The sequence below is a fragment of the Physcomitrium patens genome, chromosome 4, assembly GCF_059467195.1.
Source record: "Physcomitrium patens ecotype Gransden chromosome 4, ASM5946719v1, whole genome shotgun sequence".
In the NCBI taxonomy this organism is placed as follows: Eukaryota; Viridiplantae; Streptophyta; class Bryopsida; order Funariales; family Funariaceae; genus Physcomitrium; species Physcomitrium patens.
Genome location: NC_143413.1, coordinates 619,608 through 678,543, shown reverse-complemented (window position 1 = coordinate 678,543; position 58,936 = coordinate 619,608). Strand labels below are relative to the sequence as shown.

General features: G+C 34.3%; 2 protein-coding genes across 2 annotated transcripts; both read right to left on the bottom strand.

Annotated features, from left to right (window-relative positions):
- Positions 1 to 49,630: 49,630 nt before the first annotated feature.
- LOC112280883 (uncharacterized) lies at positions 49,631 to 52,108 on the bottom strand. Its single transcript, XM_024516795.3, has 2 exons — positions 50,878 to 52,108; positions 49,631 to 50,713 (listed from the first exon to the last, which is right to left on the bottom strand). Exons 1-2 carry the CDS (start codon positions 50,912 to 50,914, stop codon positions 49,836 to 49,838), a joined length of 915 nt encoding a protein of 304 aa, XP_024372563.1. The 5' UTR covers positions 50,915 to 52,108; the 3' UTR covers positions 49,631 to 49,835.
- Positions 52,109 to 53,262: 1,154 nt separating this feature from the next.
- Positions 53,263 to 56,600, bottom strand: LOC112280882 (inositol-3-phosphate synthase). The gene is made up of 7 exons (XM_024516794.3): positions 56,084 to 56,600; positions 55,698 to 55,766; positions 55,447 to 55,582; positions 55,059 to 55,306; positions 54,718 to 54,944; positions 54,307 to 54,422; positions 53,263 to 54,193 (listed from the first exon to the last, which is right to left on the bottom strand). The coding sequence occupies exons 1-7, from the start codon at positions 56,272 to 56,274 to the stop codon at positions 53,645 to 53,647; spliced, it is 1,536 nt and encodes a 511-aa protein (XP_024372562.1). The 5' UTR covers positions 56,275 to 56,600; the 3' UTR covers positions 53,263 to 53,644.
- Positions 56,601 to 58,936: the final 2,336 nt, after the last annotated feature.

Sequence of the window (58,936 nt, the reverse complement as noted above, 5' to 3'; positions counted from 1 at the left end):
CTTCTAGAAGCAAGTCTCTGGAACCTTCTAGAAGCTTCCTAGTTGGTAGAAGTTACTTGAGAAGCTTCCTAAATAGGAGTATATATTGGGATCGAGGCTGAAGAGTTCTTCAGTCTCGACAACACATCTCTTGGAGCTCTAGCTCACCTCTCTGGTGTTGTTCTTGTATTCATCTGATTAATCTAGTTCTTGCCAATTCTTCTTGAACTTCTTAGTAGATATCAAGTCTGTATTCTGTGTCTGTGACAACATTCTACCATAGCATCGACCATAGGATTGTTCCATACACTTATAGGAATGAGCACAACCACCTTTTGGCTCAATCTACAATTTCTTGTAGACTGAGTTAGCGGAGTTGCGAAAGTATATTGATGAGAATTTAGTCAAGAACTTCATTCATCATTCAAAGTTACCAATTGAGGCACCAATCTTATTTATGAAGAAGAAAGATGGCTTGCTACAAATAAGCATGGATTATTGAGGTCTCAACAAGGTGACAAAAAAGAATCGTTATCCATTACCTTTGATATCAGGTCTTCTAGAGCAACTTGGGCGTGTAAGGATCTTTACAAAGATTGATCTAAGGGGAGCTTACAACCTCGTGTGAATCAAAGAAGGAGATGAATGGATGACAGCTTTTTGTACAAGGTATGGCTATTTTGAATATAATGTCATGCCTTTCGATCTTACCAATGCTTTGACGGTCTTTCAGTACATGATGAATGACATCTTTTGGAAGTACCTTGACGATTTTGTTGTCATCTATTTAGATGATATTCTAATATTTTCCAAAAACATAGAAGAGCATGAAAAATACGTTCGTTTGGTCCTTGAAAAACTGCGCAAGCGAGGACTTTATGCCAAATTGGAGAAGTGCTTGTTTAACCAAATTGAGATGGAATTTTTGGGATTCATTGCAACTACAAAAGGTTTGAAGATGGACCCTAAGAAGGTGGAAGCAATTGTATTATGGAAAGTTCCAAAGATGATTAGAGATATACAATGCTTTCTTGGCTTTGCTAACTTCTATCGGATCTTCATCAAGAATTATTCTCAAGTTACTGCTCTGCTCACTCGATTTGGAGATCTTTTATACTTTGAAGAGCGGTTGTATATTTTAAAGGGACTAACACGACTCCGAGTTTTCCAAGCTTGATACGACTTACTAGCTATAAGACATTTTGGATTCAATAAGACCTTGGAACTTATTTCTTGAAATTTTTAGTGGCCCCAAATGTAGAAGGATGTCAAGGATTTTGTCCTTTCCTGTGATATTTGTTCAAGATCCAAGAATCCTCGGCATCATCTTTATGGTCTTCTTCAACCATGGCCTATTCGACATCGACCATGATCTTCAATTTCCATAAACTTCATTATGGACCTCCTGCCATCAAATTCATTCAACAGCATCTTTGTTGTAGTAGATCTGCTTACAAAGATGGCACACTTTGTCCCTTACAAGAAAACATCGTCAAGCAAAGACATAGCAAGGCTCTTCTTTGATAGCATGTATCGATATCATGGTTTATCAATTGATATCGTGTCGGATTGAGAAACCCAATTTGTATCAAAGTTCTAGAAATCTTTCTTTGAGATATTAAAGGTGGATATCAAGCTTTCTTTGGCTTTCCATCCTCAAACTGATGGCCAAACGGAACGAGTGAATCAAACTTTGGAATAGTATTTACGATGCAACATCAACTATCAGCAAGATGATTGGAGTGCATATCTATTGTTAGCCAAGTTTGCATATAACAACACCTTTCAGGCGTCAACTCAACAAACACCATTCTTTTCCAACTATGGGTATCATCCAAAGCTTGATTTGTTGAGTCCGTCAACTAATACAACCCGATAGCTGAAGGATTTGTGAAACAACTATTCGAGCTTCAAACTATGTTGAAGCTTCAATTGCAAACTGCCCAAGAAGCTTACAAGGCGTCCGCAGATAAATTTCAGAATTAGGCACATACTTTCAAAACTAGAGATAAAGTATGGCTACTTCGACAGAATATCAAAACTAAGTGGCTATGTGATAAGTTGGACTACAAGAGATTGGGACCATTTATCATCTTGAAGCAAGTCAATCCAATGGCGTACCGTCCGGGATTACCGATTGTTATGAAGGTACATCTAGTCTTTCATATTTCTTTGTTGGAGCCTTATCGAGAGTTATCTTTTCTTGGAAGAGTGTAATGTCCGCCACCTAGTATAGAAATTGAAAACCATGAAGAATACGAGGTGAAAAAGATATTAGATTCATACTGTAAGTAGAAAAAATTGAAGTACCTAGTGCATTGGAGCAACTATGATATCAATGAGCGCATATGGGAAGTAGTGAAAAATCTTATCAATGTGTCGCAAAAGGTATAAGAGTTTCATCGATGCTATTCTCAGAAACCTATGCTCTTTCGATGAAAGTTTTTTAATGAAGTTCCTTCTTCTTGAAGTCTCTTAATCCTTGGCCTTACAAAGAAGGGAGAGAAGGAACCTCTAAAAGACATAGTTAGAGACTATAAATATGTAACCTGAGTCTATTCTTCCATATTTAGTGCTTGTATTTTTCGGTCAGATATGGATAGCCAAGAGATAGATACTATATCAATCATGTCTTTTCAACCGAGTATCTCACGAAGACGACCCCGAGATGAAGAACTGCCTGTACCACGAAGACGACGGAGGATACCTAATAACAAGTCACTAGTAATTGTATTTGAGGAAGAATCTACCTACGGTGATCTTCCCGAACGAATGTTTGCAGGGCATTTTCATGATGAAAACACAAAAGTTTATGCTTGGTTGGAAATCGAAGGCGTAGGATACTATTGTTGGTTACAAGGACCAATGAACTACTTGCCATACAAACAACAATTGGAATATATTACAAATACTATGCGATAAATTTTTAACTTCTTACATTGGTACTGACTCACAATAGAGATGCTTCTCGGAGACCTCGAAGCTAAAAGGGGGAGGTGATGTTAAGGACATACACTAAGAAGTTGTAGAAGATTCTAGAAGGTTCTAAAGAAGCTTTGTAGTTGATAGAAGCTACTTGAGAAGTTTTCAAGCTTGTGGAAGCTGCTTGAGAAGCTTCCTAACTCGAAGAAGCTGCTTGAGAAGCTTGTTAGTTTTGTGGATGCTACTTGAGAAGCTTCCTAGCTTATAGTATACATAGGAGCCAATACTGAGGGAATCCTCAATCTCGACAACACATCTCCTGGAGCTCTAGCTCACCTCTCTAGTGTTGTTTCTGTACTCATCTGATTAATCTAGTTCTTGTCGATTCTTCTTGAGCTTCTTGTTTAGATTTCTAGTCAAAATTCTAAATTTGTGACAAAAAGTCATGATGGGCTTAAAGAATATATAATCAAGCTTCACCTTTTAGAAAATATAAGCACCCCTTAAAATATATTAGATTTTTTTTGAATTCAAACTTGAAAGTATCATAAAACTTTGAATAATTTTCTTTAATATTACAAATAAATAGATCAAAAGACATAATTAACTAAACTTATCTAATGAAAGTTAAATCAATAATTAATATTGATTTCATTACTTGAAGTTGAAGATGCTTTGATTTCAAAAGAATTGTCTATTCTTGATCAAAAGCAGCAATTCTTTTTTTTGAAGCAAGATTTTCTAGAAAATAGGTCTAATAAACCTTGTTGTTTTCTTGATTGATAAATAATCTTGAATTTTAATCTTAATATGGATATGGTCAAATTGATTTGATAATGATTTAAAATACATGCTAACATAAAATATTCAAGATTTTTGTGATCTATATATATGATGATTTGACTATATGCACCTTCTAAATAACAATGCCATTCTTAAAACAAATCTACAATTACAAGAAGTTCTTTGTTGTGGATCTTATAGTTGATCTTGATAGCGGAATTTTTTTTGAAATTAAAATCTATTGAGTGAAGTTTATTATCTATTCCTATTCGTGACAATACAATATCTAAAGCAAAGTTTGATGCATCTATTTCTATAAAAAATGGCTTAAAAAAGTTTATACAATAAAAGATTGATGCAGAAACAAAGGCTTTCTTTAAAGCTTCAAATATTACTTCTGCTTCTTAATTCTATTGAAGTTTGTCTTTATAAGTTAAAGACATAAGTCGAGTTGCAACTTGAGAAAAATCTTTGATAAAGATCCTATAGTAGTTGGCAAATTCTAAAAAGCATTATATATTTTTTTATTATTTTTAGAATCTTTTAATCCAAAATAATTTGAACTTTCTTAATATCCATCATTAGTTTATCATTTGAAATAATATATCCTAAAAAATTGACTTAAGTAATGTAAAATATAAACTTTTTGTTTTGAATCTTATATCTCTTAGTTTTTGTAATACATGATGAATATAAAGTTCATATTTCTTTTGTATTCTTAGAATAGATTGAAATGTCATTTAAATAATAAATAAAAAAATTGTATAAAAATTCTCAAAAAATATCATTTATTAAATGTTAAAAAGTTGTTGGTGTATTTATAAGTCCAAAAAGTATGACATTATATTCAAAATATTTGTACTTGATTTGAAACACAATCTTTCATTTATTTCCTTCTTTAATGCAAACCAAATTATATATCTTTTATAGATTTATTTTTATATAGATCTTAGCTTAATTCAATTAATTAAAAAGTTTAGATATCAAAAATAAAAGATACCTATTCTAGATGGTGATCTTATTGAATCTTTGATAATTGACATGCATTCATAATGATCCATCTTTTTTCTTCACAAATAAAATTAGAGCTCTTAATAGAAATTTAAAATGGTATATAAAGTTCTTGAATAGATTTTTTTTAATATACTCTTTGAGTTTAGCTAATTCATTTTGTGATAAATTTTAGATTGGTCCAAATTGAAGTTGATATTAAGAACCATATATATGATAAGGATTCAAGACCAACAAATAAAGTTAGCTATATATTAGAATAATAAATAGATACATGGTAAGAAGATCCTAGCTAGACCATAAGAAGTGAGTTGTTGAGACTGAAGCTCTCTCTAGCCTCAACTCCAATATATACTAGATCCTAAAAAGCTTCTTGAAAAGTTTGTACAAGGCTTGAGAACAAAGTAAGCCTAAGATCTTTCTTTGTCAACTTCCTAAATCATCTATAGCCTCCTAACACCTTCTAGGACCTCCTATGACCTTCTAGAACTTTCTTAAAATCTACATGAAACTTCTGAAACCTTTTGGAACCTCCTAAAACCTTTAAGAGCCTTCTTAGAAACTATTACTACCTTCTAGAATCTTTTGGAACTTTCTTCAATTGTATGTTTGTGACATCACCTCCTCTTCTAGCTTCGAGGTCTCTGAGAAGCAATGTTATAGTATATGCAAAAGAATTTGAAGATTTATCACATAATATTCGTTGTCATATTACGTGATGTTTTGCTCAGGAATGCACCAAGCACCTAGCTGTGGAAGGTGAGATTGTGTTTCATAAATAGCCAAGAAATCCTAATAGATTTCACCCATACAAGAAGAATATAACCTGAATTTTAATTCAAAAGTACTTAAAACACTCTTTTTAGTAGTCTTAACCATACACAAATCCCAATTATCTTATTACTTTCATATTTAAATAATTTAGATTTTTCTTGTAAGCCCCAATCCTAATCAATGAGCTTTAATAAGCTATAACATCCAATCTGACTGTCTACTTAATGTAGAATTTTGCATGCAATTATAAATATAAGTCTTTTATATTCTCAAGAAATTTTAGCCCAATCCAACTTATAAATTGTGAGAAAACCTCCAAAAATTGCACTGATGTCACTCGGCTGCCAACTTGAAAAGTGAAGCAAAAATCCCAGCAATGATTTCTCTCTTTCCAATTATTAACTATCTCAAAATTAGTGTGTAGCTTGATCTTCAAGTCCTTCAATACTATGCTAATTTTCACTTTAATCCAACTAATAGATCTTTAGATATCATAGAAATCCTACCCAACCTCAAACTGCCACCTTTCAAAACGCTCTTGTACTAAAAACTAGATATCTCTAAACCATGCCATTAGATTAACAAAATTTTGTATATACTTAGCACACCCAATAATCCAAATAGTTTCAAGTTTTCAACCATAGATGTCACACCAATCGCACGAACTAGCCAAAATTCTAGCCTTAATTATATTATATAAAACTTAAATCACTGATATAAATCCTGACTTTGAACAACAATTCCTAAGTCTTCCAAAATCCTCTCAAAACAATTCTTATGTCTCTAGAAAGAACTTCAAGTTAGCTCTCAAATTCTTACCTTCGATCTTTGAGTGAGCCCCTAATTTGCCCTCGGCGGTCATTTTAGTAACCAAAGGTCTGATTTCGATCCTGACTCACAAATGGTCGACCTTCGAGTATCAATTTAACTTATCCTAAGGATTTTTTAGTGCAATTCTATCCTTAACTTGTCTCTAGTATCAACCATATCAACCATTTACCTCTTCTATCCTAATTTTATTAATTTATGGTCTTTCTAAGGTAGTAAAAGAGTCTCTACAACGTAGAAGGTAAAATTATTAACTAATTTTTAACCTACTAACTATTAAGATAAGAAAATAATGTAAGAGGCTTTTATAAAAGCCATATTTAGATACCTCAAATTATAATTGAACTAAGATAATTAGATATTAAATAGAAATTCAATTTTAATTATAATTTTACTATATAGTCGTATTACATTACGACATCGCTATATATTCTAATTGTTTTTTTTGAGGTAAATGGTTTATAGACCCTTGTAGCCATCAATAGTATCTCAAGCCTTTTACTTGTGACCAAGCATGAACTTTGGTATTTTCATTGTGGAATTGTCTTGCAAACACTCTTTCTGGATATTTTTCATAAGCAGGTTCTACCTCAAACATAATTACGAGTGATCTATTATTAGATATTCTTTGACATCTTTATGATTCAGGTGGCTTTTTATCTTATAATTGTCTTTGTAAGCTACTTGATTGAGATGGTATGACCAGCAAGGCATCTATCTCTTGACTATCTATATCATATTAAGTAGACAAGACTAAAAGAATATGAACATGCTATAGTCGTGAACTCAAACTACTGACTTATACTATTCTAAATATTTGACAATAACTGCTTCTTTAGAGGTTGTTTCTTCTTTTTTTTTTTTTTTTTTTTAATGAAGGCAAGAACTAAGAATCTTCATTGTGAAGCCATCTTATGAAGCTACTGTTCTTCATTTTGATGCTTTTGATCTGAATGGATGTCGTTGAGGGAACCTTTGAACCTTCATTTGTGCATTTATAAAGATACCAAGTAGTTCCTATGTGTGATCATTGATATCATATCCATGCCAATGGACTAGATATTTAAGCCTTCCATGGCTTATCCATGAATCCAATACCTCTTTTACCTCAAATTCAACATGATCATTGATTTCAATCATATGAGGTGGCGGTTGTATTTGACCTGGTATATTTGATTTTTTATACCTTTCTAAAAGTAAAATATGAAAGATTAGATGAATCTTCATAAATAAAGGTAATTCTAAGCAACAAGTTACGAAATTAATTTATTTTTGAATCACAAGTGGTTTCAATCTTTGATAGTCTAACTTATCATATGACCTATTGGTTTTTATATTGCATCAAAGAAGCCATATTTTATCACCAACTTGGAATAGAGGATGTTCCTTCCTCAATTTATCCGCTAGTAGCTTATAACATTCTTGAGTCCTTCCTAAATGAGTCTTTATGGTTGCTTGAAGTTAGACCATCTTTGTAGCAAACTCCTCTACTGTTGGATTTACCGACTTTGAAGGCTCTATCATATCTAACTTTGGATGATGATTATAGTTTGAATAGAATGACATTTGCTGCGTAGATGCATAGATTGTCTTGTTATATACAAATTTTTCCAACAACAAGTAGAAAGTCCGATTGTCTTGTTGTTAATTGATGGTACATCTCTAATATTGCTCAAGAATTTAGTTGACTCACTCCGTTTGGCCATTAGTTTGAAGGTAGAATATTAAGAATAGATTGATATCAATCTTAAGAATATTGAAAAGTACCTTTTAAAACCTTGATACAAATTGTGGCCAAAGATCTAATACAATGTCATTTGGCAACTCGTGGTAATGATAGATATTGTTAATAAAGAGTCTTGCTATCTCTTCACTAGTGATTGACTTCTTGCAAGGTATAAAATATGCCAACTTAGTCAATCGATCAACAACTACAAAGATAGTATCAAATAAGTTTGATGGTGGGAGATTTGTAATAAAATCCATAGAAATAGATGACCATCATTATCTTGAAATAAGAAGAATTGAAAAAGTCCATATGGCCAATGTACAAGATTCTTTGATCTTAAACAAGTATCACATGATAGTACAAATGTCTTAACGTCCTTCCACATTTTAGGCCACCAAAAGTCTCTAGATAGAAGTTCCAAGGTCTTATTAAATCCAAAATATGCGATAGTTGGGAAGTCATGGTGTATTTGAAGAACACACATGCGAGTTGATCCTTTAGGAATGAACAAACATTCTTCAAAGAACAAAAGATTATCTTTATACTTGAATTTAGAAGATTCTTTAGGAAGGTTGTTGGCAAGATACTTGATATTAAGAACAAGAGGGTCCGTGTATGAGGCTTTATGAACTTCATCAAAAAATAATAAATCTAAAAGCATTGATACATTGATTGCTCGAAGATGAAATTGCTCAGGTTTTAATAAGATTGCTTATTGTTGATCATATATTGCCTCGTCTTCTTTTGGTTCAAGGTAGGAACATCTTGATAATGCATCTGATAATCCTTGTTGGCTCTTGGATCGATATATAATGCAAAAATCAAATCATGATAAAGATATATTCCAATAAGCTTGGTGATAGTTCAATACTTCGACTGATATGAAGTATTAAAGATTCTTGTGATATGTATATACAATCACCTGATCAGAGGCACCTTCAAGAAAGTGGTGCCATTCTTGGAAAGTATCTATGATAGCAAGTAGCTCTTTATCATGGATTTTGTAATTAATTTCTACTGCTGAAATTTTTTTAGAATGAAATGCAATTGAATGAAGTTTGCCATCTTCTCTATATTATGACAAAACTGCTTCCAATGCAAAGTCAAAGGCATTGGTCTATTTAAAATAAGACTTGTTGAAATCTGGATGTATCAAAATTAGAGCTCTTGTGAAAGTATCTTTTAAGCTTTGAAAAGCTTTCTTTACTTTGGGGCCCCAGTCTAATTTGTCCTTGCATATCAACCATGTAAGTAGAGTAATAATCTTGAAGTAATTCTTAACAAAAATCCTATAGAAGTTTACAAATCTAAAAAAATATTAAACATTACGTATAATTTTTGGCTTTGCCTAATTGATGATTGCTTGTATTTTCTTTGGATCCATAAAAAGGCTTTGTTAGAAATAATATATCCAAAAAATTTGACTTGAGGTGTATGAAATGCACACTTCTCTAGTTTTGCAAATAACTCAGTACTTCATACCTTTTTCAGCACAAGGCGGATATGTTTTTTTGTGGTCTTTTGGATTCTTGAAAAAGATTAGAATATCATCTATATAGATCATAATAAAGTCATTAAAATACTCAAAAAATATATCATTCATTAAGTGTTGGAATATGGTTGAAGTATTTGAAAGTCCAAAAGATATGATATTGTATTCAAAATATCCACACCTGGTACAAAATACTGTCTTCCATTCATCTCTCTCTTTAATGCATATCAAGTTATATATGCCTCATAGATCAATCTTTGTAAAGATCTTTGCATGGCTAAGTTAATCAAGAAGTCCAGATATTGAGCGCAATGGATATCAATTCTTTATCGTGATTTTATTAAGATCGCAATAATTAACACACATTTGTAAGGATCTATCTTTCTTCTTCACAAATAATATCAAAGGACTAGTTAATTACTTGGAATGTTGAATAAAATTCTTAGCCTGATTTTTGTCAATGTATTCTTTTAAAGTTGTAATCTCATTCTAGGATAAATTATAGATGGATTCAAATAGTGATTGAATACCTTTTTGAAGGTCAATCGCACAATTGTAAGGGAAATGCTTTGGTAGGATACCAGCATTTTTCTTTTCAAATATATTTATAAAATCCTTATATACCTTTGGAATTATTATTGTAGCAACCACAGGTTCCGATTGTGGATTTGAATAGACAGCAAATGTAGTACCTTGTTTGGCCGCCTTCACAAATGCTCTAGCTCAAATAAATAAATGTTGTTTAAATTTTGGCTTGTCGGGTGTTAGAAGCTTCTTCATATATGTAAGATTTTTATGATCTACTAGAAGAAATTCTAACTTTTGTGAAACTCAATCTATCCATTGTCATATTACGTCGTTTTCTATTTGGGAATATATATGATACCTAGCTGTAGAGAGTTTAGTTTTAACTTATTGGCCAAGCTCCAATAAGTTATTTAACCTTAAAAATAGAAGATAAATATATACTAGAATATCAAAAAGATATTGTACTAAGAAATCATTTTATATTTAAGAAAGTTTGTATATAAGGCTTTCTAAAATATCTAAAAAAATTCTGACATTCTTGGCTATACCAAATCATAGCTAACCATTTTTTGGTAGATTAGGTTTTCAATAACTTCAAAAGAAATCCACAATCTCCTCTCAAAAGCTCATCTTTATACAAAAATTCACTCATAGCTCTATATATCTATCTTCAACATATATCTAAAGTCTTGGCTCCCAAAATACTCCTTTATATTGTATAAAATGCTCAAGTTATAATAAAATTCCTTCAAAATATAATATTCTTGCAAAGAATTTCTTCTTGAATTTTAGAAATTCATATCTTTTGATTTAATTGTTTAGATTTTGCCAAATTCATGGATATTATAGAATTCACCCTTAAACTTTACTTCACAAATATTCAACTATAAATTTGCTACCAATCATTTGGCATCTTAAAAATCCTAGCAGGTGCTCTAAAACCCTAATTCACAAGCACCTAAGTACTATTTTTTTCATATCTCACAAATCCAAAACCCAAATATTACAAAACTTATGTATAAAGTTTTATTATATGAAAATATAGATTCTTAAAAATTCTTAGGTAAATCTTGTCTAATTGCACAAGATATAGTTCAAAACACAACCATCAGCAATTTGGATCACTTACTACCCTTAGATTTGTAAGTGTTGACTTGAACCTCCAATATCTCCTTTATTCAAACTTAAAATCTATTAAACAATATGTCAAATATATAGCCGAAAGAGTGCTCTTTCCAACTCCAATTGTTGATCCTCTATTGCTTTTTGTATGCAAGCGTTATATCCAAAAGAGTGATAGTAGATACAAAATCAGCATCCTAACTTTGAGCGGCCATATCTCTTTCATATAAACTCCAAATAAAACAAAATTTGCACCAAAACCATAGCTAAAAACCTAAAGTTGCTGATCTTGGCCTTCAAAGCTCTAATTTCTCCAAAAAAGTAATCTTAATATCTAATATGGCCTCAGGCATCCTCCTTGAAGCCCATTGGTCATGATTTATGACCAATAGGAATGGAAATTTTCATAATCCATCTCCATTTATCTATATGGATGCCCTAACTTCTCTTTTTTGCTACCAAGATTCTTCTCCAATCCTTTTTTTTATAAGATTTATATAATATATGTCCTAAAAAATAAATAAAAGAAACAAAATAAGACTTTAAGAGTCACCAATATTTAACAAAGATGACTCTAAATATGTAAAAGTTACTACTAATAAGATCAACTTCAAAGTCACTATAAAAAAAAAACAAAGTTATATAAATTATAATAGAAGTCATTTTAAACAACCTCTTTTTGAGGTAGTAATCTATCCACACTCTATGACTAAGAAAAATCTATCATGTTGTCAACATAGCTCTCACCATATTATCTAGTATATTATGCATTAAATATATAAATACATTATTTTTACATGGTAGCCAAATTACAACACGACAGTGTGGATTGTATTTTTCAAGCCATGAGAGTCCTAAAATGATTGGACTTGATGGAGATCTGATGATATTGAATACTACTTGACTACTATAGTTATTAAAGGTTATTTCTAATAGAATTATTTCATGAGTGACATTTTGAGAAGATAAAGATCGACCATCTATTACTTCTACATATACGGCTTTAGATTTTTTTGACTCTACAGATTTTGTATGATCTAAAAAATTCTTTGTTAATAAAATATGTAAAGACTCCCGAGTCAAGTAATGCATGACAATGTAGTTTTGTAACTCCTAATCATACAAGTATATTATAACAACAAGAAGGGCTCATAGAGAATACAAGACTTTTTTTGGTTTGTAATAGTAAAGAATCTAACCGCATGGTCTTTGTTGTGGCTAAATGCCCTCATTTTTTTGGAATTCTTTTGATGATGTGGTTCCACTCTTCATTTGATATGTATACTGGCATTTTTCTAAAAAATTATTAATCTCATGGCTAAGTTTTTTACAATATAAGCATAGGCCAAGTTTTCTTTGATGTTTTTTTTTTTTTCAAAAAGAAGTTTGAAGTGAATTGTATCAATTTACATATCTTCTGCTTCCAACTACTTATTAGAATTGGATAGTGAAGAAGCTACAAAATAATTGGTGTATACATGTGGCATAATAGAAGAACATTTATCTTATCGTTATTGAAGTAAATAGTTATTATACTTCATAACTTGACTAATGGCTTCATTGAGTGTTTGAGAATTTGGCATAGATAATAATAAGTCCTTGACATTGTCTCGTAATCCTTAATGAAATTGGTTCATCAATACATCTTTTTTCCAATTTATATCACATGCTAATTGTCAAAAATTTGAGACAAAAGTTAAAGGAGAGCGAGTTCTTTGTCAAAGGCTTTGAATTTTAGTTGTTGAAGAATGAAACTTATCATGTTCACCAAATGCTTTCTCAAATGCTGCCAAAAATACTTCAAAATTGTACAATATAGAAGAATTCTTTTCAAATAATGAGGCAAATCAGAATAAAGCTTGACTCAAGAGCAAGGTTTCAACTAAACCAACATGAGAGGCTTCACTGGAATATCATTGAAGTTGAAGGAAGGTAATTACTTATACTTGGTTTACAAAGCCATGAAATTTTGAATGGGTGCCATCAAACTTTTTCAAAAGCTTGATCTTTGGTTCTTTTGTTGTTATTGTTGTCAAATCATTGCCTTGAGTAGATACACCTCCCATGTTTGAAGTAGACATAGTTATTTGAGAATTGGAACCTTTGTTGCGATTTGATGTGGTAGTTGAGACACTTTGGCTCCTTGACAATTATGAATGGTCATATATAGTTCTTTATTGTGCTTTAACAAAGTCTCTATCTTAATCTTCAATGTTTCAAGAGCATTAATAATAGACTTTAACTTAATCTCTCTTGAATTTTTCATATTTACTATTCTACTTTCTACCATAAAAAATCAAAGAAACATACGCCTTCAAAAAGAAAAAAACTTGAAGTATAATATAAAGAAAAGATATCAAAAGAATATTAAAAAGAGAATAATATTAGTATAAAGGAAGGTAATATGCAACCTCTTAAATACTATAGTACTTCTAAGAAGAGGGTCTTTTAAGACCATATTCCTAATATTATTTTATGGCAGTCTCGACAAACTGTTAGGGACCATATATAAGACAAAGATTCAAGATTAAGGAATGGAGTTAAATCAATATTAAAATAACAACTTAATACAAGGTAAAAAGGTCCTAGTTAGACCTCAAGAAATGAGTTGTCGAGATTGAGGATCCCCTCAGTCTTGACTCCTATATATACTAGGTCCTAGGAGGCTTTTTCAGAACATTTTAAATTATCTAAAGCCTCTTAAAATCTTCTAAGACCTCCTATGATCTTCTAAAACTTTCTTAGAATCTATTAGAACCTTTTGGAACCTTTTGGAAACTCTTAGAACTTTCTGTAACCTTCTTCTTCAAGGTCAATTGAGCAATCATAGGAATTATATTTTGAAAGAATATCTACACTTTTTTTCTCAAATACATCTTGAAAATCTTAATATTGGATAAGAATGCCATTTTAAGTCTTTTTCCTATCAAAAAGAAGTATAATATAATTAATACAAGGTGATCTTTCTTTTATAGCATACAAGAAAGATCCAACACCTAAAAATATAGGTTTGGTTGTACTAGAATAATGATTTTTTACTTGATTAATTACACTCTTAGTTATACTTTCAAAAAAATCAAGATTATAAGAAATCTAATCTATTTAAAGATTGTATTTTTTTTAACCACAATAAACCTAAAATGATTGGATTAAAAAAAGATCTAATAATATCAAATATCAAAAAGCTATTATGACCATTGGTTATTACTTCTAAAAGAAATGTTTATTGAATAATATTTTTAAAAGACAACAAACAATTATATGCAATTTCTATATGAACATGTATCATTTTCTTTATTAAAGATATATTATATCTTTTAATAAATCCTTCATCTAAAAAACAAGCTAAGCTTCTTGAATCTACTAAGACAAAGGCTTTGTAATATTTAGGTCCTAAATTAATATCTATTGTAAAACAAGGAGAGGGTTTTGAGGAGAGAATATGACCTTCATTAAGTATTGTATAAAGTTCTAGCCACATGGTTCTTATTAAAGTTGGACAAACTTATTTTTTGATATATCATCTTTTTTGAAAATTGTACTTCTTATTTTATGATTGTATCATTTCTTTGAATAATATTGAGTAGTGTACTTTGATTCTCCATAATATAAACATAATTCTTTTTGATGATGATGATTCTTTTCTTGCTTAATAAGAAATTTGAAACATACCATATTAATTTGAATATCCTCTACTTTCAAAGATATTGTAGAATAGATATTAATTCGTTTTTGAAAGATATTGATAAAATATATTAATAGTCCATATAATAGAAAATTTAGGAAGATGGATGAGTGATTTAGTTATTAAAAGCAGTTAATTACAGAATTATAGTTAGAATCTGGAGAATCAGGGGACAGTATATAGGAGTTGTAGAAGTTAATTAAGGTGCCATCGTTATAATAGTTGTGAGCCGGAGTAAGCTTGGTGCTATCTCTTTTCTTTTGTTTGTTATTTTTTTTGAATAAGAAGATTGAGAGTTTCTGAATATTGTAAAGTGAATTATGGAATAGAAATGTGATTGATATTATTTGAGAAGAAGAAAGATTGAATGTTGAAATCTGATTGTAGTTCAGCAGAGAAAATAAATCTGTATTTGTGTGAAACACCGTAATGTGAATGGCAGTTCTATGTGAAGAATTCCAGTGATTGGAATGAAGGTAATTGTGTGTTGAAAGCTGTGGAGGCAAAGTATTACAGTTGAAGATTATGAGGGTGAATATATTGGTGGAAATAGCAGTTATTAGTATGACTAAATTGCTGTAAGGAAGAGACCGATAAGATGAAGGAGTAGATTATAGTTTCCTTGTGTATTTAGATATTAAAAATAGAGATGATACATTCAAGAGGTAATTGATTGTGTGACCCTAACGTGAATGCTTAAATAACTATTCATCCCCCGTGTTCGAATCCCCTTATACGGGTTTATTCCCATTAGATTAATTTGGAATAAGTAAAACGAGCAATCAGAGATATGTACTAAGAAGACATTAGTATTGCTATTAAATTATAATAACATTGTCGTATTATGTGTTGTCTTGCTTGAAAATGCACCAAGCAACTAGCTGAGAAAGGTGAGGTTGTGTTTCACCAACATCCAAAAAATCCTAATAAGTTTCATCCATACGAGAAGAATATAATTCAAATTCCAATTCAAAAGTGCTAAAAAAATTCTTTTTAGTAGCTTCAATCATGCATAAACCTCAATTACCCTGTTACTTTTATATTTAAGCAATTTAGATTTTTTTTATAAGCTCCAATCCTAATCAGTGAGTTTTAATAAGTTTTAACTTCTAATTTGACCATCCACTTGATGTAAAATTTTGTATGCAATTGTCAATATAAGTCTTCTATACGTTCAAGAATTTTTAGCTCAATCCAACATATAGATTGTCAAAAAACCTCCAAAAATTGCACTAATGTCACTTGGCCACCAACTTGAAAAGTGAAGAAAAAATCCTAGGAGTGTTTTCTCCTTCTCCAACTATTAACTTTGACTCAAAATTAATGTGCAACTTGATCTTCAAGTCCTTCAACACCAAGCCAAATTTTACCTTGATCCAACTAGTAGATCTCTAGATATCACAAAAATCCTATCCAATCCCAAACTGCTAACTTTCAAAATCCTCTTGTGCTAAAAACTAGATATCTCTAAACCACACCGTTAGATTATCACAAAATTTTGTATACACTTAGCACACCCAATAATCCAAACAGTATCAAATTTTGAACTGTAGATATTATATCAATTGCTCGAACTAGCCAAAATTGCTAGTCCTAGTTATATTATATAATATCCAAATCACCAATACAAATCCTAACTTTGAATAACAATTTTTAGGTCTTCAAAAATCTTAAAAAAACAACTCTTATGCCTTTGAAAAGAGCTTCAAGCTAGCTCTTAAATTCTAATCTCCAATCTTCAAATAGATTTCTAATTTGTCCTAAGCATTTGTTTTAGTGACCAAAGGTTTGATTTCAACCCTATCTCACAAATGGTCAACCCTCGGATATCAATCTAACCTATCCTAAGGACTTTTTAGTCCAATTCTACCTTCAACTTAATCCTAATATCAATTATGTCAACCATTTATCTCTTCTACCCTAATTTTATCAATTCATGGCCTTTTTAAGATAATAAAAGAGTTTCTATATCCTAGAAGGTAAAAATACTAAATAACTTTTATCTACTTGCTATTAGGACAAGAAAATAGGCTAAGAGACTTTCATAAAAGTATTATTAAAATATTTTGAATTCTTATTGAACTAATATAATGGAGTATTAATAAAAATTATTTTAAATCATATTTTTACCATATAATCATGTCACAACATGACAATGTTGAGGCCTATTTATGTGATTTTTAAACCAAAATTTTAAAAATTAATTGTCACCCTTTATAGAAAAATCAGTTGCTTCTCTTATTATTTGAAGATCAAGTAAACTAAGCATTAATTTTTTTATCCCAAATTATAGTCCATAAAAAAATTTATTAATGAGTGCAACATCATCCTACTTGATATCAATCGCAAGTTGTTAAAATTATAAAGCATATAATATTACAAAAATATTTTTTTATCACAAAATATAGATCTTATTTTTTGCAACACAAATTATATCATGTTTTTTATATATAAATCAAAATTTTATTAAGAAAGCTTTTAAATTATCTAATATTAGATCATATCATTTAAAAAAAGATAAAAACCAGGATAATAAAAAATTAAAAAATAGTATTCCAATAAACTTGACTTGTGATTTTGGAATTAGATAGTTTTAGAGTTGAAGTTCAATTGTCATTCTACTTGATTGATGAATCCTCAAAAATTTGATTATATTAATTTAATTAAATTAAATTCTTAGATATGATAATTCTTAGTTTTTTAGTGCTTGAATGGTCTTCTATTATAAAAGAAGGAATATGATTTGGTATAGATATTGAAGTAGCTCCAATCATCTCTATATCTATACTTTCTATCATTCTTGTTTCTTCTTATTTTGATAAATTGACTTGATGCATTGTAAGTATTAACTCTCTCAATTATTCTTATATTTGTATAATTATACTCTTTATTTGGACAATCTTTGCCATAATAATACTTAAAAGAAAAGACACATCTAACATTAATCAAGATAAATTAAAAAAATAAAAACTTGATATCAAAAAAAATAAAAATACTAAAATAAAATTAGATTAGAAGAAGATAATCCACAACTTCTAGTAAAATTATGTGTTATCAAAGAAAAGGAATAATCTACTCTTAATTAAAAAAAGATAGAACTCCAATATTATAAGTGTACTCTTCTAAATTTATCAAGGACAAGAATTAGATGAAAGCAAATAAATAAGTGAGATTTTTTCAAATAAGTATGACAAAATATAAATAAATATGTATATTAAAAAAAAATTGAAATGGCTATTACCGAAAGACTAAAAACTCTTAAAATTAAGAAAGGAATTGACAAGAGTGAAGAAGGCTTCATTCTTGTTTCTATATATTAGGTATGTAAGAGCTACGCAATGACATTCTAAAGGATCTCCAAAATGTATTGACTTTGCATAATACGTTGTCATATACTAATATGATTATATGATAAAAAATATAAATATAAATTTTATTACAGAAGAGCTTAGTACGAAGATATGGTAGAAAAACAAGGATAATTGAGAAAAAGGTAATAGAAGGTTTAGTCTTAATGTTTTTTTTTAGAGAAGGAGCTTCTATTGCTTTATATGAATATAAATGCCTCAAATCAAAATAAATGAGATAAGTATTTGATACAGACATATTTAGAAGAAAATTACTAACAATTTTAAGTAAAAATTACCTCAAATTACTAAATATTGATACCCAAAGAAAACTAGTTATTAATCTAGGTCAAAATCAAATCCCAAGGTAAAAAACTACATATCTAGAGTAACTTTAGGATTCTTTGGTAGATTGGAGAGTAGAATTTAAGAAAAAAATAGCAAAGAAATTTTTGAGCTTTGATTTTATATCAATCAAGTTAATATTCAGTTTTTGGGAGATTTTCAAAATTAGTAATATTTTTAGTTGGATAAGATTTTGAAAAATAAAATTATATTTATAAAATTGAAAGTTTTTTGAGTTTTGTAGTGTTTGTATGGATGAATTTTGGACAGTGTATTGGTGTTCTAGAAGTTAATGTGTATGAAGATTTTAAACTCAATCAAATAGTTAGATCAAAATTTTTAAAGGTTTTTGTGGACTGAGGTCTCAAAAATTAGAATTTGAAGGTTAGTGAGTATTTTGAAGATCTTTAGCAATTTATTGATTGGATTGAAGTGTTGAAAGGTGTATAAAATCTTAAGCAAGATCAACTCTATTATTGATAGATATTGAGGTTTTAAACTCCCCAAAGGTTAGGTTAATTTGTTTAGGATTTGGTTTAGGATTTAGAAATTGGTTAGAAATTAGCATTTCTTTAGAATTTAGTTAGGATTTGACTTAGGTTTTAAGTAAATACTATTAGGATTTTAATTAGGATTAAAATAAGATTTGATTGGAATTTATTTAAGATATATTTTAGATTTTATTTTGATATTCTTTTTTAAATTTCTTTAGGATTTCTTCATGCTTCATTTGTAATTTTTTTGAGGTTTCTTTAAATTGACTAAAGCTTCATTAGAATTATTGTTGTTCTCATTGCATTCAAGCTTCAGTAGACCAAAGCAATTGAACTAATAGAGGTGGGTTCAAACATGAGGAAAGACTAGTTATATGAATTGGGTCTGTTAGTGTCACAATTGATTGTACTCTTGCTATTTGAAATCAAATATCAAACTAAAAAATACCAAGGCTTACTACTTCCATCTTAATTCAACCCATAATCCATTCTATGATTATCAATTCAACAATACTTCTCTCAATCATAATTCTTCATAAGTAAATAATAAAAAAAACAAAGAGGTAGCACCAAGCTTACCTCAGCTTATGACTCTCACAGTCTACCCTCGGCTTACAACTCTCACAGTTTGGCTCTTGGCTTACAACTCTTAGTTTGGCTCTCGACTTACCTTTCCTCAATCTATTTATCATATCAAAAGATGATCCATCGACCAGCGGATTCCAAAGGTTATGACCTTTTGAATTCTTAACCATTTATTCCACTAACAATCTACTGTTACCAGCTAAATTGCCTAGCCATCAGTCTAATTCTCAAGGTTGTCAATAACCAACTAATAACTTATTACAAAGTTTATTTATCTATTCTACATAGCCCCACTCTTAATTATATAGCATTCTCGTAAATATTATTTAGCCTCAACTTATAAAGATGTAGCAGCGTTGGCTTATCATCCTTTGAATTGGTGACCTTCTCCTCTACTATATCTTTATCATCTACCTCAGTATTTGAAGGTTCTCTATCCAAATGCGCTGTCAAATCTTCATTCAACAAATCCAATTCCCATACCTGAGACTCAAGTCAGGCAATTTGGTTGTCACACTCTTCCAACATCTTCTGCCATTTTTCTGTCGATTTCAAAGGTATCTCCGAAGGTGTTGTCACCAAAACTGGCATATTGGTTTGCACTAAATTATTGGCCTCCTTCGCTAATGCGGCTAGTTTAGTCTACAACATCACAACTTCTACCTACAGTCGTTCTTGTCCTTCTTTCCAATCGGTCTCCATCCTTGCTTTCTCAGACACCATGTTCGCCATCTTCTCCTTAACCACAAAAGAAAACAAACACGATGCTTGTCAATAATCTCCCTCCTATTTTTTATTATGGTCCAATCAATTGGATCGACTCTCCCTTTTGTAATAGAAAATCCGTCCTGGATTTATGTATAGTAAAATTTAAGTCGATTGCCATTGATCCGTGTCATGAATTTAGTACCCATAAAATCTTCTAATTGTACTAAACCATTTGGAAATCCGTCAATAACTCAATATGGCCCATGCCATCAAACTTGAAATTTTCTTGAAAATTTTTTAAATTGACTATCATAAAGAAGTACCAAATCATTGGACATAAAAGCCTTTGGTCTAAGCTTACTATCATAATAAGTCTTCCTTCATTTTTTTGTCGTTTCCATTATCATTAATGCATTGGCTCTAGTTTCATCTAATTTTTCCAATTCTTCTAAACAGTGTCGTAATGAATCCTAATCTCCCAATCTATTATCTATAGCAATTCGTAAACTTTGGACTTCCAATTCAATAGGTAATATTATTTTTTAGCTATAAATCAATTAAAAAGAGATAGCATTGGTAGTAACTTTATACGCAGTATGGTATGTCCATAAAGCTACAAACAACTTAGTGTCCCAATCTGTTCCCGCTTCTGAAACTATTTTTGTTAAGATTTTACCTAAAATTCCATTAGTCTTTTCTATTTGTCCATTGGCTCTAGGAAGATACGATGTAGTCTTCTCATATTTTATCTGGTATTTAACCATGAGTGCTTCGATTGTACTATTTATAAAATGAGTTCGTCGATCACTAACCAATTCTCATGGACAATCGAACTGTGTAATAATATTTTCATACAAAAAAGTTGCTACTGTACTTGCACTATCGGTTTTCGTAGCTATGGCTTCAACCCATTTGTTACGTAATCCATTGCTATCAATATATACTATTTCTGTCTATTTCTTGAGGCTGATGCAATTGGTCCCACAAAATCAATTTTTAATTTTTTAAAAGGCGCTTGAGCCAAAATTGGTATCAATAGCATTGCGAAAGTTCCAGTAGATCGACCCCTTCTCTGACATGGGTCACAATGATAGACGAATTGGTGGGCATTTGTAAACAATGTTGGCCACCAATAACCAACCTGTAAAGCTTTACGAGCCGTACTGTCTCCCGCAAAATATCCACCACAACTGTCCGAGTAGCAACCTTCCAATATAGTACGCTTTTCAGTCTGATAAATACAGCATTGCAAAACTCCATCCTTGTCTTATTTATATAAAGCTTCACCAATCATCGTATAAGGTGCACATTTTAATATTACTCATCGTTTAAGCTTTTCATTGAAATTGGGTGGGAAGATTTGAAATGTCAAGTATTGAATTATTTCACTATACTCTAGATTAATTATATCTACCGCATCAGGTAGTACATTGTTAATGGATTCATTACCCAATATATTGGATAACCAAGATAAATGGCCCGTATTAGAATGTGATTTCCCTAGTCTTACCTAAATAGTAAAGTCAAATTTTTGCAAGAGTAGAATCTATCAAGCAATATGACCACTCAATTGAGGCTTACTAATCATATATTTTAAAGCATCATGGTCGACATGAAAAACAAATTTATAACCAAGAAGATAATGTCAAAACTTTTATACGGAATAAATCATTCCCAATGCTTCTCTTTCGGTTGTTGTATAATTTCTTTCAACTACTACTAATTGATGACTTGCATAATAAATAGGATGATCAAAACCTCGATCATCTTTCTAGTTTAGCACAGAACCAATTGGAACATTAGATGCATTCACATAAACTTAGAATGGTTTTGTCCAATAAGGTGCCACCAATATTGGTACTGAAACCAATTTTTGTTTCAATATTTCGAATGCAATTGTACATTTGTTTGTCCAAAATAGACTGGTCCCATCAGTTGGTGGTTTCTTCAAGAGATTTGTCAAGGAAAGGCATATAACTGTGAATAGATAGATAAATTACCGATAATAACTGAGATGATCAAAAAATGCTTGAATACCCGTAACAGTGTCTAGTTGCTTTAATTCTATTATAATCTTTATTTTATCCAGATCTATAGCAATGCCTGCTATCGAAACTATATGATCCAACAGTTTATCAGAAGGCACACTAAATTGGAATTTTTTTGAATTTAAAGAAATTCCATATTTGGTACATTGATTCAAACATTGACCTTAATATTCTAAATACTTGGCTCTCGTACTAAATGTACAGAAATCATCTAGAAATATTTCCATTAAAATTCATAGATAATCCTGGAACACTTGCATCATTATCCTTTGAAATGTAGCTAGTACATTACAAAGTCCAAACGGCATAACCTTATAGATAAAGGTCCCCCAATTTGTAGTAAAAGTAGTTTTTAACTAGTCTTCTTTTGCAATCTTAACTTGATTATAACCGGAGAATCCATTAAGAAATGAATAACATTCATGTCCAGCGACAACATCCAATATACTATCTGTGAATGGTAAAGGAAAATAATCCTTCTTGGTAGCCACATTTAATTTTTGGAAATCTTGACAGATGCAAACTTTTCTATTCTTTTTTGGTACCATAATAATTGATGAAACTCATTCAGTGAAAGGAACTAGACAGATAAATCCAACCTCCAAGAGTTTATCCAGTTCTTCTTTTATCATAAGTGAGTATTTTCGATTAAGTCGATGTTGTCTTTGGTGTACTGGTGTAGCTTTCTCTTCCAATATAATTTGATGCTCACAAACTTCATCTAGAATTCCTTTCAAATCTGCATACAACTATGCGAAAGTAGTTTTATGCATTAAAAAATAATCCATCTAAATTTCTTTCTCCTTGCCTTTTATACCGTCATAAATCTGAATGATTTGAAGAGCCTCCCATGTACCTAAATTAATTGGTTGACATCGTCGAATTTCAGGAGTCCCTGGAGTGATGTTCTATTCAATTCCAAAATCTTTCATAAAATCTGATATATTAGAACTTTTCAACTCCAATTCCATAGTATTAACATGATTAATATCCCATCTATTCATCCAATATGCAATCATATGATCAGAATCGTCAATAACATCCAGAGGAACTAAGTACTCTCTTAGTCCCCTACACTAGTAGTTCATTCTAGTGTGCTCAACAACTTGCCTTGTATCAGCATAAATTGGGTCAGGTGCACCAATTTCTTCTTCTTTAGACTCATCTTCACAATCCAATGTGAATTTTGAACTAGCAACTTGAGTTTCTCTGTGATATTGGACAGAGTACATTTGAAGCACAATTTTATCATTACCTTTCTCAATTGTCAATGTACTATGGCCCCAGTCATTTTGAGCTTTAGCTTGATACAACCACGGTCGTCCCAATAAAATTGGGTATGATAATATAGAGCTTCGCAATCAAAAAATAATATAATCAATTTTATAGGTAATCCTTACAATTACTATATCAATACTTTGTAAAATACCCATAAGTTTAACTCGATTGGAGTCAGCCATTCTCAAAACTATTGTAGTAGGCAATAAGTGATCCAAATCCAACTCTTCTATTGTAGCGGCATTCATAAGATTTACACTAGATCCTCCGTCTACTTGCACTCCTGATAATAACACTCCATCAATTGAGACATCAATCGTAGTTGCACCTGGATCGGGATTCAAACTTACTTCTCGGATTTCTTTATTTTGAGATCTGTGACAAATTAATGAGGAATTCAAGATAGTTGGATATTCAGGTGCTACGGCCAATAGTTGCTTCATAGAGATCGTGAGTTGTATGGTGCCCAAATCTTTTAGAATATCATATAGTTCTGTATTAGTGGTAATTTCCAATGTCTGTTTCTTCTTCCCAATCCTAGACATCGACGCAGGTAAATTGGTTTTTTCTATATTGAAAATTGATAAAGCTACTGAAATTGAATTTGACAAAGCCTATAAAATCGGTTCTTTCAACAGGTAAGATTTTTCTTCCAATTGAGCTGATATTGATTCCTTGGAATTCATGACTCTTAGAGAATCTTTCAACAGAAAGGACGTTTTTTGAAACTATGTAGAGAACGGAACAACTCGACATGGAATCGAAGCCTCTATAATTGGTATCTCATTAGGGTGCACAAGCGATTCAAGACTTATACTGAGTAAGGGGCCCATGTCAGGACCTGGATTGGATGTTCCCATAATTGGGTCCAATTGGCCCTTCGCTTCAGGATCACCCAAATGTTGAATTGGTCCTTTCTCTTTTTGCTGACTTCTCGTATGGACAGCTTGGACTACTTCTATCCGATGAACTAGTGAAACTTGAGGACCTTGATTTATCTCCTCCATTTTTTCTTGGCTTTGGATCTGCTGATCTCGATTATTGAAATTGAACAGAGCATTACATTGCTGATAAGTATATCTTGATTGCTTACAATTTGCACATACTAGCACATAATCGTCACTGGCTCTGGGATTCAGACATTCACTGGCATAATGATCAATCTGTTTACAATAGAAACAACAAAGTAATCTTCTTGCACCCCCATCCAGCATATTGGGTGTTTCCATTGGTATATACCTACTAGGCTTGTTCCATGTAGGATTAGAAAATGATCTTGGTTGTCACATTTTTACGGAGGGTACTTAGTTGGATGACATCGGTGGAGCATATTGCTGATACCTCTACTGCTCCTTCTCATAGTTCTGAAGATTTGATGCAGACCCTTGATTAAAATTCGAACTTGGAAAATTATTGAATGTTTGATTTTGTTGATTAGATCGATTTTCATTCCATCCATACGTATTTTCCATTTGAACTTGATTGACTTCTCACTGAGTCGATGGGATCATAGTCTGATTACTGAATTGTTTTTGCCTTTGTAAATGCCAGCAGTTTTGGGTAGGGTGCTTTCCTCCGCAAAATATACCTTGAACACCTGTTTGTCTGGGTGATGGACATTCTGTATGAAAATGACCTTATCTCTTACAATTATTACACCATACATTAGGTCTTGTATTAGAAGGCTTATGTCGTTTTTCCTTATCTTTAGCCAAATTCACGACCAATTCTTCCATCTTCTTTCTTAGATTTAATAATAAGGCTTCATTTGGATCTTTAATAGTCACATTTGTGAACAATTCTAGTTGTTGATAGGTTGGCGATGTAAAATAAGGTGTCATTGTTGTTGGTGTTGTCGTGTTCTAACACAAGTATACCGTGAAAATATAAAGAAAGGAGACTTTTATTAATGTTTAGTTACCTCAAATATTAAGAGCAACGACCAACTCCAGTGCAAATACTGAGAAGCTAGGTTCAGTTACCCCGTTACAGTCAACCGGGGCATACTGAAATGCTCCGTTCGATTCCAATAACGGGAGTCAGCAAAAAGAGAAGAGACCAATTCAACGACAGGTGAACCTGGTTCGAAGAGCTAATTGGATCCAATTTCAAGACATCCAATCCAGGTCCTATTATGGGCCTCTTAGCCAATCTGACGCAAAGGACCAATTTAACCCAATTACGGGAACATCCAAGTCTTATTACGGGCCTCTTAGCCAATATGAGACCTGAATTGATCGGGCGACTCAATGTGGTCCCGATTATGGGGGTTTCGATTCCGTTTCAGGCTGTTCCGTCTTTTGTGCTGTTTCGGGAATGTCTTTTTGATAAAAGGATCTCTTAAAGGTAAAAACAAAGGAGAAAGCTCTGACGGCGGGAGCCAATTTCGGATCCAAGATGGAAGATTGAAGAAATTCAGAGGCTAGGGTTTGAAAGAGGGGAGAATTAGGGTTAAAGGGGAGGATAGGTTAAGAAATGAAGGGGAGAGAATAAGGTTTTGGGGGGAGAGAAAAAGTTTTGAGAAGGGTCGAAGAGCTAGCTTCATGCTTCGGGGCGGGGAAAAAAGACAAAGAATTGGGGTTTTATTTCTTCATAGGGTTTTAGGAAGACTGAGGCAATCGTTGCTAAAGTCAGTGTTGTATTGGTGAATCGGGATTTTAATGAAGTGGGTGTGATTACTCTTAACTATTTTGTGAAATCGAGTTACGACTGTGATGAAGAATTAAAAGGGTGTCTATAGGATTGAGTATGCAGAGTGAATGAAATTTATTGGGTTAATCTAACAAGACAGTCAGTGGATACAAGATTGTGAGTATAAAGCGGTATTGAAGATTAGCAGTTTGGGTTGTTCGGGGTTCTCTGTAATGTCTAAAGACCTATCGACTGGGGCAAAAAGGATTTCGACGAGTAGTCAAAGGACATCCGTATAGATTTATGGTATATTCTTGTAGTTGTTTATATTCTAACAGTCAAAAATCGATAGACTGCTTGAATATTAGCGAATCTCCATACTACCTTTTATAGCCAGACGTCCGACGCATTCTCGAGCAAGAAAGCACGTAATACGACATAAAGTGGTGAACCCAACGTGAAAGCTTCAGGTGGAAGGTATTGGATTTTATTTGATTTTATTTTTATTTTTATGGAAAATGAAAATAAAAATTTTGAAGGATCTTTGGGAGGAATTTCTGGTGAGGTTCTTCTAAAGGACAAAATATGCACATGGATCTGTCTATTGCTAGTATGTTTCAAGCCTTCTCATTATCAATGCAGCAACAGCAAAGCAATGATCGAAAGGAAGCTTTGGCAACCAAAGCATTGCAAGCAATGGTTAATAAAATTGATCAATTTGATGGAAGGAATATTTCAAGGTATTTAAGATGTTATGTTCGTAAAATGAAATTAAATTGGGTTTCTGCGAAGAAAATGGTTGAATTATTTAGACTTGCCACGATACCAGAGATAAGAGACCATATTACATCGATTACGGATCGTTATGGGAATTCATGGGAGCTGCTGATGGAGAATTGCAAGGAAAATTAGAACTCCTTCTTGAAGACAAAGAAGAAGATGAAGGATTGACAACAAAGTAGAAGAACGTTGAAGATACGATGGGGTTGCTTACAAAAAGAGAAAGGAGGAAGGATAGGAGCAATATTCTGAAAACAGTACAAGCACCCAAAGCTCCAGTACGTACAACACCACCAACAATGCCTACAGTTCAACCTTCGACATCCTTATCAAGGAAAGCAAATATGGGGATGGAAGAAATTATACGAGGAATACGAGATCTTCAAATCAAATTGGCAAGACTTGAAGAAAATACTTCTACAAATAATTTAAAGAATATTCTAAAACAAGGATATATACAAAGATACATTTGGTATGATGATGCTTTATATACTAGAAAAGATTACAATAAATTTAATAATATGATACGGCAAGGAATTATTTGCTAGAAAGATGGAAAGATAGCATTAAAAGATAGAGAGGATCTTCTTCAAACCAATTTTGGCAAGAGAGGAATGAGAACATTGGTTCAAGATTACCTAAAAGAGCGCGAAACAGTAGCACGAGAAAGTGCAAGTTATGGTGCTAGAGTAGATGATGACCTTGGTGGAAGTATGGAAACTAGTGAGTTTTGGACTTCTGCCATTTCTACAATGCAAGAAGGGAATTTACCTCCAGAAGCGTTATTGAGGACTGCAGCTACAATACGAGGTGCAACAGGTTGGGAGGATCCTGTTGAGTCTCTTTCAGTTCATGCATATATTGCTAAGAGCCAACATGAAGCTTTGATGGAAGAAAAGAGACAAGGAATTTTTGATGATACTAAAGAAGGAAATTCTTCTAAGAGGCAAACTCAAGGAGACAAGGCTCGGGAGGTAGCTTCACAAGAATTACCTGTAAAGGATACCTCATTATCATTGGAAGAAAAAACAAGGGAGACAAAAGATAAGGGCAAATTAATTGCTTATAAGCTACTTTCTGACATTGAAGCGGCAACAAATTTGAAAGGAGTGTTGGAAGAACGTATATTAAACGCTAAGGTGGAATTCACATTGAAAGAAGTTTTGGAAATTGCAAAGAAGGAGTTTCATGATATTATCATTGATAGCATTAAGCGAAAGAGGCAATTAATGGGCGAAACTGGAATGAGTCATGCTATTGATGCAAGAATATATAGAGATGAAGAAGAGGTTGATATTGGTTACAAGCAACCAACAAATGAAAAGAATGAGTATAATCAACGAGTACGTTTCGAAGATTATAGTAATAAGGAAATGAAAACTTTGAGCCATTATACTCAAAAGCATTGGACAAGGGCAACTACTGAAGTATTGATGAAAGTGGGAGATATAGAAGAACCAATTGTTGCTTTAGTCGACCATGGTTCTGAAATAAATCTCATGTCTAAAGATCTTTATAAGAAGCAAAAATAGCCAATTGATATGGAACATGGATGGGCAATATGAGCAGCTAATAACACATGGGGCAAATTATATGGAGCTTATCCAGATGTCAAAATTTGGATTGAAAATGTTGCAACAGAGCAACATTTCTTTGTTCAAGATACAACGTCTTATCCGTTGATTTTAGGACAACCTTATATTACGGCAACACGGATGGAAATAAAAGTACTTGACGATGGTTCTGCTTATGCAAGAATACGTAACAAAGATGGGAGGAAAGTTGTACAATTTCTAATAGTACCTCTTAACCATGAACGGAATCGAGATAGGTTGAGGGAAAAACCATTGCCAAAGATTGTTGAAAGATTTAAGGATTTTGGGGAGGTACTACTGTAAAGCGAGATTATAGAGGTACAAAAGAGGAGGTACTCTCGCGAGATGAAGGTGCCTTTGATGCGAGTTTTATTGATATTTTGGAGAATGGAAATATTATGTATAAGAAAGTTGATGAGTTTAAAAGAAAAGAAAGAAAAAGATTTTATGATATTGAAGGAGAATTACGCAAGTTAGGTATGCAGCAAGAAGATGAAAGTGATTTGGATAATGAAGGTGATGAAGATGAACTGGACAAAGACGTAGAGAATATATTATAAATCACACAATAATTGGGTAAATTGGTGCATACCGGAAGATGTAGAGGTTCAGAGGGGATAGATGTCGTGTTGTAACACGAGTATACCGTGAAAATATAAAGAAAGGGGACTTTTATTAATGTTCAGTTACCTCAAATATTAGGAGCAACGACCAACTCTAGTGCAAATACTGAGAGGCCAGGTTCAGTCACCCTGTTACAGTCAACCGGGGCATACTGAAATGCTCCGTTCGATTTTAATAACGGGAGTCAGCAAAAAGGGAAGGGACCAATTCAACGACGAGTGAACCTGGTTCGAAGAGCCAATTGGATCCAATTTCAAGACATCGAATCCAGATCCTATTATGGGCCTCTTAGCATATCTAACGCAAAGGACCAATTTGACCCAATTACGGGAACATCCAGGTCTTACTACGGGCCTCTTAGCCAATATGAGACTTAAATTAGTCGGGCGACTTAATGTGGTCCCGATTATGGGGATTCCGATTCTGTTTCAGGCTATTCCGTCCTTTGTGCTGTTTCGGGAATGTCCTTTTGATAAAAGGATCTCTTAAAGGTAAAAACGGAGGAGAAAGCTCTGATGGCGGGAGCCAATTTCGGATCCAAGACGGTGTCGTATTACGTGCTTTCCTGCTCGAGAACGCGTCGGGCGTCTGACTGTAGAAGGTAGTATGGAGATTCGCCGATAGTCAAGCAGTCTATCAGTTTTTGACTGCTGGAATATAAACGACTGCAACAATGTACCGTAAATCTATATGGATGCTCTTCGACTGCTTGTCGAAGTCTTTTTTTTTGCCCCAGCCGATAGGTCTCTAGACGTTACAGAGAACCCCGAATAACCCAAACTGTTAATCTTCAATACCCCTTTGTACTTACGATCTTGTATCCACTGACTGTCCTGTTAGATTAACCCAATAAATTTCATTCACTCCGCATACTCAATCCTATAGACACCCCTTTAATCCTTCAATCACAGACGTAACTCGATTTTACAAAACAGTCAAGAGTATTCAAACCCACTTCATTTAAAAATCCCGATTCACCATTACAACACTGACTTCAGTAGCGATTACCTCAGTCTTCCCAAAACTCTATGAAGAAGAAAAATCCAAATTCTATGTCTTTCCTTCTCCGACCCGAAGCATGAAGCTCCTCTCTCTAATTCCCTTGATCTTAAAAAACCTCCAATGAAAAACCGAACTGGTAACCTTGCAAAAGCTTGAAAAAATCCCCCCCCCCCCCCAATTCCCCCCCTAATCTTATCCTCTGAATTTCTTCAATCTTCCGTCTTAGATCCGGAATTGGCTCCCACCTCAAGCTTGGATCCGAAATTGGCTCTCGTCGTCAAGCTTGGATCTAAAATTGGCTCTCGTCATTAGAGCTTTCTCCTCTGTTTTTACCTTTAAGAAATCCATTTACCGAAAATAACGTTCCCTGAAACGGCACAGAGAACAGGACAGCCTGAAACAGAATCGAATCCCGTAATCGGGACCACATTGAGTCGCTTGACCAATTCAGGTCCTATATTGGGAAAGATGCCCGTAGTAACCTAGATGTTCCCGTAATTGGGTCAAATTGGTCCTCGCGTCAGATTGGCTAAGACCCGTAGTAAGACCTGGATTCCCTGTAATTAGACTGCATCGGGTTGACCGGCCAATTCAGGTCTCATATTGGATAAGACGACCAGGATTGGATTATCGAAATTGGATCCAATTGGCTCCTCGAACCCGTCGTGTGAATTGATCCTTCTCTTCCTGCTGACTCCCGTTATTGGAATCGAATGGAGCATTTTAGTATGCCCCGGCTGACTGTAACGGAGTGACTAAACCTGACCACTCAGTATTTGTACTGGAGTTGGTCGATGCTCCCAATATTCGAGGTAACTGAATATTAATAAAATTCCCCTTTCTTTTTATTTTCACTGTATACTCGTGTTACAACACGACATCCACCCCCTCTGAACCTGTGCATCCTCCGGTATGCACCAATTTACCCAATTGCGATTTGATTCAGAATATATCCCCTACGTCTTTGTCCAGTTCGTCTTCGTCACCTTCATTATCCAAATCACTTTCATCTTCTTGCTTCGGAATCTCTGTACCTTCATTAAGGTCTTCCATATTCATCTCTGCGTGTCTTCGTTTAAATATTTTTACTCGCTTCCCTGCAATTGGTATTTTCAATTTTGTACCATCTAACTCCCGTAATGAGTAAGTCGCATTATCACGAACAGTTGTTACAACATATGGTCCAAACCAACGTTTTGAAAATTTTCGCAAAGTACTATGTTGATTATCCAGACTATTGTCATAAACAAGTATCCAGTCACCTTCCTCGATTGCTTTTGGTCTCAATCGATGTTGCTTATCGAATCGAGCCTTGTTTTGTAACCTCGCTCTTTCTAACCTTTCCAATGCTATCTGGACATCTTCCGTTCTTTGCTCCAATTGTCGAATCCTAATAGCCAGAAGTTCTTCTCTTGTCAATCCATCTTCCCATGGTAGCATACTCCAAGTAAGTACCTTTTCTTCAATCGGCATAATTGGTTTTTGACCTGTCATAAGTTCTACTGGCATATATCCTGTCACCGAACTATGTGTTGTTCGATCAGCCCATATTGCAAATGACAAAAGCCGTGGCCACTCTTTAACTTTCCCATTACAAGCTTTAACTAAGGCTTTCACAATCGGCAGGTGACCGCGTTCACTTTTCGCATTTCCTTCCGGATTATAAGCAGTAGTCAGTGATAGTTTAACTCCACATTTTTCAAAGAACTTACGAGCTTCTTGTGCATTTAATTCTCCACGATCTGCAGTGATTTTTCCTACGCACCCGTAACGGCAAATGACATCTTCAAGCAAAAACCTACAAATCCCCTCTGTAGATTTTGTCCTCAATGCTCTTCCTTCTACTTGATTTGATAAATCTTCACGAGCTAAAACCAAATATCTCATCTGCCATAACCCAATCGGCATTATAACCAAATCAACAACCCATTTAAAATGAATAGCCAGAGGATACGTAGGATGAAGACCATCTCGATGTCGGATATTAGAATACGATTGACAGATTTCACATGACTCTACAAATGAGAGCACATCTCGATACATATTTTTCCACCAATATCATTCCTTGAGTTTAGCAAAAGTAGCCCAGATTCCTCTATGCCCTGCCCATAAACTATCATTAAACTCCTTTAATAATTTTAGTTTTTCTTCCTTTTTGCCTATCACTCGTTGTGGCATCCCAATTCCTTTCTTCGGTCTCTTCCATAAGAATCCATCTCGAAGCAAAAATCCATATGCTTTTTTTCTTATTTGTTTGAATTTTTCTGTAGACCAATTCCCCTGCTTAGACAAGGTATTCAAATAATGACCAATATCCAATAATTCTCCTTCATAAGATTCTTCAAGAAATAGCTTGTCTTCTCTGTTGAGATTTGATATTGAATAGAATTTCAATCCGACATCATCAATGTCTTCAACCATTTCGTCCTCCCTCTCGTATCTTGCTCGAGATAGCATGTCTGCTACTAAATTGTCCTTTCCAGTGATATGCTTAAATTCGGGATTTAGTGACTTAATATAAGCAATCCATCTCAACATTGCAATATCTGGCGTTGAACAGTTAATAATCATTCCAAGCAATAGCAAGCAATCTGTTTCAATTACTACTACTGCCCCAATCAAATAGTCCTTTTCAGCTTTCATAGCCGAAACGACTCCCCAAAATTCTCTTTTGACTTGCGAATATGCACGCTGACGAATACTTAAAACTTTAGCCCCAAATCGAACTACAAATCTACTCCCATTCGAATCATCTTGATCCATCGCCCATCCAACGGCAATTGGACTAGCGTCTACAGTAAGAATCACTGGTCTATTACACTTATAATCAACCTTCCTCAATATTGGAGGTGACATCAATAATTTCTTCAATCTTTGCATTACCTGAATATGCCTTTCTTTCCATTCAAATCGGTAACCCTTGCGTACCAGTTCATATAATGGATCCGCTATGTGAGCAAAATGAGGGATCCAGATTCGATAAAATACACATGCACCCAAAAACCTACGAATCTCTGTTAAAGAACCACAATCCTCTTTCATCCTTCCAATTGCATCAACTTTAGTCGGATCTGGTTTTCTTCCGTAAGATCCGCATAAATGTCCAATAATTACAACCTCTCGCACTCCAAATACGGACTTCATACCCGATAATGTAAGATGAACTTCTCCAAGCCGAGTTAAAATCTTTTCACAATCTTCTATATGATCAACAACATATCTGCCACACCCCCTCGTATCTAAAGTTTCATCCTTATCTCCTTCTCTGCACCCTTTTATAGGAACATCATCCAGAAAAGGCATAGTCTTTTCCGGAATAAAATCTCTCAATACCTTATTCATCCCATTCATCATATGCGCAACTGAGTTGGTCGCGCCTTGAGGAAGAGTGCACATTCTAACCAATCCAAGCGGTGTCCTCATCGTTGTCATATCTCTACTTCCTTCGGCAAGTTGAAATTGATCATAACCTGAATACAAATCACCCATTGAATAGATCGCCCTTCCAGCAAACGCCTTAGCAAATTCATCCACAATAGATCCAATTCCTGCATTCCTGACAGTTACAACATTCACCGGCTGCATATCTTGAATAAACCGCAGTGATCCATTCTTCTTAGGTACCGTAAACCATCGACTAGAATACGGCACAAATGAAGGTTCTAATATTTTCATCTTTATCTTTTCTTTCAATAGTTCCACCAATTTAGATAAATGTGCCCTCGGTACTGGAATCGGCTTTAGATTCCAAGGTACATGCGGTACAGTGAAGATAACCATAGGTGTTATAATATTTGGATCCACACACCCAATTTCATGAGATTCGAAGGCAAACGATCTACTTTGTTTAGCCAACATCTTTTTGAAGCAAGTAATTTCCTCCGGCAATAAAGAACCATCAGAACCAATCTTCAATTCTTCAAAAGTCTCTTCAGTAAACTGATGTCCAATACTCATTGGATCTCTTAAACTTGCTTCTTTTGATGCTTCTCCCATTTGTTCTTTAGAATCCTCTGGTAATGGTCTAGCAACAGGCTTTACCTTCTTATCTGCCGTTTTATATCTCGTCTCTACTGTGACTTCTGGTGCTTGAAAAGATTCAAGCATGGTATAAACCTCTCTCGAATGAATCTCAACAAGCTTATCATTATCCTCTAACCCAATAGATGTAATCAATTCCAATGAATCTTCCAGTCCATTTTCTTCATAAACACCCAAAATCCTCTCATCATCTTGCAATGTACCTATCTTGCGTAACTGTCCTTCAATATCATATAATCTTTTTCTTTCTTTTCTTTTAAAATCATCAACTTTCTTATACATAATATTTCCATTCTCCAATATACCAATAAAACTCGCATCAAAGACACCTTCATCTCGCGAGAGTACCTCCTCTTTTATACCTCCATAATCTCGCTTTACAGTGGTACCTCCCCAAAATCCTTAAATCCTTCAACAATCTTTGGCAATGGTTTCTCCCTCAACCTATCTCGATTCCGTTCATGGTTAGGAGGTACTGTTAGAAATTGTACAGCTTTCCTCCCATCTTCGCTCCATACCCTTGCATAAGCAGAACCATCGTCAAGTACCTTTGTTTCCATCCGTGTTGCCGTGATATAAGGTTGTCCTAAAATCAACGGATAAGACGTTGTATCTTGAACGAAGAAATGTTGCTCCGTAGCAACATCCTTAATCCGAATTTTGACATCTGGACAAGCTCCATATAATTCGCCTCGTGTGTTATTAGCCGCTCGTATTGCCCATCCATGTTCCATATCAATTGGCCATTTTTGCTTCTTATAAAGATCTTTAGACATGAGATTTATTTCAGAACCATGGTCCACCAATGCAACTATTGGTTCTTCTATATCTCCTACCTTCACCAATACCTCAGTAGTTGCCCTTGTCCAATGCTTTCGAGTATAATGGCTCAAAGTTTCCATTTCCTTGTCACTAGAATCTTCGAAACGTACTCGCTGATTATACCCATTCTTTTCATTTGTTGGTTGCTTGTAACCAATATCAACCTCTTCTTCATCTCTACATATTCTTGCATCAATAGCATGACTCATTCCAGTTTCGTTCATTAATTGCCTCTTTTGCTTAATGCTGTCAATGATAACATCATGAAACTCCTTCTTTGCAATTTCCAAGACTTCTTTCAATGTGAATTCCACCTTAGCGTTTAATATACGTTCTTCCAACATCCCTTTCAAATTTGTTGCAGCTTCAATGTCAGAAAGTAGCTTATAAGCAATTGATTTGCCCTTATCTTTTGTCTCCGTTGTTTTTTCTCCCAATGATGCTGAGGTATCTTTTACAGGCAATTCTTGTGAAGCTGCCTCCCGAGCCTTGTCTCCTCGAGTTTGCCTCTTAAAAGAATTTCCTTCTCTAGTATCATCAAAATTTCCTCGTCTTTTTTCTTCCATCAAAGCTTCATGTTGGATCTTAGCAATATATGCATGAACTGAAAGAGACTCAACAGGATCCTCCCAACCTGTTCTTCCTCGTATTGTAGCTGCAGTTCTCAATAACGCTTCTCGAGGTAATTTCCCTTCTTGCATTGTAGAAACGGCAGAAGCCCAAAACTCACTAATTTCCGTACTTCCACCAATTTCATCATCTACTCTAGCACCATAACTTGCATTTTCTCGTGCTATTGTTTCATGCTCTTTTAAGTAATCTTGAACCAATGCTCTCATTCCTCCCTTGCCAAAATTGGTTTGAAGAAGATCCTCCCTATCTTTCAATGCTATCTTCCCATCTTTCCAGCAAATAATTCCCTGCCGTATCATATTATTAAATTCATTGCAATCTTTTCTAGTGTGTGAAGCATCATCACACCAAATGCATCTTTGTACATATCCTTGTTTTGAAACATTCTTCGAATTGTTTATAGAAGTATTCTCTTCAAGTCTTGCCAATTTGATTTGAAGATCTCGCATTCCTCGTATAATTTCTTCCATACCCATATCTGCTTTCTTTGACAAGGATGTCGAAGGTTGAACTGTAGGCATTATCGGTGGTGTTGTACGTACTGGAGCTTTGGGTGCTTGTACTGTTTTCAGAATATTGCTCCTATCCTTCCTCCTTTCTTTTTTTGTAAGCAACTCCACCGCATCTTCAACGTTCTTCCACTTCGTTGTCAATCCTTCATCTTCTTCTTTGTCTTCAAGAAGGGGTTCTAATTTCTCTTGCAATTCTCCATCAGCAGCTTGAAGAAATAGATCAACTTTGTTCGGCTCCAATGTCAATTTTTCTACCTTCGATAATTGAGAGTACTGCCTCTCAAATTCCCTTAGTAGCTCTGTTGCTTGCAAATTCTTATTGGGCCGTTCAATCCATCCCAGAAACAGCTTCTTAGTAACGCGATCAGCATCTTCCAAGAAATATTCGTCTTTCAATGCATGTGAAAAATCCTCCCATGAATTCCCACAACGATCCGTAATCGATGTAATGTGGTCCCTTATCTCCGGTATCGTGGCAAGTCCAAATAGTGCAACCATTTTCTTCTCAGAAACCCGATTTAATTCCATTTCACGAACATAACATCTTAAATACCTTGAAATATTCCTCCCATCAAATTGATCAATTTTATTGACCACTGCTTGCAATGCTTTGGTTGCCAAAGCTTCCTTTCGATCATTGCTTTGCTGTTGCTGCATTGACAATGAGAAGGCTTGAAACAAACTAGCAATAGACGGATCCATGTGCATACCTTGTCCTTTAGAAGACTCCCCACCAGAAACTTCTCCCAAAAATCCTTCAAAATTTTTATTTTCGTTTTCCATAAAAATAAAGATAAAATCAACCGAAATCCAATACCTTCTACCTCAAGCTTTCACGTCGGGTTCACCACTTATGTCGTATTACGTGCTTTCCTGCTCAAGAACGCGCCGGACGTCTGGCTGTAGAAGGTAGTATGGAGATTCGCCGATAGTCAAGCAGTCTATCAGTTTTTGACTGCTGGAATATAAACGACTGCAACAATGTACCGTAAATCTATACGGATGCTCTTCGACTGCTTGTCGAAGTCTTTTTTTTTGCCCCAGCTGATAGGTCTCTAGACGTTACAGAGAACCCCGAACAACCCAAACTGTTAATCTTCAATACCCCTTTGTACTTACGATCTTGTATCCACTGACTGTCCTGTTAGATTAACCCAATAAATTTCATTCACTCCGCATACTCAATCCTATAGACACCCCTTTAATCCTTCAATCACAGACGTAACTCGATTTTACAAAACAGTCAAGAGTATTCAAACCCACTTCATTTAAAAATCCCGATTCACCATTACAACACTGACTTCAGTAGCGATTGCCTCAGTCTTCCCAAAACTCTATGAAGAAGAAAAATCCAAATTCTATGTCTTTCCTTCTCCGACCCGAAGCATAAAGCTCCTCTCTCTAATTCCCTTGATCTTCAAAAACCTCCAATGAAAAACCGAACTGGTAACGTTGCAAAAGCTTGAAAACCCCCCCCCCCAATTCCCCTCCTAACCTTATCCTCTGAATTTCTTCAATCTTCCGTCTTAGATCCGGAATTGGCTCCCACCTCAAGCTTGGATCCGAAATTGGCTCTCGCTGTCAAGCTTGGATCCAAAATTGGCTCTCGCCGTTAGAGCTTTCTCCTCTGTTTTTACCTTTAAAAAATCCATTTACCGAAAACAACGTTCCCTGAAACGGCACAGAGAACAGGACAGCCTGAAACAGAATCGAACCCCGTAATCGAGACCACATTGAGTCGCTCGACCAATTCAGGTCCTATATTGAGAAAGATGCCCGTAGTAACCTGGATGTTCCCGTAATTGGGTCAAATTGGTCCTCGCATCAGATTGGCTAAGACCCGTAGTAAGACTTGGATTCCCCGTAATTAGACTACATCGGGTTGACCGGCCAATTCAGGTCTCATATTGGATAAGACGACCCGGATTGGATTATCGAAATTGGATCCAATTGGCTCCTCGAACCCGTCCTGTGAATTGGTCCTTCTCTTCCTGCTGACTCCCGTTATTGGAATCGAATGGAGCATTTTAGTATGCCCCGGCTGACTGTAACGGAGTGACTGAACCTGACCACTCAGTATTTGTACTGGAATTGGTCGATGCTCCCAATATTCGAGGTAACTGAATATTAATAAAATTCCCCTTTCTTTTTATTTTCACTGTATACTCGTGTTACAACACGACAACGGAAGATTGAAGAAATTTAGAGGCTAGGGTTTGAAAGAGGGGAGAATTAGGGTTAAAAGAGAGGATAGATTAAGAAATGAAGGGGAGAAAATAAGGTTTTGGGGGGAGAGAAAAAGTTTTGAGAAGGGTCGAAGAGCTAGCTTCATGCTTCGGGGCGGGGAAAAAAGACAAAGAATTGGGGTTTTATTTCTTCATAGGATTTTAGGAAGACTGAGGCAATCGTTGCTAAAGTCAGTGTTGTATTGGTGAATCGAGATTTTGATGAAGTGGATGTGATTACTCTTAACTGTTTTGTGAAATCGAATTACGTCTGTGATGAAGAATTAAAAGGGTATCTATAGGATTGAGTATGCGGAGTGAATGAAATTTATTGGTTTAATCTAAGAAAACAGTCAGTGGATACAAGATTGTGAGTATAAAGCAGTATCGAAGATTAGCAGTTTGGGTTGTTCGGGGTTCTCTGTAACGTCTAAAGACCTACCAGCTGGGGCAAAAAGGATTTCGGCGAGCAATCGAAGGACATCCGTATAGATTTATGGTATATTCTTGTAGTTGTTTATATTCTAACAGTCAAAAATCGATAGACTGCTTGAATATTAGCGAATCTCCATACTACCTTCTACAGCCAGACGCTCGGCACGTTCTCAAGCGGAAAAGTACGTAATACAATAGTGCTATTACTTTGAGTGGTGTAGCATTAATTGATTTTTGCAAGATAACATTCTTCACATTGGAGGCAGCCATTTGTGGATAATTATCCATCAACACATTTTCCAGTTGTATTTGTTGGCTTTCTAAACTTCGAATCATTGTAGCCTCCACTGTTAATAATTGGTCATAATGACATTCTTTCCACACCTTTGTTTGTACCAATGATGCTTCTACCGTAGTTGGTTGAGCCTCTTTTACAAACATTTTTAATTCTGGTAGATACAAATCGTTAATTAATATCGACAATATAAACGCATTTGGTATTTGATTATTTGCCCATTTACAAAATATATCCATGATCCGACCATAATAGAACTCTACGGATTCTCTTGCAAATATCCTGCTATTCATAAAACTTTCTCGAAACCGATGTTCAAATCCAATTGGTCTGAAATAGATTAGGAAGGCATTCCTCAAGGCCTCCCAATTGAAAAATCTACCCACTGGTTGCCGAATATACCATTCAAAAGTTGTATCTTTTAAAGTTGTTGGCAACCATCTCAACCAAATGTCTTCAGTTCTACCAATATTAGCCACGCAAGCTGTCAAGAATTGAGATATATGATAATCGAGATCAGAGCTTGGCCAACCACTAAAAGTAGGTAATGATGCCATACTTGTAATTCGGTCTTCTACTGCTCCCATTTATACTACAATTGGTACTTCTGGCACTCCCACGGCTATTGGTGTTATCACTGGTCTCTTTACTATTTGAATCTGAATTTTTCTTCCTTTAGTTTTTCTTAGACTTGTAATTCCTTTTTGTCATTCTCGTAGGATATTTCTTATGCGTAATTGCTCCTGTCTTTCTTTCGTTTGTCAATTAATTCTTTGATAATCCTCCCTTTCATGATTATCACTCATAATCTTTTATTCCTCTTTATAAAATCAATATTGCCTTGAATTATAACTCACATATCTGTAACTCTAAAATTGATTCTTCTCATGTTTTCATTCAATATATAATTCCATCTCCTATACAATCAATTTCTAACATTTCATATTGTTATCATTTTCCCAGCAACGATGCAAAAATGTTGTTCTCGTTGTGTTTAAGCTTCAATATACCAAAGGAATTGAACTAATAGAGGTGGGTTCAAACACGGGGAAAGACTGGTTATATGAATTGGATTTGTTAGTGTCACAATTGATTGTACTCTAGCTATTTGAAATCAATTATCAAACTAAAAAATATTGAGGCTTACTACTTCTATCTTAATTCAACCCATAATCCATTCTATGATTATCAATTCAATAATACTTCTCTCAATCACAATTCTTCATAAGTAAATAATAAAGAAAACAAAGAGGTAGTACCAAGCTTACCTCGGCTTACGACTCTCATAGTCTGGCTCTTGACTTATGACTCTCAGTCTTACTCTCCGCTTACTTTTCTTCAACCTATTTATCCTACCAAAAGATGATCTGTCAGCCAGCAGATTCTAAAGGTTATGATCCTTTGAATTCTTAACTATTTATTTCACTAACAACCTACTATTACTAGCTAAACTCCCTAGCCATCAGTCTAATTCTCAAGGTTGTCAATAACCAACCAGTAACTTACCACAAAGTTTATTTATCTATTCTAAAATTATTAAGATTTTATTGGATTTATTTAAGATTCTATTAGAATTAGAATCTTATAGTTGTAAAATTTCTTCTACCTTCCACCACCACGTGCTTGGTACATTCTTAAGCAAGACTTCACATAATACAACAACATATTTTAACTTGCAAGGCATGTTTTCTATATGGATGTTACATAGTTAGATTGTTTTTCAAGCTATCAACATGTGTAGTACATGGCTAACTTATTGACTAGGTTTCTAAACTACCACTTAACTACAAATACATGTAAAGTCAAAGTAGCATCTATGAAGCTTTTAGAAAGCTTTTCTAAAAGATATTATGAAATTAATCTATCTTTATCTACTTCTACCTATTCATATTACCTAAGTAACACTTATAGAAAATATATATTTGTGACATATTCTAAAAAGCATGCCACATAATATAGAGGCAATTTTAAATACAAATAAAGGATCAACAAAATGTTAGCTTATTACTTAAAATATTGACTTAGTACCCTATATATACATATTATTTCATTATTCTTTGATAATATAATTGATAATTATAATTCTTGCACTTGATATAAAAATGATAGTACTTAATTTATTATTCAAGCAAGAAACTATTTAAAATTATAATAAGAATTTTAAGTCAACATATAATAATAAGAATCTCAATTCAATAATAAAATTGGTATCTTAAGGCATGACAAACTTAGATTTTAATCACTTCAATATTTTCAATCTAAGTAGTTGGCTTTTAGATCCAAATGCATATTTGAAGCTAAACAATGCTTACACCATAGCCAAAGTAAATATCAAACTTGGCCTTAGATACATTCACATTTGAAATAACAATACTATAGGAGATTCAAAAGCTCTAAAATCAAATAAAAATAATTTTGATTCAAAAAGTTCAAAGATTTCAAAAAAAATCATGATTTTTAATTTTTGAAGAAAAATAGATAATAAATGTACATATAACAAGATTCAATTAGTAATAATCTTACGTAAGATAAATAAGACAATAAAGATTTTAACTAATATCAATTGCAATCTTTCTATAAAGAAACAAAAATTAAGATATAAAACATAAATAATCTAAATGATTCAAATGATCTTAAAATTTCATAATTTATTAATGAATATAAAATTATATTAAGATCTTTGGACTATAAGGTATACAGTGACTTTGATTAAATTATAAAATAAGATCAATATCATATTATATAGTACATGACAAAAAAATATACTTTAAATGGTACTTCAAAGATAAACAATGTTTTAGTAGTGCATTCTAATATTTTATAAGATAGTAAATAAAACCAATCTATTCTGACATCAAGCCTTCATTTATTATTATAAAATTAAAACTATTATAAAAGAAGGAGACTAAAGACCTTATTATGGACATTATAAGGTTGGTGAATTAAATAGAGCATCTACAATTAGATTTTAATTTCCATTATTCATGCCAAATAGAAGCTCACAAATTTAAGATTTTTTTTTAAAATAATTTGAATATAGATATTTTGGTCAAAAGCCTTCTATGAGATGTAGAGAATATATCCGCTTTTATGAAGGTTTAAAAGATTCTAAGCCTAAGAGATCTAAATTGATAAGAGACTTTAATTTTGTAAAGATTATATTGCGTAGAAATTTGTAGCCTACCATGGCTACTTCTACAACAGTCTCATGTATCATAATAATATATATTATCAGATATACAACTCATACATCTACAAGCATTGATTTAGATGAAGTTACATACATATTTTTCAAGTATATATGGTTATTATTTTACTTTATCTTAATTAAAATGATTCCAAAAAATTTATAGTAAAAAAAAAAAATGCCACTTCTTTTTAATTTCATTTATATAAGATATTCATCATAATTTATTTTTTTGATCAAGATTATAATAAATATCTTATAGACATATTATACTTAAGGCATGAAGCAAGTAATTGTAAATTCTCAAATAATATCTTTTTTTCTAAAATAATATAAAAAATATGGTTTTTAATATTTGTACAATAGAAAATATTAAAAATATTAATAATAATCTAAATGGAGCTCTTATACATAAAAAATATATAAAAATAAAAATAAAAAAATAAATAATTATCCTCCTATATTTATAATAAGATTTTTGAACCAAGACTCATTTGTCGTAGATAGATAAGTTTACTTCCAATATATATTTTGATCTTAATCATATTGCTTTTAATTATTTTTTAGATAATAAAAATACAAGATAAAACTTATTGCCTAAAAAGAAAAAGAAGAATGTAATATATATATCTATGTATTTACTAATATATTTACTTTGTTAAGTTAAATTATATAGAAGTAGAAGTATATTAAATTTTTGATATTTTATTGGAAAGCTTCTTAGAAATTTTGTAGACTTTATATGTATTTATAAGTGATTAATACCTTGAAAACTTAGGTAGCAAGTTGACCACAAATTGCATGTTTAGCAACTTGTATTAAAAGTTGGTCATGTGATGTATATATCAAAAATAATTCTTATAAATTAGACATGCATCTTACAAGTTTGACATGTGTCATATAGCTTATAGGACATTTCTATGTAGTTCTTGAATAGATAGTATATACAAAGGTAAGAATGAAACTTTCTTCACTTATGTCAATCATTTTTTTATTCTATCTTGATTCAAGACTTCTTGGTCTTTTTTTATTTGATAACAGTTATTATAGTTTCAATTCTATATTTATCTTTTAAATATCTACTTTCTTTCTTTTGATATTATAAAAATATATTCTTATTTTTATAATTTAATTCTAATTTATATCTTTAATAAATACTACAAGTATGATAGAATTATACAACTTTATCTCTTCCTTTAATAAACATTTAGAAGTAAGGATAGAATTTCTTAGATAAAATTGGTTGGTATAAATTATTTTAAAAGATATCTCATTGAATTGAATATGTATTGCTAATATTTATATCTTTAAAAAGTATTAAAAGAAAAAATTGGTTTTGGCTAATTTAATAGATTTTCTATCTTTTCATCTTCTATATATTCTTAGTAGATATTGAAATATGATAGAATACTATAAAAACAAGTTTTTATATTTGAATAGAGTCTTAATATAAGCAAAGATTTCAACTTAAGATTTTATTCAAAAAAACTATAATTATGCATGAATAATACTTCAATTATTCTTATAATAATATGAATGAAGAATTGAGAACATTGGATTGATTAGTCACATTTTATCTTAACTTAAATTTTATTCTTGTAATAATTTATTATAATATATAGAATTAGAAATGATGATATTTTATATGATTACTTTTTTATCAAAATATCTATTCAATTGATGCATATTCTTCTCATTTACTTAAGTTTCTAATTCAATATTTAATATCTTAAAGATCAATTCATAATATATCAAATACAAAAATTTTGAACTTCTACAATGACTAGGAATTTTTTTCAATGAACTCAAAGAATATATAAATTCTAGTACAAACACAAGGCTTATCAATGGAAAATTTTAAAATAAAATAAAATAAATTGAAATATAATCATCAATTTGTGCAAGTAAAAAAAATTTATAAGGTTTTTAATAAGATCATAAAACTTAAAAAATATTAAAAAAACTACAAAAGAAGTTAAATGATTGGAAGTAAGAATTTATAAAAATTAGAATCTCTGCTAGATCAAAAAAATATAAGTGAAAAATATTCCAAGAAGTTTTTTAAAGCAATTAAGAAGAAGCATCCAATAACAAAAATCACAAAGATTCAAGCACATAAAGTTATAAGGTATACAAAGAAAATCTTATTAAAGAAGCATGTAATGACTTTTATAAAAATTTATACTATAATCTAATTTTTATGCAAGAAAAAAAAACCACAAAAAACATATTATCATCAAATTTATCTAAAGTATTTTGTTATGTAAATTCTAATCTATGTTTATCTATCACAAAAGACAAACTTAAACTTTTTGTAAAAGATAGTTTTAGAAAATACCTTAGGCCTTATTGGTATAAAAGTTGAATTTTTTACATTCTATTAAAAACTTATTAATAAATATTATACAAAAATAATTAAGAATTATATTAAATAAGAATAATTTTTATTAAGCATAGTAAAAGTAATAATTTTTTTTTAAAAGTGCAATCTAAAAATTATTGATCAATTAAAGATCCATCATCTTATTTAATTTGTTATATAAAATATATGATAAGGTATTTTAAAATATCTTAAACCAATTTTTATAGAATTTATTAATTTAGCCCAAAATATATTTTTTCTTCTTTGATATATTCTTGATGAAATTTTAATCATAGAAGAAACTATATATTAAACTAAAATCTTAAATCAATATTTACTATTATTTAAACTTAAATTTTTAAAAGATTATGATAAGATATTATAGCCTTTTATTTTTGGCAATAAAAAATCTATGATTCTATTAAGACTTAATTAAAATGACTCAAGAACTTTTTATAGATATAGAAGTGGTTGTATATATAAATAATAAGATGACGAAAAGACTTCCAATTTCTAAAAAAGAAAGGCAAAAATTCTCTCTTATTTTTTATTTTCTAATTATAGATAATTTAATCAATATATTTATTAATAATAAAATTAAAGAAAAAATAATTAATGACATCACACTCCAATATAAACAATCACAAAAGATAGTCAATTAATATACTAATGTCTCAATTTTAACTATTAAAAGAAATGAAACCTTGGTGTTGCAAGTAATATTTATCTTAAATCAATTCATTTATACTTGGAATTTTATGTCATATTAAATATTATTAAGTTATTATGTCCATTAGTTACTACATATAAAAGAATAATTTCATGAATAACATCTTCAAAAGACAATAAACAACCATCTATAACTTCTACATGTGCAAGCTTAGTTTTTTTGATTAAAGATCATTCTTGTTTTTTAACCGAGTTTTTGTCTATAAAATAAGTTGAGGCTTTTGAATCTAACAAGATAAAGACTTTATATTTTTTTTTGTCTTAAAAAAATATCTATTATAAATTAAGATGAGGGATTTGAAGAGAGAATAGGACCTTCAATAGTTGTTGCACAAGATTCCAACCACATGATCTTTATTATAGGTAGAATTTATTTTTTTTTTAAATATTATCTTCTTTGGTAATCATGCTCTTCATTTTATATTTGCTTTGTTTCTTTGGATAATGTTGAGTAGTACATTTAGATTATCCATAATATAAGCATAATCTTCTTGATGATGTTAATTATTTTTTAGCTTGATGAAAGTTTAAAACGTACCATATGAATTTGCATTAGTTCCAACCTTAATGAGTAAGTTTCTAAAAACTTAGGAGCTACCGCCATGACTTGACTTGTACCTCTTTAACCAAATCTTTGTTCTTGATGTCTTTCAAAAAGTTGATTATTCCATGTAATGGAATGAGCAATAAATTTTTTCAATGATTATTCTTTTGGCATTGTCAATAATAAGCCTTGTGGCTTTGATGTACATTCTCAAAGTTGAAGTCTACATCAAAGTCTTAGTCAATTATTTAGCTATTAAATCCTAAATTTATCTTGAACATCTTTGTTATTCAATTTCTTTTTTATGTTCCTTCATGTTTATGTAAATGTTGAAGTAGTCTATTGATGTCATTCACTTCAAAGCAAAACATAATTTTTACTTGATAAAATTTGTCTTGTCATTATTAGTCTTGTCTTCTAAGTTCTTTCTTCTTTGTGTTTAAAATTTCAAAGATCTTCATGAATCTTCTTCATAATACTTATAACTTATTAATAGATTAAAAGTGTATAATAAAATGATATAATATAATACTTTCATGATTAGTGTTGATTATATATGAGATTTTTATCCTAAGAGTATTGACAAGCTTGTGAAGATCTACAATAGTTACAAATTTATTTTCTCTTTTGTCTAGTATAGCATCCATAATTTTTTATTCTATTTCTATAATGAACAACTTTAAAAAATCCACAAGTCAAATTAAAAGACTATAACCCACAATTTCTAATATCAAATTAAAATTTCTACAAAAAAAGATAATTTACTTTTTTTAAAGAAAAAATCAATGTTAAAAGACAAAAAATGTCAATTTATAGGTGGATAGTTTGTAACCTTTAAAGCACAACAAAGGGACTGGAATAATCCACTCACTTCCAAACTATTAAAGATATCAATCATAAAAAAGCAAAAGATTAATACACTCTTGTATTACTCTTATAGACCAGTAGTGCAAAGGGCAGCCCTTCTTTTGTGCCCGAACATTTCCTCTTCATGAAACACTGCCCAAAAGAGTGGATGGTATTTCTTTCGAGACTGTCCAAAACTCTCGTCTGCCGCCACTGGGGATTGGAAGGGTGGATTGGGGGTGTCCTCCATGAAAGCCTTGCGAGCATTTTTGAAGCGATGGCACGCAAGTTTCAGAAGCGATGGCCGCAGGTAATGGTTGATAATTCCTCCCTTCATCGAAAAGAGGAAATATCTGATTTACTGACTTGGATTCCACTGCTTGGTGCGGATAGCAGTCGCTAGTAGCGTGCTCTTCTCCGGGTCCCGTAGTGATGTAACTGATCGGGATTAGCATGGGTGCATCTGTAGCTAGCAATCAGGGACAATAAGAGTTTCCTTCGAATGTGGCTCTTGGATTGAATTTTGACGTCTAGCCCATCACAAACAGCTCTTACGATTGATCCCCAGCAGTCAAATGCCGTGGATTACAAACCTGCAGCTTTGTTGGTCTCGCCACCTTCCCATTAACATCAGGATGAGAAACTCTTGTAGCGGCTTACTTGAGACACAACTTGTTTCTCCGGTAGAGAATGTTACCAGATCAATCTGTACCGCAGAGGAGTGAGCCAAATCCACGAGCGCTAAAATAAAAAATAAGCTATCTTATTATGTTTTCCAAAGAATGCTGTTGGTGTAGATATTGCCCTCTTCATAGTCTGGTATGTTCGTCCAGAAGCACTAAATATCATTCCCATACATCACCCTAAAATCGTGGTCTTTTGTTATTACATCTTACGCAAAGTTCCATGAAGTTGAGAATTTTGATTACTGTACAATTTGCTATCCTAAGTCTTTGCACAGCTATGTTGACTTTAAACCATTTATGAGGTATTTATGTTTGAACTCATATGTTTTATTTCAATTCAGAAATTACAATTCAATGTTCAAATGCCTTCTCAATCGTACACAAGCGTTAAACGAAATTTGCCACGCAAACACGACCAATTCAACTTACATCATCCAGTGAAGAGAAGAAAAAAAACAGCAATGAACGTGAAACATACTGCACATTGAATTCACAGACCCGTGATATTCTTAAATCATTGAGGTGGTCATGGAAAGGAGAAGTGGTGGAGACTACTGCACTGCAGATGAGAACAGAGGATACACACCTCACACGCAAGTGTATGCAAACCTACGAAAGAATGAGAAATAATGCTCCTGGGTGTTATGAGAGCTTTACATTTGTTTTCAATACTTTACATGAATGTGCACAGCGAAAAGCGTCATCGACATGATGCGAAGTCCTTGATAGGGTCCTGCTTTCGACAGCCATCTTTTTTATCTAGTGATTCAACCAATTATAAATCCCTCCAAAACAAAACTGTAAGAATAAGGTAGCCAAGTATTTGTTGTATGTACACACTCTCTCTCGCTCTTCCTCACGCATTCAAGGGGGTGGGCTGCTTGTCTCGTGCGCTGATGATGTAATCCAAACTACCCCCGGTGGCCAAGAGCCCACATATTGATAGTAAAATGATGCTAGAAGCAAACTAGGCATCTGATCAATCCATTCTCATTGCAATCCGGACACTTCGCAACATTGTTCGTGTCAGTAATGATCTTGCAGATGCCACTACACTTCGGTCATGGAACAAATCTTATCCCACCGCAGCCGTCGCATGGTATTTGATACTAGACTACAGGAAGATCTTGTGAGGGTGCCCCCAATTTGCCGTCCTTGTGAAGGCGGCGAACTTCATCAGGCCTGCCTATGTAGTGGCCTTTGAGGAACACGCGGAGAACAACAATGCAAACAACTTGCATTCAACCTGAGGGCTGCTTTGGCGCTGGAGGGCAAAGGTCAACTTCTACGACTGGAATTCAAGGCACAGAGGAGTGAGGTGGGATGCGGCAGTCTGAATGGGGCTGCCCTCCGCACTCTTGGGCAGTGTTTTGGGCAGAAGAGAGTTTTGGACAATTTCGAAAGAGCTGCCCTCCGCTCGCTTGGTCAGTGTTTCAGGCAGAGGAAATGATGGGACACAAAGGACGGACTGCGCTTCGCACCCATGGAGGATGATGATGGAATGAGGGGGCGGAGTGACATTGGACTAAATTAATCATCACATGGTTTGGGGGTGTAGCTTTAACAAGGGGTGTGGGTCTTACAAGTCTATATATATATATATATATATATATGCATGCTAGATTTATAATATAGTGTGTGGCTTTTACAAGTTTATATATATATATATATATGTATATATCATAGATTTATAATATAGTGTGGTTAAAATGACTTTGTGACAATAAATATATTTTATGATAAATATTTTTTACAGTCAGTAACCAGAACTAGATGTGTTTATGTAGTTCAGTTATTCCACTCTTAAAAAGTGGATGCTGAAAACAGTTAGAATTCCAGTTTTGATTCTGGGACACCAACATTCACCCTTCTAACACAATAAGCAAAACTACATAACAACTCCACACGAGGCAAACAATTGTTCATTAAACAGCGTTTGGTTGCATAGAAACCGCTCTTGGAAACAACACACATTCAAAGGTAAAAACAAAGGATGCAGCAAAGTCAATGGAAGGGGTCACCATTGCGGGAACAGAACGCCTTAAATTCAGCATCGAAGATACCATACTCGCAATCCAGAAGTGTGGTTTTGCTTCTGAAGAATGCCACAAATACCCAGTGTGCTGCTAAATCACGCGCCTATCTTTGCTATGAGCTTGCATCCAATGCAGGCTTTCCCTTCAGAAAGCATTGCGAGAGGAGGCATTACAGCACTGACTGCAGAGGACTCAAAACGTGAATCCGAATGTGGGTGGTTTGCAGGAACTGCAACACCACTTGCGAACCTTGGCTACGCTTCTCGATCCGGTGAAGGCAGGATTGTCAGGTCTGGTTATGTAGAGCCCATAGAAGTTTTCTAGGATCCAACGACCATCCCTAACGCGCCGAGGTGTGAGAGTAGGCCAGTGATTGACCTGCACATGCTTGGTGGTTTTGCCATCTTGTCCCTCGAGGTGGACGAACTCCCAGACACATGCGTGGCCACCCCAAATCGGATCGCCGGGGTCGCAAGTGATACTTCCATCGCAGTTGAAGTAGCGATTTAGACCAGGTTTGCCGACTTGGGTGCTGTCGAAGCTCAACCAATATGGCCCACAGGGTGGTTTCAACCGCAGCTCCCATGTGCGGCCGCACAACTCTGTGGGGAGAAGCGTGTTTTGTCGAGATTCTGTAACGGCTAGGGTGTACAGATGGTGCTGGCTCAGTCTAGAGCTTACGTCATCTCGACCCAGAAGGCACAAGGGCAAGTGTGCCCTTTGTGCTAAGAAGGCCGCTACCAAAGGCTGCCAAAGTTTGTCGGTAATTGCCAATGCTCTCCATCGCGAGCATACTGTTGCGCATCGTGCCAAGCTCCGTGCATCCAAGAGAGTCAATATGTGGCATTGGAGTAAGTCCACACCAAGAACCTCAAAGAAACTACAATCGGTGGATGCAAGGTCATCCTTGCAACCTTTTGGGCTAGCTTGCAAGGCATTGTTTCCAACCTTAGGCTCGGCCTCAATGTCGTCCGCCCTCACATCAACAGAGCAGACCAACTTACAGACTCTTTCTGTATCCTCCCAGTTGTCAAAAGGATTGGATTCTCGGCCGCGTTTGATACCTGCAGCTGTGAAGATCGGAAGAAAATAAGCGAAATAACGAAAAGCTGGAATGACTATCAACTGATAAAATGCTTAGCTAAGCGGAGCAGATAGGCCACACCCGATCATACGCACATTGCTAACATTAAAAGCCACCTTAACAGTTCCCAATTGAGTGAGAGGTGCTTACAAGGTCTAGGATCCGCAGACGACATCTGAATCATCATTGTGGTCAATTTGCAAAACTGATAGCCTAGTTCTGTGTGGCAGGCTGTACCACCGCTTGTCCAGGTAATTTTGTGGAGTAACCTTCAGTTTACACTTCCATTTCAAAAGCCAGGCCGAGACCTTGCTACAGCGAGGAGTGTGCAAGTGTTCAAGTCTACAGGAGGGAAAATAAAACAACGTGTGTAATTGTACTGAAAATTTTGGATCTGCGAGAATTCGCGGTACTTATCTCAGAGTATCGACCAAGAGAGAAAATTTGCAAAAGAGAATGAAACAAAAATAAAAAACCATGGGCGAATTTGGAGATCTAAGTATTAGAAAGCAGGCGTCGGTCCAACTCTCAAATTGCCGTCCAAAAAAGCATACAAATAAAGGATTTGCGTACTCCTGAAAGAAAAAAGTGACATCTGGACGCCAAAGTTGCAAGCAACGGGAAATTCCGACCCTTGAAAACCCTACCGACGAAACAAGAAAAAGCAAAACGACCTCTCAAAGACAGCGACAGGGATCTTTGCAACGCCCAAATCCAATCAACGTAATTCAACAAGCTATCTCACCAGGCTTCACAAAATGCAAGCAATTTCAGCTCCTAGTGCGCACTATTCCCACCCACCTACACGATGTATCGCTGTCAGCTAATCATCAAGATCCACAATTTGCAAGCCAGTCAAGCACAGTTGCAAGCCTGCACGTCAAGTGGCACCCCATCTAACGGCCAACCAGAGTGGATACCACCACTCATATGCAAGTTGTAGAAAAATAACTGAGGCAACCGCCATTTCGGCATTCAAACGTTGCCCACTGGAAACAGAGGGGACGATCAATTCTTATGAATAAATTCAGTGGATGACTGAGTTCCTCACGGCTACAACGAAATGATAATTAAGGGTTCAGTACTCCCCGCGACCCGCCCAACGACGGCACCACAAGCGGCAATTCCTCCACGCAAACGGTCTCCGAACCTTTCGGCTTCGGCGACACCACAAGCAAGCGCAATAGCATTAAATCGTAGAGGGAGTTTTTCTCATGCATACAGGTCAAGACTGAGCTTCTTTCCCACAGTTTCTTCATCTCATGCGACTCTTCTCCCACAATCATGCAGTCTGGCAGAGCCACAAATCGTTGCAAAGTGCCCACAAAGATGTTCCTGCGACTTCGTCAAAAAGGACAACATTGTGCAACATCAATGATGACCCTATACACCTGCTGCTTGAAGGACTACAAGTGGCTTTTTCTCGTCGCCAAAAGTCGCTCGCTGCGGCGCAACGTCCTGCAACCTAGAGAACTGCGGCTCATGCGCGTGTCCACATATCAGTCAGAGAAAAACTGACATATTCTTCGCAGGAACCACTCCCTGTGTCACCAGTGTCCGCTATCGAGTATTCTTTGGCACCATTCTCAAATGCTTTAAATTTGGATCAGTTAATACGACGCACTGGAAGGATGAGAGGATGATCCAAAGATAGATTCCGTAACTATTAATCGAAAACAACCAATCACTTTTTTGGACGCATCTTGGGAGTCTACCTATTGCATTATACATGGCAATTTCAGAAACTTCTTCGTTCTGCACCCGATCATTTGCCCTTCTTTCTGGGCAGCTCTGGATCGTTTCCATCAGTTCGACTTGAGAAGTAATTGGAGTTCGGTGATCATGGTGGCCACAGCGATCCATTTTAGAATCAAAACGTATGAATGATAAGACAGCATCCAGTCAAATTCGGGCATGAGAGGTCTACATCAATGAGAATGACGCGCTGGAAAAAGTATTGAAGCAGCGGTCTTTTGAATCTACTTTTGAATTCAGAATCTAATCTGCCATTCTGGAAATTGATTGAAGATACGTATCACAGAATCTTGAAAGGGTGGGTTTTGTGCTAAGGGCATATAGCATGGGATTCAGCATCAACAGTAACCACCCAGTCGTTCTAAAGGAATCTTTAGCAATGTATTTGCCTCAGAATTTTTTCTCAAAAGACCTGGACAATCGAATTGTCTCTATCAACAAGTTTCATCTTCCAAGTAGCGATTTTCTTTAAACAACCGTTGTAGAAATAAAGTCAGATCTTGTCGCGTTGAGGATACTTTGATGCATTGTTTTCTATAACACGAGCTCTTCTTGCAGACATGAGGAACGTTTCTCGTATGCGTACTAATCGTGTTAACGATGGAACACATTCAAGAGTGCGGTGCATCAAAGGATCATGAGGAAGAGGCTTTCCAAAAGAAGGCGATCAATGGTAATCTCAAACAACTATCAATGTTGCCACTTCAATCAATCGCATTGACATTCAATATCCTGACAATCAAACTCACATTCACAATTTGATGGACTCTGGCAAAGAAATTTGATTCAAAAGTTACATTATAGTATTTCGAGCTAAAAATCCACATGGATAAATACAAGGAACTTTCACTTGCTGGCAGCTACTATCCCCCAGAGCTCAAAAGAATTTTCCTTCATTTATTCAACCAGCTCCATCTTCCTGACTACTAAAACTTACCCTTTCTATGATCGATTGGATCGACAGGCTTCCCCCCTGCCAATCCCGCCACCCGCAGTTTCATTCGCAAAAAATTCAGTGGCTTGAGAGGTGAGAGAAACATTGAATAAACACAGATACTGTGCACCTGGGCAGTTTTAGGTTCCTAGCCTCGCAGGAACAACTGTTAGGGATGACAAACGTGACCCAGGCGTTAGTCCGCCTCCTACTCCAATATCCACCCCTTCACTTGTATTCGAGCATCATGTTGTTATCGGGGGAGAGCCCAATGCACGCACGCATAATGTTCTCAAGCATCGCCCGCTGTTTGGCCAAAGCGTTCACTACCGGGGTGCCAGGGGGCACGAGTGGCGCCTTGGTGAGGTAGCTAAGAAGGGCAGCAACGGGGTGGAAAGAGTGGAACTTCTCCTGTCCGTCTTCCTTGAATTGAATTCGTGTGCAGAGCTCAGCCAACAAGACCAAGTCAAGGATGAGGGGCGCGGCCAAGAGAGAATCTTCACAAGTGTTGTGCATGACGATAGTATTGCGTCCGCCCATGAAAATCTCGGAAGTGTACTCGTCCATTGCTCTCTTGCTGTCACCGACGTAGGGCACGTACTTGATTACAATAACGTGGTCGGGATGCTCGCCGGGTGCGTAGAGAATGGAGTTGCTGGCGACCATGTCATCTACCACATTGCTTTTGGAGATCTCCTTGGAACGAAAGGTCTGAGGTGCTGACAAGTTCATGCCATCGTTGTTTCCCAAATGATTGTAGCTCACAATTGAGGTGGGCTGTGCACAATAATTCAGAGATTCAGAACAGGATACATCGTGACAAACCATAGAAAACGATTTAAAGAGAACCGGATACTTCCAGTGAACCAAACGAGATGCTTAGGAATCACCTTAATGCCTGCTCCAACGAGGAAGTCCACAAGCACAGATTTCATCTTGGTTTGTCCGCTCTTGAAGTCATCACCGCCAATAAGAGATTTCTTCTCTACAGCGTACTCAATTACGCCTGCACCAAAGTTCCCGATATACATAAACGCACTGTTAAGTTTATGAGGGAATTTTCGGAAGCAGACCTCATCAAGGTTTCAGATGCTCGAATAAGTCGCTACAAGAATAGTAGAGAGACCACCAAGACTAGTATCGATAGCGATTCCATTCATATCGTTGACCGCACGGGTGAAATGGACTATAAGGGTGTCTGGCTATTGAATGAACTTCAACTCCCTTAAATTCACAATAACTACGCAACTAAAATAGATGATGCTCGAAACTGGAGCTTACAACAAATCAGTTTCACTTACCGGGAACGAAGGTGTTTTGGGGGCTGCCATTGATGAATGGAACTTGTTCGTGAATGCAAGCGAGAGCAAATAAGGTAGAGGGCGAAATTTCTTTCTCTCCCTTCTCCAAAGATGCAAACAAATTATCCTTCGTGTCATTGAGACCAACGATCACATCACTGTATCGTTCGGTGTTAGCAGTCCACAGCACAACGATCTTGTCCACCTTGTTCTGAGCCTTAAAGTCCCTGCAATCACAATGTTTTGACCTCAGCATTCAAACGCATCGATGCGATCAATTTCCGTAACTCTCTAGAAACAGGCTGTAGGGCTCGGAAGAAGTATAGAATCGGACGCCCTACCTAATGTCCTGGATAATCTTCTCCATTTGCTCCTTCTTCGTACCCTTGATCAGATTGTTGGCGCGAGCCTCCTGGTTGGCAGCAATGAAATCAGGGTCGTAGATTCCGGGCATGGGAACCATGTCCTGCATAAGCGGGCGGAGCTGCTTCTGCAAGTCAATGTCCAACACACGAGCTCGGTCCATGGCGTCGGCCAAGTTCATGTTCGAAATATCCCACCCTCCAATCACGAGGTCATTGGGGTCAACCTGCACATACAGCACACCAAATGGACTTCCATTCAAAAAGAGAGATCAAAAAAGACCACACCCATGAAATGACCAGGCAGCTTTCAGCAAATTCACTGAACAGCACGAAAATCACAGGCAAGTAATGAGTAGCTCACTACCATTGGCAGAATACTCTTGAATGGTACGTGAATTTCCTCGCCCTGGAAAGCGCCCACGCGGCAGGTGGATGCTTGAGTAAGAGACCCAAAGTAGTTAGCGTGTTGCACGCCATCCTTGGTCACCCAAGAGATACCTCTGTTACACCCTAATAAAATGTTAGCAGACACAGACGAAGAGCAACATTGTAGAAAACCAGATAAACCAATCTAACATAACACGAAAATGCGAGAAGGAGAGGTCTAAGACTTACTCTCTGTTAGCAAGAATACCAGCCGTGAGAGTGGATCCGTTGTTGCCGCCCCACCCAACAAGCATCATTCTGCAGGTACCCACCACACACAACCCAGAATTATTCATCTGTGTCAAAACCACTATTACGAAAGACATTCTCCAGAAATGTTCGCGCGCCAAGGAGCGGGAAAATACGGTGCGGTGTGACCAGAGGAAACGGTGGAAGACAGAGAAGTAGCAGACGAAATCAAACAAAATCCCAGCAAAGGGCTCGCAGAGTGTTACAAAACAGCACAAACTAATTGCACTGTGAGAGGGATAGGCTTCTAGCGATGTGCTAGCAACACCATCAACGTTGTGATCAAGCCCGAATTAAGATGCGGAGGCAAGGATGCAGAAGATTACCCCAGCTTGGGCACCTTGCGCTCGGTGATGAATTGATATGGCACGGATTTGGGCTTGGCCACCCACTCGTACTTGCCATCGCTCTTCTGCTCGTGCAAGAACTCTGTGGTTTGGTACTCATACGTAGACCTGATCGCGTCGTCGGTGTACTCAACATGGGGACTGTCCACGCGGAAGCTGTCGACCAACATATTGGCAAAATGAAACGATGGAAGGAAGAATGGCAGGCTTGGCTCTCAGATCTCCAACACTCTGTCTCAGGGGAAAACTCAAGCAGACAAGCAAATGTCCTACTACTGAGTATCCAAATGCGCCACCGCGCAATGACTTAAAACTCAAATCCTGAGAGAAAAAGTCACACGAAATCCGTCCAACTGCTACCACAACTTCCCTGCCACTCAGGTTTTTCACTCAGATTCGAGTATAGCGGAGGCCTATAAATTCTGGTCCATGATCGAGAACGCAAGCAAATTCCCCGAAAACACCAGCCCCTCCTCCTTTCTTGCCTCTGCGCGAAAGATTGGCTAACCCATCGCTTGCGGGACAAACCCTTGCTCAAACATTGCCCTGCTCGACCCTCCAATTCCGCCAAAAACGAAGATGTGGGTTCCCTCCCTCATCTACATTTTCAACCCTTAATCAACGACTTGCGTTCGGACTCCGCCAAATTACACGAATTTTACTGCACTCCCCCCACCAATAAGCACCGGGGCGGTGCCAGAATTCCACCCAATGCTCCAACGACGCAGTAGATAAATGTAAACTTTACTGATTCATCCGTAACAATTATCCAGTGCATGGTTGGCGTTGCTTTGGAATAGACTAGCTTGCGCATATTGTGACTGCTTGGCTTTCCACTTGGAAGGCTATTTTTGGGTGGGAAAGGGAATTATTTTGCACCTAGTTGGCATGTGTGTTCATCACATTGCTATATGCCATGTGGCGATTACATTTTTTTGCTGTTTCGTTTTACATGAAGTACGTTAATATTAAACATATGTGCTAAGGTGTGGATGTAATGTCTAAACCAATCCTATATATCCATCTTTACCAAATAATCAATATTTAATAGAGCATGGCTTAAAGTATTTGTTGTCATCTATACAAACACATACAAATATACTACAAACAAGCAATTTTTTTAACATAACCATAATAATAAATTATTCATACAACATTCTACTCAAATTAATAGAATGTATGATATAATTGGAAAGTATAATCACTTGCCAAACAAAGCCCCTAAATAATAATAATAATATTAATAATAAAAATCATAATAAATACATATATATATATATATATATATATATATAAAATTAATGTTGTCTTTTAACATAAAATATTAAGGTTATGGAATAAACTCATATTAAATCATTTATAGATTTAGATTTTATTATTATTATTATTATTATTATTATTATATATATTAAATATGGACATATATGTATGCATGTATGTATAAACTTATATATATATATATATATATATATTCATTAATATTAACAAAAATTTATATTATTAAATACATAGCAATAACAAATTAGAAATTTTCTTTCTTTTTTTCTTTAGATTTGAATTTATTATGATATAACTTTAATCTATATTAGTTTTTTTTTTCTTACTACCTAGTATAAAAAATGTATTAATATATGCATCAATTATGATTTTTACATTAGTTATTTATCAATTTATCATATATATTACCAAGAATAAAAAATAATTATATACTTTTTGATTTTTTACATTTCTTTGTTTATTTATTATGTCAAAAATTATATGTGTGTATATCTATTTATTTAAAAAATAATATTTTTTATATAATTATACTTAAGAATCAATAATTAATGGAATTTGTTAGCAATGTTCAAAATTATAGATACTAATTGTTTAAAATCAATTCTTTTCCACATTGAATTTTTTTTTGTCTTTGTTCTATGCGTCCCTTATATTCCATCTCTATATCTTTCATCTCTTATTCCTTGTCTCTCATTCCCATTTCTCTCATCCATCTTCCTTCATTGTCTTTGTCTCTCTTCCTTCTCTTTCTTTTCCATTTTCAGTCTCCATTTTCAACATCCATCTTTGTCCAAACTCTCTTGTGATTATTTTAAATCCCAATTTGAGCACATCTATGTTTGATTTAGCACATGAGAGAAGAATGATTACTAAATGTCATGGATCTATATATTTACCTAAATAAAATAAATTAGATAGAAGCTAAATGTATGTAGATTTGTTATTATGATTAGGCAAAGCTTCTTAGATATGTATTTGATTTTAGACATGTTTGTAATTGATTGATAAGTTAGATATTTGACCAACTAATTAGCTACATGTTGCATGTGTTTTAGACATGTTTGTAATTGATTGGTAAGTTAGATACTTGTGTAGTAAAAAGAAGTAAGTAAATCAAGTTCACAACTAAATAAGAGAAGTTTTCTTATTACAAGTATAAGGGAGGCAAAGATAAGCATGATGGAGAAATTTAATAGAACAAGATCAAAGTTTTTAGAGTTTTTATAATAAATCAAGCTCCATCTAAAATAACATCATATCTAATATCTTGATGGATTTACTCAAGTTAAATTCATAAGTGCATTTTTATCTGGAAGTACTCTCTTTTGGTTCATATCTTTTGATGGAAAAAGATTTACTACTATTTTTTGATTTAAATTTATTCTTAAAAGTTTTTATGGCCATATTTAAAGAAAGTGGTTAAAAATGACAAAGATCATGTTTAGCTACTACATATATTACTGAATTCCAAAATCTTTCTTGTAATGTGGATTGGAATGATAAAGCTTTTATCAATCAATTTCAATATGAATTAAAAGACAATGTCAAAGATTT

What these genes read in the sequence shown, in the direction of transcription:
- LOC112280882 (XM_024516794.3), bottom strand. Translation starts at nt 56,274, where the DNA reads ATGTTGGTCGACAGCTTCCGCGTGGACAGTCCCCATGTTGAGTACACC. An exon ending in CGCAAGGTGCCCAAGCTGGG is followed by an intron (nt 55,767 to 56,083) that starts GTAATCTTCTGC and finishes GGGTACCTGCAG; the next exon opens with AATGATGCTTGTTGGGTGGG. An exon ending in TCGTTGGAGCAGGCATTAAG is followed by an intron (nt 54,194 to 54,306) that starts GTGATTCCTAAG and finishes TATTGTGCACAG; the next exon opens with CCCACCTCAATTGTGAGCTA.
- LOC112280883 (XM_024516795.3), bottom strand. Translation starts at nt 50,914, where the DNA reads ATGATGATTCAGATGTCGTCTGCGGATCCTAGACCTT. An exon ending in GTCTGCGGATCCTAGACCTT is followed by an intron (nt 50,714 to 50,877) that starts GTAAGCACCTCT and finishes CGATCTTCACAG; the next exon opens with CTGCAGGTATCAAACGCGGC.